The sequence below is a fragment of the Bos taurus genome, chromosome 13 (assembly GCF_002263795.3).
Source record: "Bos taurus isolate L1 Dominette 01449 registration number 42190680 breed Hereford chromosome 13, ARS-UCD2.0, whole genome shotgun sequence".
NCBI lineage: Eukaryota > Metazoa > Chordata > Mammalia > Artiodactyla > Bovidae > Bos > Bos taurus.
The window spans coordinates 47,838,637-47,910,725 of record NC_037340.1 but is presented as its reverse complement, the minus strand read 5'-3'; the positions used below and the strand labels follow the sequence as shown (position 1 = coordinate 47,910,725).

Here is a 72,089-nt window from a genome sequence, read left to right as displayed (position 1 = left end):
TCATGCTTCTGAGTTCAGAAGGAGAAGGGGGCGACAGAGGATGAGATGGTTGGATGGCATCACCAACTCAATGGACATGAGTTTGAGCAAACTCCAGGAGATAGTGAAGGACAGGGAAACCTGGCATGCTGCAGTCCATGGGGTCACAAAGAGTCGGACATGACTTAGTGACTGAACAAAAGCAATGATGTTTCTGAGTTCAGCATTAGGAAATTCTTTCAGGAAACCTTCTCTGACTTGTCAAATGTGAGTTTGTTATCCCTCTCAGAAAGCCCACTTTCCTCCATTTACCTTCATGTTTCGCTCACTAGACTATAAGTGCCTTGAGGGCAAGTACAATACTACCATGTCTGTTTCATACTTTTGTCCAGACCCCCGCCTAATGACTCACATGTAAGTGCTCGAGAAAGTGCTATTATATCCAGGAATAACTAAGTCTCTTACCAGGTCTCCTCCGTTCCCCTCCCCACGCCACCCCCACTCAACCCTTACCTCCCCCAAGAAGTCTAAAAATCATGACTTCTCTCTGACCTTTTATCAGTAAAACAACATGTGGAGCCTCTTGTCACTGTCACTCTTGCCCTGAAAAACAAGTTTGTTCGCTTATAAACTAACTCTTATTTATCTCTACTCTCTAGTTGCAGTGCGTAGGCTTCTCATTGCAGTGGTGGAGCACGGGCTGGGCACGTGGGCTTCAGTAATTGTGGCACACAGGCTTAGTTGTTCCAAGGCATGTGGGATCTCAGTTCCCAGACAAGGATCAAACCCATGTCCCCTGCATTGGCAGACGTCTTCTTTTATCTACTGCGCTACCAGGGAAGTTCAAGATTTATCTTTCTAATGGGAGCGATTTCCTGGAGCAAATTTCTGAAGTCTGGCGTGACTTTCTTTGCCACATAGCATGGCTCAGGCCATCCTTTCTTATCACTTTCAGTTGGTCAGTGCACAGGAAATGAAAACTAATCAAAGTCATCATCAAAACAAAATAGTTAATAATTGAGACCTTTAATCTGCACAGGTAGCAAAATAATTTACCGCATTACAAAAGGGCCAAAAGAAAAAGTTGTTTTGCCATTGACAGTATAATGACTGGGTAAATTGATTTATGTCACAGTCTGATGAAACTCTTATATTTCATAGTTGATTTTTCTGCCATCAGCTAAGCTACTTTAGCCAAATCTCTTTCAGCAGAAAGTCTTTCAAAGTAGAATAATATTATTTGCAATGATCTTATTTCTCCCTGTCATTCTGAACCTTGATCTAATTGTTCTTCCTTCTGGGGATTTAGCTTTAAGCTAGAGCTCATCTTGCCCTGGAGAAAGAAGAAAGGAAACCTTACTTTAAGGGTTAAGTAATTGATGAAATGCAAGGTATCTTACTGTTTTTCAGTCATGCAATGTTATAAAGCCATAATTAAGCAGTAAGTTGATAACCAAGAAAAGAATATCAGATGGATAATTCCCTGACTAGATTGGAATATCCATAAAGGTAGAGGTGTGGGTTTTATTTTCCAATGAATACCCAGCACCGGACAACGTGTCATTCAATACCTTTTTGGGAAGGTTATATAATGAACATAAACTTGGACCTTAAGGTCTAAAAATCAATACTGGCACAATAATAGGCAAATGGTAAAGACTTTAAAAACACTGCTTGTTGACCATTCCATGATACTAACAAAAAGCATCAATTTTTGGCACCTTGAGCCTATGAAAGCTTAACGAATGACATGTGATTTCATGATGAGGTGGACAGATATGACTGACCTAAGGCCTAGAGCCATAGGCACCTACATGTGCAGTCAGGAGAGGCTTCAATCTTAACTCTCTTACTCATCAATTCTATGACTGTAGCCATTAACCTCTGTGAGCCTTAATTTTCCCTTCTCTAAAAAGGGAACAATAAATGCTTTCCAAGACTATTAAAAAAAAAAAAAAAAACTGCTTGATAGGGTAATTGACTGGCTGATTGCCAACAATTCTAAATTCACTTTTCTCTCAAATTAGTGGTTTGAGCAATACCAGTATAACCAAGCTAAGGTTCATGTGTGGAGCAAAAAGCCAAACTCTGAAAGTGAGTATTTACAGCAAATTAAGGGTTTATTTGCAACACACAAAGCAAGATCCACGCCATCTTAGTCTCTGAGTTGGGAATGTTTTAAGGGGAAGAAGAGAGAAATGAATATTAATCATAGTCTTGTGACATTTTTGAGACATTTCTTAATTGTAGTTTTGGGAGTCAGGATGTCTCTGATTTAAGATTCTCTGGCCAGGTCATCCATAGCTTGGGAATCTACGAGCTCATTTTGCCCTGGAGAAACAACCTGAGTTTATACGTTAATGATTATGCCTATTACAGCAATTTTAGTACATTAATAATGTTAGTGACAATAGTGAGTTTAGTCATCTGACTCTGGTTGATTAGGATCAGTTGCCACAGGACTGAGGTCAGAAGGGACAAAAGGAATTGAGGTCAGAGAAAATAATCAAGGGAGTAAAGCTGTGGATAGATTACTCATAGTCTTGGAAAGGGAACTTGTCTTTAGGGGGTCTTGGTCTTACCAGATATAATGAATGCTTTTGCATGTCAGCAGAAAACAAATGCAACTTGAAGAAACTGATACATTTCTGAATACTAAGGAAATAATTTGACCCTTACACATTTATTGGAATGTAAGGCCTCAAGGCTTCTTCTTCTTCTTTTTTTCCCGCCACACTGTGCAGTTTGTGGGATCTTAGTTACCTGACCAGGGATTGAAACTAGGTCCTTGTCAGTGAAAGCATTATGCCCTAACCACTGGATCCCAAGGAATTCCTGGTGAATGTGATGCCTCAGGTCTTATAAGGAACTACTTACAAGGCTTAGAAATCAATATATACAATATGGTAATAATTTGTATATGCTTAAATTCTGCCAAAGAATGATTAAAGGACATGAATAAGTATTTTACTTGGGAACTTCATAAAACATATAGTATATTCTAATTACTATTGCTGCAACAATAAATTACCCCCAAACTTAGAGGTGTAGGGGAGCAGAATTTGTCACTCCAAAACATGTCTCTGGCATATTAATTATTTTAAACTGGCTATTTTCTAGAAAACAGTAGACTTGGGAAAACTCTGAAAACCAAGTAGGAGTTACCCTTTTAAAAGAAATATTTAACTCTAGAAACTCTTATCAATAGAGAAGGCACTGACTTAAATCTGCACAACCTTACCCTCATTTGCTATGCTTTTCCTGTAACTTTCCATAACTGACTCACCCCACCTCAACACTCTCTTTGTCTTTAGTTGAGGGTGGTATTTAAGGTGAAAGTTTGGGCTGTTTTGGTGAATTACTCAATTTTCCTGGGTTTCTCCTATGTACACATTATTTCACTTTTATTTGGTTTCCTCTTGTTATTCTGTCTCATGTCAGTTCAATTCTAGACCAGCCAGAAGAAAGAACCTAGAAAGAAAGAGGGAAATGTCTTCCTCCCCTACAGAGGCTTATTATCCCTTAGGGTTCCCGTGGGCCAGTTATCTGGCATGTTCTAAGTTGCTTCAGCTGTGTCTGACTCTGTGACTCTGAGGACCATCGCTCGCCAGGCTCCTCTGTCCATGGGATTCTCCAAGCAAGAATACTGGAGTGGGTTGCAGTGGAGTGATTAGATGCAATCGTGTCCATACTGACTTCTCCACAGAGCTGTGTGTGTGTGTGTGTGTGTGTGTGTGTGTGTGTGTGTGTGTATGTGCTCATAGCAAAGAACCAATCTTAGCTCAGTTTATAAAAAAAAACTGCCTGCAGGGCTTCCTTGGTGGCTCAGTGATAAAGAATCCATTTGCCATTGCAGGAGATATGGGTTCGATCCCTGATCCAGGAAGATGCCACATGCTGCAGAACAACTAAGCTCATGTTCTACCACTATTGAGCCTGTGCTCTAGAGCCTGGGAGCCACAACTACTGAATCCCACAGCTAGAGCCGGTATTCCACGATAAGAGAAGCCACCACAATGAGAAGGCCTTGCAGCGTGACTAGAGAGTAACCCTCAAAGCAACGAAGACCCAGCACAGATGTAAATAAATAAACAAACAAACAAGATATACACCCACATATATTTGTATGTATATACACAAAGAATCCAGATCTAATACCAATAAAAATTTTTAAAAACTGCCTACAAGCTGGATTTTGCCCATAAACCCCAATTTGCTGGTCCCTACTCTAGACACAATCCAAGAGACCAAGATGGAAGCTGCCACCTCTTTAAAGGCCTAGCCTGTGAAGTCATAGACTGTCCTTTCCACTGTATTCTATTAGAATACATAATCACTTATGGCTTGATTTCATTGTGGGAGGGGAATTACACAAGGGTTTGAAGACTGCTAAAGGCAAGGATCATCTGAGGCTATCCTGAAGGCTGACCCACAAAAGTGTCTGAGGACGAGACTTCCCAGGCAATCTAGTAGTTAAGACTTCACCCTGCCAATTCAGGGGGCATGAGTTTAATCTGTGGTCAGGGAGCTAAGATCTCACATGCTGCCATGGCATGGCCAAAAGATTAAAAAAAGTCTATGGAGGACTTCCCTGGTGGTTCAGTGGATAAGAATCCACCTGCCAATGAAAGAGACATAGGTTTGGTCCCTGGTCTGGGAAGATTCCACAATGCCAGGAACAACTGAGCCCACGTACCACAACTACTGAGCCCACGCTCTAGAGCCCATGACCGACAACCACTGAAGCCCGAGTGTCTAGAACCTGTGTTCCAAGACAAGGGAAGCCACTGCAATGAGAAGCCCATGCACCACAACTAAAGAGTAGCCCCCAGTTGCTGCAACTAGAGAAAGTCCTTGTGCAATAATGAAGACCCAGCACAGCCAAAAATAAAGTCTGAGGTGCATACATTTGATTGAGTCTCCAAATGATTTTGTCATTGTCTTTGACAATACACCTTCTGACATAAGGAGATAACATAATAGACCACACAGAGAATTGTGCTTACCATAAAATATAAAATAATCTGCTCCTTACTGCCTGGTATTCTTCTAAATTATTCCTGAAAAAGTCTAGAAAATAGCAAAAAATGTAAATGACTAGATAGTGAATGGAAACTATAATTAAAAAAAAAATTATTTGGCCACACTCCTCAGTATGCAGAATCTTAATTCCACAGCCAGGGATAGAACCCACAGTCCCTACAGTGGAAGCACCAAGTCTTAGTAACTGGACCACCAGGGAAGTACTGAGACTATAAGTTTCTACCTTCCAAAACCCTACAACTCCTAACAAAATTATTTTGAAATGCTGCTGCTCCTAAGTCGCTTCAGTCGTGTCCAACTCTGTGCAACCCCATAGATGGCAGCCCACCAGACTCCCCCGTCCCTGGGATTCTCCAGGCAAGAACACTGGAGTGGGTTGCCATTTCCTTCTCCAATGCATGAAAGTGAAAAGTGAAAGTGAAGTTGCTCAGTTGTGTCCGACTCTTAGTGACCCCATGGACTGCAGCCTACCAGGTTCGTCCACCCATGGGATTTTCCAGCCAAGAATACTGAAGTGGGTTGCCATTGCCTTCTCCGATTTTGAAATAGGAGGCATTAAATACATGTTTGTTGAATTAAAAAGTATACATCTCTTTCCGCAAAATAGCTCTTATTTTTTTTTAATTGTACCCAATTATTTGGTACTCTGCAAGTCAAATATTAAAGATTATTTAACTATTTTTAGATTTTGTTCTAAGCAAAAAGAAAAATGTAGGAAAAAGCATGTCTTAAAAAAGTAGAAGTACATCATTGTCAAAATATAATGTCACTCATTATTTTTCTTTCCAAATATCCACTTGACTTCTTTGACTCTTGAGAGTTCCTTGGACTGCAAGGAGATCAAACCAGTCAATCCTAAAGGAAATCAATCCTGAATATTTGTTGGAAGGACTGATGCTGAAGCTGAAGCTCCAGTACTTTGGCAGCCTGCTGGGAAGAACTGACTCATTTGAAAAGATCCTGATTCTGGGAAAGATTGAAGGCAGGAAGAGAAGGGGATGGCAGAGGATGAGATGGTTGGATGGCATCACTGACTCAAGGGACATGAGTTTGAGGAAGCTTCAGGAGTTGGTGATGGACAGGGAAGCCTGGCGAGCTGCTGTCCATAGCTGAACTGACTTTTTGACAAATATTTTTGAGTGATGTTTTCAACAGTAGATCTTGGTGCCCAGACACGAGCAAGTATACAGAGGTCTTGGTGGACCTTTCCAAGAACTACTGGGGGACTTCCCTGGTGGTTCAGTGGTTAAGAATCTACCTTGCAATGCTGGGGGCATGGGTTAAATCCCTGGTTGGGGAACTGGAATCTCTTGTGCCACAGTGCAACTAAGTTCATGCACCACAACTACTGGGCCCACAGGCTACAACTAGAGAATCTGTATGCAATGAAAGATCCCACGTGATGCAATGAAGATTCCTGAGTGCTGCAACTCACATCCAATGCAGCCCAAAAAATAAATAAGCATTAAAAGAAAAAAAGAACTAGTGGCTTTAGGTGGCTTTATTAGTAACTTTTGAGTCTCCTAAGAGATAAGGTAAAACCACTTTCTTGCACACCATGATGGTTAAGTCACAGGTTCAACTACATCAAGCACCAAATAACTGACCTCCTTCCTCCCAGTACCATGACCTATACGAATCCTGTGGGGTGGAATTCAGAGACTTGTGCAAAGTGTATAGGTGTCCTCAAGCCTGCATTTCTCATTCTTAGCTGAAGGTAACATTCCCCACAACACCCAAAAGCATATCAGTCATTTGCTCTCTTCCAGTAAAAAATAAAATACACTCACATTAATGGATCACAGTTTTATTTTGAAACTGTTCTCAACCCCAGTTCGTATGCCCAATGGACACACAGGGTACCAAATGAACTGAACCATCAGAGTTCAGACCAGAAAGAGGTTTAATGCAAGGGCCCAGCAAGGAGTATAGGCTGATTGTGCTCCAAAGACCTGAACTCCCTGATTTGGGGAGTTTGGGGAGAAGAGTTTTTAAAGACAAAATTTAAGGTGTGACTTTCTTTGGATTGGTTGGTGGTGAGGAAACAAGGTAGATTCTTAGACTCTTTTGCTCAGCTTGAAATTACCATGCTCCACTTTGGTGGGAGTCTTAGTTCTGTAGAACTAAGATTGCATCAGATTGTTCTGAATATCCATTGAGGAGAACCTAGGACTGCTTTTTTTTTTCTTTTTTTAAAAATGTATTTATTTTTTAATTGAAGGATAATTGCTTTACCGAATTTTGTTGTTTTCTGTCAAACCTCAACATGGATCAGCCATAGGTATATATATATATCCCCTCCCTTTTGAAGCTCCCTCCCGTCTCCCTCCCCATCCCACCACTCTAGGTTGATACAGAACCCCTGTTTGAGTTTCCTGAGACATACAGCAAATTCCTATTGGCTATCTATTTTACATATGGTAATGTAACTTTCCATGTTCCCCTTTCATACATCTCACCTTCTCCTCCCCTCTCCCCATGTCTATATATCTATTTACTATGTCTGTTTTTCCATCACCGTGCTGTAAATAAATTCTTTGGTACCATTTTTCTAGATTCCGTATATACGCATTAGAATACGATATTTATCATTCTCTTTCTGACTCACTTCACTCTGTATAATAGTTTCTGGGTTCATCCACCTCATGAGAACTGACTTAAATGGGTTCCTTGTTATGGCTGAGTAATATTCCATTATGTATATGTACCACAACTTCTTTATCCATTCACCTGTCAATGGACATGGCCTCTGCTTTTTTGATACACTATTTTTTCTTGACTACCTTTTCTTTGTTTCCATATTCCCTTACTACCCTAACTAGTAACTGTTTAAATCTGCTCTTTGGAACTCAGGGATCTAGGAAGCTGAGGTGTTTTTTCCTACAAATAAAAAATGGGGAACACAGAAAGGCTTTTGTACCTGGGAAGGTCCTGCAGGGCTCAACTTGGTTTCAAAATCATGTCCCTCTAAAGCTAAATTCTATTACCAAGCTTGTGATTAATCTCTTTATCCCGAACTTTATTCCTTTTATTGTCCCTTCTGAACCTCAGCCCTGTGGCAACTGAACACTAATCAGAGTCAGATGACTAAAATCGCCATTGTCAATAACATTATTAACGTACTAAAATTGCTATAATAGTCAAGATCATTAACATACAAACTCAGGTTGTTTCTCCAGGGCATAGACACCCCTCCCCCCCACCCCCATGTTCTGAGAATTGTAAACTGGAAACATCCTGACTCCTAAAACTGTGATTTAAAAATGTGACAGAAACATCAAAAACAGTGATTAACCCCAGCCATTTTGTTCTCCTTAAAAAAGAAATCCCTAAATCAAAGACAAAGATGAGGTGGATCTGAGATTGATCTCCCACTCCCTTGCTTGGCTTCCTGCAGTCAGTGCTGTACTTTCCTTCACCACAACCCTCATCAGTAGATTGACTTTGCTGTGAGTTGGGCAAGTGGACCTGAGTTCAGTATGGTAACAATGTATGTTCCGAAAGTTCTCTTAGTTGCTCAGTTGTGTCTGACTCTGCAACCCCATAGACTGTAGCCCGCCAGGCTCCTCTCTCCATGGGGATTCTCCAGGCAAGAATATTGGAGTGGGTTGCCATGCCCTTCTCCAGGGTATCGTCCCAACCCAAGGATCGAAGCCAGGTCTCCTGAATTGCAGGAGGATTCTTTACTGTCTGAGCCACCAGGGAAGCCCAAGATGGTGATAGTCACCTTATTAACCACTGAAAAGTTCTCTGAAGTTGTGTAAGTCTTCATTTTCCAGTCCTGGGAAGTGTATTTCTAAGTGCTAAACACTGAGAAGATCTTCCTAAGCATTATATAAACCTCAGAATGTGTGAGGAAAAGAGTGAGAATTTGACTACATGGAAGCGTGAAAGGCACCCTTAAAACATATTGGAACAACAACAAAAAAATCAGACAAGGAGTTAATATCCATATTATGTAAAGAGGTGGCTCCATGGGACCTGTTCAGGAAGGATGTCCATGGTTAGTTGTTAGACGTAGAAGCAAAGTTCTAAGGCAGTTACATGAATGTGCATAGAAAATTACAGTCAATATGGCAGCTATCTCTGAGAAATATCTCTAGGAAGCAGGATAGGATGAGGCTAAGTAAAGAGTGAATAGTATCAATTTTACTTTATAAACATCCATATTTTTTTAGATATTTGTTTACAATAATCACAAAGTACTTTTATAATTCAATACAGCTATAATGTGTTAATAATAACTAAGTTTGGTAGAGAATTCCTAGAGTATTAATGAAATGGATTTCCTCATTTAATCTTTATGACAATGCTGTGAGTAAGGTATTATTATTGTGCCCTTTGTATATATGAGGAAACTGAGGCACAGAGAATGTAGGTAACTTGTGACAGAGCTCATAAGTAGATGGCTAAAAAGACATTAAAATATATAAATGGCAAAGAATGCAATTCAGTATCCTAAAAGGAACCACAGTTACTATTCTGTGTCTTAGAGAATAATTTAAAAGTAAGTTTTAATTAAACAAAATTGAACTGGAGCACACTGAACTCATAAGTTATTTTTTAAAAGCATTATTAAAATGCTAAAGCAGATACAGTCCTGTACTGGCTATCTGTGACACAAATCCTTTGGATGTTTTAGAAACGTCCTGGCATGTGCTATAAAACCCCCCCATCGGAGTGTTTCATTGTTAACACGGTCTGTTTAAAGGACAAGAGAGGAAAAATCACTAACCAAGCATAAATGAAGAGAAGTATGTAATTACAAAGAGTAAATTCTCCAGATCAATTGATGTTGAAAATAAAAATGTAAACACATTCTTTTTATTGGGTTTATTATCTTAAATTAGTTCCCTCCTTTGTTGTGAGAGAGGCATGGTGCTCAATTCATGTGTCCGCGAATTAAGTGCTGACTCCAAGAGTCAGCAATCCCACAGCTCCTGATGATCCTGTTCTATAAAAAGGAGGTAATAAAGCCCATCTTCCCCAAGGGCCTCAACGCAATGTGGGAAAAACACTCTCCCTTTGCTTTCAAAGCAATTGTCATGGCTCCCACCCTATTCTCTGAGAGAAGGTCTTACCTACTGTCTGCTGCTAACATCCGGTTACAAATACCCAGTATCGGGAAGTTCTTGGAGCAGACTGAAATCCACTACTTCCAAAGAAGACAGTGAGCCAGGCGTTCCTGAGGTTTCAAAGGGCAGAGCCAACCTCTCAGGTGAAATGGGAGGCTACCTATTAGGTCATATCTTTTGTCATGCTTTGTAGGTGAAGTCGGAGAAGGCAATGGCACCCCACTCCAGTACTCTTGCCTGGAAAATCCCATGGGTGGAGGAGCCTGGAAGGCTGCAGTCCAGGGGGTTGCGAAGAGTCAGACTCGACTCAGCGACTTGACTTTCACTTTTCACTTTCATGCATTGGAGAAGGAAATGGCAACCCATTCCAGTGTTCTTGCCTGGAGAATCCCAGGGATAGGGGAGCCTAGTGGGCTGCCATCTATGGGGTTGCACAGAGTTGGACACGACTGAAGCGACTTAGCAGCAGCAGCAGCAGCAGTAGATGAAGTTCCACCATTTGAAATACCTTTGAATCCCGTGGAGCTCCTCCCTCAGAATGAAAATACCCTCCCATCAACTCCTGTAAACTCTCCACATGGGGCATATGGGCAGTCAGTTCCAAGTTGAATCATTGGGAATAATGCCCACAAGTCCAGAGGTGTGAAGGGCCTGCCCACAGACCATCTTGCCTTGGGTCACACGAGGATCCCACGGGCTCTAGACGTTCTAGGTCAGTGTGTCCCAACATAAACAAGGTCAGGCTGACAATCGACTTTCCAACCACATGGAAACCTCCAGCTTTGACTGGCTTCCCTCTGAAGTCACCTCCCTCCCCACCTGGGAACAACAGTTCCCCAGCAAATAATCACCAAGCAAAGCCAACTGTGATTAATGGCATCCTTCCCCTTCTAGTCTGAGGCCCTGGAGAAACACAGAGCTGGGCCTGGGCAGTGCCTAGATGCAGGCACAAGCTTTCCAGATAGGACACTTGGTGACTTTTCCTTCCTCTGAACTGAAAGACTGGCTTTTTGTTTTTTTTACAAGTCATCTATCAGTCTTTATTTATTATTATTATTTTTTGTCTGTGCTGGGTCTTCGTTTCTGGTGTGTGGGCTTCTCATTGTGAAGGCTTCTCTTTTTGAGGAGCACGGTCTCCAGGGCATGCAGCCTTCATTAGTTGCGACTTGTAGGCTCTAGTGCACTGGCTCAGTAGCTGTGGCACACGAGCTTAGTTTCTCTGAGGCATGTGGAATCTTTCTGGACCAGGAATTGAGCCTGTGTCCCCTGAATTGGCAGGCAGAATCTCAAACATTGGACCACAGGGAAATCTCAATTTTTTTTTTTTTAATTATATTGTCACTACAGACTTCCTAATCCTTTCTACAGAGAATGAGTCAATATTCTGCTCTGATTAAGGATCTTTAGGGGACTTCCCTGGTGGTCCAGAGACTAAGACTCTTTTCTCCCAACGCAGGGGGCCTGAGTTCAATCCCTGGTCTGGGAACTAGATCCCACATGCTGCAAGTAGATTCTTCCATGCCGCAAGGAATATTAAAGATCCCACATGCAGCAACTAAGACTCAGCACAGCCAAATAAGGAAATAAAACTAGATTTTTTAAAAATGATCATTAAGTCCTCAACAAGCATGCCTTTCCCCGTCTGCAAAAGAACTCACTGCGTCCACATTCTTTCTCTGGGCACGTAGCCTATCATCATCTAAGCTCCAGCACTGCCAAACTAAAGGTCATTCTCCCCAGTCTGGGTGGGAAGAAATTTTCATAACAGAAGAACATTAATGCACATTTAATCTGTAGCGTGCATGGGACTGGGGGACAAGAAGGTGGGAACTAGCAAACTGCAGATGTTTAGATGTCTACTGTCCCACAGTCAACCAGCCAGCTGAGAGGCAGACACACCCCACATATCAGCTCTTTCAGAAAATCACCTCAGACATTAATATTAATAGCAGTAGGAAGCATTAGGACTTTGAGCTCTGAACATAGGTTTACTCACCCAGCCATGACACAAAAGGCAGCAAGAGCCTGTTCAGATTGAAAAGTGATAAGATAAACTAATTGCTAGCCTTCTTCTAATAGTTGTCCCTAACGTTCCTCCCAGAAGTTTCTGAGTTTCTCTGCCTCTCTCTGTGGCTGACACCACTCACCTGTTTTACTTGACAAACAATGAATTAGACATAATATTTTTCATGTAAGTTAACTGCTTCCTGTTGACGGGTCCTTCTTTTCCTCCCTCCTTCTGGATCTCCAGGGGAAAAAAAAGGTCTTTTTTTTTTTTTTTTTTTTTGCCCTCCGGATCTTAGTTCTCCAACCAGGGATTGAACCCAGCCCCAGCAGTGAAAGGACCGAGTCCTCCCAAAACAGTTCTCACAAAGATGGAGTTGAATTATAAAGAACTTCTTTCCCCCAGGAGACAATAGAAAGTCAAACAACTGTTTTCAAGGACTGCCAGGGAAAGTCACTCAGGGAACACAATGGCTCCTTTGTAAATTCACCGTCAGGAACAGCACTCACCCCAAGGGTCTGGTCTCACCTCACACTTCCCTGGTCAGTGAAGGCTCCTCCCTTTCATTTCATCTCTCTCTCCTCTTCCTCTCAGCTGCTAACTTGCTTCCTAATCCTATTAAACATCGAACCCCATCAAGATCCATGCCACCAGCTCCTCTTTCCCTCCATTTAACAAGGAAGTTGCTGACAATCCCTTGTCAGTCTTTGCCTGGTCCTCTCTCCGGAGGTTCATAAGATGTCACCCTAGCGATCTTCCCTTTCTCCCTTCTCCCTTTCTCTGATCAGTTTGCTCCCTCTCGACTGGTCCTTTACATCGATATCTATGTATCCATTTTTTAACCTGTAACTTACATAATACATGTTGCAAACATTTTCTCCAAGTTTGTCACTGGTCTTTGTTTATGATGTTTTTTGTTTGTTTGCTTGTGTATTGTTTTTAGCCATGCAAAAGTTTATTTTGTTTAAAATAATCACATTTACAATCTTTTCTTTTACTGCATTTAGATTGCAAGTTAGAAATATATTTCTCTACCCTCAAAATATGAAAGAATTTACACACATTTTCTTCTGGAACTTGCATGCTTTTCTTTTTACATTTAGATATCCAGTGCATTTGGAATTTATTCTTGTATATAATGAAATATGGATCCAATTTTATAATTTCCACACAACTATTTAGGCATCCTAACACGATTTATTAAAATGATATTTTAATATCTTTGTATTAAAAAGATTTGAGAGACTTGAGATGCCCACCTTGTGTGTGTGCGTTCAGTGGCTCAGTGAAATCTGACTCCTTGCAGCCCCATGGACTGTAGCCCTCCTTTGTCCATGGAATTTTCCAGGCAAGAGTACTGGAGCAGGTTGCCATTTCCTACTCCAGGGAATCTTCCCAACCCAGGGATCAAACCCTTGTCTCTTGCATCTCCTGCATTGGCAGGCAGATTCTTTACCACTAGTGCCACCTGGGAAGCCCAAGATGCTCTTTATCATATTCTAAATTCTGTATTTGAGTCTATTTATAAATTGTGTTTGCTATATAAATGGGCTGAATATACAGACTATTCTTGTGTCTGCCATAAAAGCAAAGCAAAACCAACCAACCCTCAGTCCTATATTCTTTTCTAGCTTTTGCCTTAGCTCTCCCTCCCCTCACAAACTTTTAAAAAGAATTTTCCATACTCTGTTTCCATTTTCTTACCATTTACTCCTCAGTTCCCTCCAAATCTGGCTGTCACCCTCATCATTCCATCAAAACATTTGAGCTTGAGTCATTGCCATGATGCAAAATTCCATGGAGAGTTTTCAAGCCTCATCTTATTTGACACTGTTGAACACTCTTTCTTTGAAGCACTCTCCTGATTGGCTTTCAGGCCTCAACTAGCTCCTGGTTTTCTTCCTTCTTCCTCAGCCAGTTTCTGGTCCAGTTTCTTTTGCAGGTTTTATGCTACCCTATCTGGCCTTTCAGAACTGATGAATCAAAAAAACTCACTTCTTACCCCTTTCTACACACTCTCTCTAGGTGCTCTCCTTCCTGCCACAGTTCCAGTTCTAACCAACCCACAGATACCTATCTCCCCAGTTTTCACTTGTAAGTGGATCCAAACACATTTCTCCAATTCCCTTTATGACATTTTGACTTGGATATTTCAAAGACATATCAAAGTCATGGAGAAAGATCCATTTCATCTTACTCTTATCTTCAAATCTGGTTTATTTTCTCCCTATCTCACTGAGAAATATCAGCATCTGTCAGGTGAAGAAACCCAGGTGTCATCCTTGACATCTCTTTTCTTACATTCCAGATCTGAACCATTGCCAAGTCTCCCTAAAGACATCTCCTATCTACTTCTCCCCACAGCAGGTCTTACTCTGGGTTATCCTTACCTCAGAGATGCATTCCTACCATAGCCACCAAACTGGTCTCCCTGCTTCTGACTTTTACCTCTATCCCCTATATTTCACTCTTTATTCAACAGTCAGAGAAATCTATTTGAAATCACTTCACTTGCTTTCCATTGCCCTTAATATAAGCCAAAATTGCAACACAGTTTGGCCCCTCTTTACCTCTCTTGTCTCCCGTTACATCACACTGCCCTCCTTTTGCTCCCTGAGTGCCACTGAGCAAGCTGACTTCCTGGGCCTCTCTTCTTTTCCTCTATTGAGGGGCCTCGCCTTTTCCAGGCCACCCCCTGCCTCCCTTCCCCATCGCAGCACCTTCCATGCTCTCCTGAACTGGAATCAATGCTCCCATTATATCCTCTCTGGGTACCATGCACATTTTCTTGGAAATGTTTTAATCATAGTTAGCATTTTATGTTTACATGGGAGATTTATGTTTAATACCTGTAAGGACAGGACCACATCAGTCATTTGTTTCCAGTTTATCCTAACATGTACCTCTGGGCCTGACATGCAGTAAATAAATGAACGAACTTATACTCTAATTCTTTCAAAGATTTTATTTTCTACACTTTAAAATTTTAAATTGGAAATTCCCTGGTGGTTCAGTGGTTAGGATTCAATGCTTTCACTATGATCCCACAAGTTGCATGGAATGGCCAAAAACAAGCAAACAACAGTAACAACAACAACAAACTTTTAAATAAGGTTTTGTTTTCCAAGATGTTTATTTAAAACAAGGGATGGCAGCCAAGTGTGGAATCTGATATTATGGCTAGGATGTTGGGAATCAGAAAACTTGAGTTCTAATTCCAATCTAACAAACTTCTATGGTGAATTGGCGAGGGGGGGGGGGAATTTAAATACTGCATACTTCTCCAAAGCATGCAGAATATGGCTTCCTTGCTTTTATATTCATTATGTTTATTGCTTTTATATTCCTCTCTCCTACTGGATTGTCAGATTCTTAATGGTATATCTCATGTTTTACTGGTTTCTGTGTCTCCATGGTGTCCATCACTTCAGTGCACATAGAAGATGCTCAATCAATGTTGAATAATTTAATTAATAAAATGTAACATAGCATGGCATGATTGTTAATAGCACTGTGAAAATAATGCAGGACTAAAGATAGTTGAGGAAGGATCAAGGAAAATTCCATTGTAATTTAATCAGAAGTAAAATATAAGGAAAATTGCCTCCAATATGATAAGCTGTTGGAAAGAGATTTGAACAAGCAGAGCTGATGTCAGGTCAAACCGTGGGTGTGTGTTCAAAAAATACATTAGAGGAAGCTTAAACAGGAAGTTGAGGAAGACAGAAGCATATGGAATTGACAGAATATCAATGTAGGTGAGAATCTCCAAGAGACCAGGGAGTATGGACAATGTAGAAGTAACTTCAGTTATATATAACAGGAAGTTTACTTAGAAGATTTTCTTCATGCAAATGAAGTCCAGAGGCACTGGTATGGTGCTGATATATTGGCTCTATGATTGCCTGGGACCAAAATTCCTTCTGTCTTACTGCTTTGCCAACTAAACATACAGGCTTCCCCCTCACTATCCAAAATAGTTCTTGGGTACAAGCCATTGTCTCTGCATTCCAGCCAGGGAGAAACAGGAAGAGAGAAAGATAGCAATGCTGAATCCTTTAAGGACACTTGTGTGCCTGTGTGCTAAGCCACCACGTATTCCATTAGTCATATAACCACATCTAGTTGCAAAGAAAGCTTGGAAATGTAATCTTGGAAATCCACATACTCAGTTTAAAAGTTAGGGAAAAGAAATAAAGGGGGTCAAAAAACAGTCTCTGCCCCAGCATGTTATCAGAGGAACTAAAAAAGGAATTTGTATTGCAGGGAATGAAATTATGAGAAACTTCATGGATTGAATGAATGTTCGCATTTCTGTTCCCTACACACTGACTGCCAAGTGCTATACAGCTGCACAAGCAGTGGCCAAATGAGTGATCATGGAGACTTATGTGGATCTCAGCATCCCAGTTAATCCCACACTGAAGCCTGATCAACACCCTCCTTCACTCTCATAGAAGCTATTCCAGACCTTCACCAATCTTTTAACTGTTCTCCCAACTCTCTGACCTTTGTCAACCTAGAAGAAATGAACATGGGTACCTCAGTTTTCCATCCCCATATCTACAGCCTTATCTCTATCATTCACCCCCAAAACACTTATCCTTCAGGTGTTTTGTTTGTTTTCTTTCTTTCTTTATTTTATCATGCCCTTTCTTCTGGTCAAGATAATTCCTGCCCCTCAGGAACCTCTCTCTATATTGCAAAGATCTTGAGATGGAGAGGTTATCCTGGATTATCTTGGGGGAACCAGTGTAATCACAAGGTCCTTATAAGGGGGAGGTAGGAGAGTCAGAGAAGGAGACAGAAACAGAGGCGAGAGAAAGACAGAGACAGGGAGAGAGAGTTGAAGATGCTACTCTGCTGGCTTTGGAGATGGAAAAGGGGTTACAAATCAAAAAATGCAGGCAGCTCCTTGAAGCTGAAAAAGGCAGAGAAAGAGATTCTTTCCTAGAGCTTCCAGAAGGAATTCTGTCTTTCTGACCCATTTTAGACTTTTGACATCCAAAACTGAAAGGTGCTAAGTTTCTGTTGTCTTAAACCACTAAATCTGTGGTAATTTGTTAAACAGCGGTTGATGCAAACCACTGTGGTTGTTTGTTTCAGAAACGAAACAAGACTTTTGATAAAAGCAATTGGGGAAAAATTCTTTCTACAAATATTTACAGATTGAGATTGGATCAACATGACAGGAGTTTAAATGAAGCCCTGGACAGTGACTTCTGGCAGCAACACATGAAGATATGGAGAAGAACAATCTGAAATTATTGTTGGAAAACCAACTTTCCTTCTGCTTAGGTCACAGCCACTCACATTGAGTATAATATAAATATACCACATTTGACATGTGAACTAGTTAAGCTTGTTGTAACAGGCCTGGACTGCATTTATGTAAATCAAAACAAGCTTTAAATTTGCCCAGGAGTTTACTGACATTTCTGACCCTAGATGTATGATGAATGCCAAGTTTCAGTAGACTATTCAAATCTGAGTAATACTGTGAAAATGGGCATGCCTAAATGCTACAATTCCCCACAACTAAAAATTGAATAATTTACTTTTTCATAATCTGTGTTGGGGTATATGAATAACAAGATTCTATTGAGAAATGTCTGAATCACATCTTTCATTTGCTTTTCAGATTGACTTGCCATTCGGCTCCACCCTGCTCTATGCCCTGGGAGGCTGGCCAAACATAGATTAATTTCATAGGCTCCCTGGGCTTCCTTGCCTTCTGGCTTGGGAGTTGCAAATGAAGCTTATGGCCAAAGGAAGTAAGAAAGGTGAAGAGGTGTTCTTCCAGCTTCCTCCCAAATTATCTAGTTCTTATTTACAACAGATTTTTACTTCTTGATTCAGAGTCTGCTTCTGGGGAAATCCAACCTAAAACAGAATGGTATCAGGGAACTGTCCTCATCTTCAGGGTGGGCCCCAATAATTGTGCTTATACTACTACTCATAGCTAGCTGGATGCAAGCTACACCCATCAGATTCTCTTTCCTGGTAAATTGGTATTGGAGAAGAGAGGATGTTGGTCAGTGTCTACAGGAGGCTGGGGTGCCTGCATGTGAACTCAGGAGTTTTGCAAAGTTGTAGTTTATCAAGTGGATAGAATAAGCAGAGAAAGGCAGAGTGTAGGGTGGCGTGGGAGGCCAGGAGAGACACAGAGAAGAAAATCCACCTGAGAATCAGAGAGGAGAGATGCTTTCTGTTCCAGGCTTCTTCCCTTCCTAAAGCCTTCCTTTATCCACATTCAGCTCCTGATCAGTAAATTATGCTGATACAGGTGTAATATAGGTATAAATTCCACTTTGTGTCTTAAGTTAGCTCAATAACTTCTTTTTTTTTTCCTTCTTCTTTTGGCCGTATTGCGCAGCATGCAGGATCTTAATTCCCCGGCCAGGGATTGAACTCACATCCCCTGCCTGAATTGCTAGCACAGTTTTAACCACTAGACTACCAGGGAAGTCCCTAGCTCAAGTAACTTCTATACATACTCATACATACTCAAGTAACTTCTATACATACTACAAAGAGTCAGTTAATCCAGAAATCTATTTAAAATTACACCCACACTCTCAGTGAACCAGAAAGTTCTGCTCCACTACCCAGCCTGTTAAGAATTTTCTGAAAGCACAATGATTGTTAATCTCCCCACAGGTGAGTGAACAAGTCTTCAACTACCCTCAGGCATTCACAAAACCTGACCTGAAGACCTGGCTGTTACATAGAGCAAGATGATTGTCATCCAAGACAACCTAGAATGGAACAATTTATTCCCTAATTACTCTCACTGGAGAAGCACCAAACTGCCCCAGATTTAGTGATATGTGGCAGGAGGAGGAAGTTGGAAGAGGTCAAACAAGCATGAGCAGGAACAGACTGACACCAATTCTGCAAGTCCCCAGCTCCCACCTGCTGCCTGCCAGGGTTCTGAATCCTCAGCCTCTCTATCTGTAACTGGGCTACCTGTGTTTGGATGTCACAGGCAGCCCTCCATATGATGCTCTTTTGGGGGAGCAGCAGTACTCTATTCAAAATGTATCCTCTTTCTAGCAGCCTATCATAGTTCTTAAAAGTTTCCTTATTGACTTTGTGCTTTGGTTAAGATATTTCCTTATTGACTTTGTGCTTTGGTTAAGATATTATTTCCAAGATATCACTGCTAAAGTATGGATATTCTGTAAAAGTACAGAAAAAAAGACTGAAAATATAGTCATTACTGATTGTGCTCTGCCATTCTGGGTAGACCATGGAGCAGCTCAGTGACCCCAGGCTTTGTGACCAAGATCCTCACTGCCGCTCCATCCCCCATTCACACAGCTCTGTCCCACTGAGGTCCTGCCACCTCTCGGGAAATCTTGCATGGGCAGGGCCTAGCTCTATCTCCTCTTCTTCTCCCAGTGAGAGAATGGAGTTGAATGTGATCAGAGTGGGGAAATCCAACCTCATCCTCCACCTTATCCTGGAAAAAGAAAACCTCTTTTGGGAATCCCCTGGTGATCCAATGGTTAAGACCCTACACTTCCACTGCAGGGCACATAGGCTCAATCCCTGGTGGGAGAACTAAGATACTATATGCTGTGCAGTGCAATCAAAACAAAACAGAAATAAACAAAATGACAACAAAAAACCTCTTTCTCTTCCCTCTCTGGGACAATTGATATAATGCCGCAGTGGACTGCCTCTTCTAACGTTGGAGACTGGGGAATGTCTTCAACCCCTATGTTCCTGGTCAAAGGAACCTGAAAGCATGTCGCTGCTGTTCAGGTAGGGAGGCAGCAGGAAGATTTCTTTTCATACTTTTTGGTGATCAGGAAAAGGATTGCACAAAAGAAAAAAGCATTAAAGTATTTTAAACTTGTTTGAAATTAGATTCATTCATTTGTTGAACAAGGATCCGTTAAGTGCCTACTCTAGGCATTAGGAATACAAGAAACAGGTTCCTGCTTTTGTGAAACTTAGATACTAAAGGAGATGGGTATCGCTCAAACAGTCACACCAAGGTAGTGTTTCCAACTATAGGCGATTTTGCCTTCAAGCGGACATCTGGGAATGTCTGGAGACATTTTTGTCACAACTGGAGGCTAGGAATCCAGTGACTAGAGGCTAGGAATGCTGTTGAACATCCTCTAATACAAGGAGCAGCCTCTCCATAGAAAGAATTATCTGGCTCAAAACATGAGCTGAAGCAATGATGAGAAATCCTGTACTAAGGCAGTTGTTTTCAAAGTGTGGTCACTGACAGGCAGCATCAGCATTACCTGAAAACTTGTTAGAAACACAAATTCTTAAGCCCTACCCTAAATCTACTGAATCAGAAATTCTGGGGTAGAAGGCACCATTATGTGCTGTAAGGAGCCCTTTCAAGGAGTCTGATGCACACTGTCTGAGAAACACTGAATTAAGGAATGAGAGAATCTATCATCACAAAATGAGGCAAATTTTGTGATGGAAATAAGAAAAGGAAAAGAACTCTGGACCAGTACAACTCAAAAAGTGGTTTACCCACTACTAGCAGCATTAGCATCATCAGAGAGCTTATTAAAAATACAAAGCCTTGGGCCTCAGCCTAGACCCACTGAATCATGGGGAGATGTGTAGGGGCTAAATCAAGAAAATCACTGGAGGCCGTTCTAAGTAACTAAGACTTTACATGAGGGAAATTGGGAATCTCTGAAAAATTCAAGTTCAGGCAATAAACATGAATATGTTGGAGAAAAAGATCGGAGGTAGGAAAGCCAGTTGGGAGGTTAATGTGGTGGCTCCATGGGCATGTGAACCAAGGCAGAGGCAGCCGGGATAGAATGAAGTACATGAGAGAAAGCCTCAGGAGGCCGAGTGCAGAGGATGTAATGGCTGATTGGATTAGGGCATGGCAGTGTGTCAAGAATTCTTTTGATTGCAAGTAACAAAAACTCTCAAGATAGAACGGCTTTACAAAAGGAGAGTTTATTCTTCTTTTATAACAAGTCTACACTGAAGCCACTGCTACCTTTGGTTTGTGATTTAACAATACCAAGGTTGGTGTCCCTGTGATTCTCTTGGTCTTTCCTTAATACGTGTTACCTCATGGTCACAAGATAGTTGCTGCCTCTCCAGATATCTTGTCTGTGTTCATGGACAGAAGGAGGAAATAAGAAAGACAGAGTTTATTCCTTTTAACAAAAAAGCAAAAGTTTTTGCAAAACTACTTGCAGATTTCTATGTATTGGAGTGTTAGAAAGTGTTTATCATCAACATCTTCATAGCAGAGAAGTTTTGGGGTAATTGGTATTAAGCTCTGCAACCTATAGTATCTAAAGGGGAGAAAGTGAGGTAGGAGACAGTGGGCCTCTGGGCCAGACACCTGGTGGTCATCAAGTGGAGTAAAACTGAGCCTTGTTCTTACCCTGGGGCTTCCCTGGTGGCTCAGATGGTAAAGTGTCTGCCTGCAATGTGGGAGACCTGGGTTCGATTCCTGGGTCAAGAAGATCCCCTGGAGAAGGAAATGGCAATCCACTCCAGCACTCTTGCCTGGAAAATCCCATGGACGGAGGAGGCTGATAAGCTACAGTCCATGGGGTCACAAAAAGTCGGACACGACTGAGCGACTTCACTTTGTTCTCACGCAGTGACTCCAAGGACAAAGCTAGTGGCAAAAGCTGAGCCCTGCTAAAGCAAAGAGATAAGGTGCCCATTCCTGAGGTCAAAGAAGACTTTCCTGTCTGCACATGCACAGGAAGGCTTCTTGGCCGTCAAAAATGAAGGGGGCTCCCACCACATAATAAGTGTGGGCTTGTACCCATAGGTCACTACAGTGAGATCCATCTTAGCAAAAAGTTATGCATGCAGCTTAGGGAGGATCCACAGACCAGTCAGGTGTGAAGAAAGAAACAAGTGGCCAAGGCTAAACAAAGACCCAGAAGGACTGTCCTGTGCAAGGATTTACATCCCCTCTGTACCACACTCTTCCCCACCCAGGATGTGTGTCTCTGCCTCGTGTCTGACTTACGGCACTCTTCCTCCCAGAGAGGAGGCCCACACCCTTTCTCTCTGGGTATGTATCTCTGACCTGCTTCTGAGTTCAATAAACTGTTTTCCTGTGTGCTCTCCCATACATTGTGCTGTCTCTAATAATAAACTTCGTACCTGTTTTTACAGCTTTAGCCTCCTTGAAATATTCTTGCTTTCAAACAGGGGCAAGAGCCAGGGCCACTTTGCTTCTAGCCTCTAGCCCCTGGTGGCCTACTGGCTAGGACTCTTGGTTTTCATCCGGGTTATCCAGGTTTAATTCCTGGGTAAGGAACTAAAATCTCTCTTCAGAAAGATCTTCCCCCTCACTGCTCTCCCTCTGTGATCAAAAGGATTAAACTAGAATGACTCTGGCTTGAGTGAATGGAGGGACACTGGCACCATTCCCTAGCCTAAGCAAGACATGAGAAGGAACACATTTGGAATGAAAAGAATCAACTCTGCAGATTTCCTTTGCCAGGTAAGAACACATATTCAGAGGTCTTAGGGAAAAAGACACCCTCTTTGAGGGTCATAATTCCACCTATCACATTGTTATTTATCAAGAAAATAACTTTGATATTACAATTTATAAACATTCCAAACTAATTAAGGAGGAAGGGACTTCCCTGGGGGGCCAGTGTTTAAGAGTCTGCCTGCCATTTCAGGGGACATGAGTTTGATCCCTGGTCTGGGAGGATTTTACATGACTTGGAGCAACAAAGCCTGTGTGCCACAGCTACTGAACCTACTCTCTAGAGCCCATGGGCTGCAACAGCTGAACCTGAGTGCTGCAGCTACTGAAGCAAGCACCCCCTGGAGCCTGTGTCCCACAACTAGAGTAGTCCCTGCTCACTGCAATTAGAGAAAGCCCGCATGCAGCAACAAAGATCCAGCATGGCCAAAATAAATAAAATAAACAAACAAAAACGAAGAGCTCTATCACTCTATAAATTTTCAAGTGATCATAGGAATCCCTTTGTTGTTTGCATCTACCAGCTGAAATTTACAGAGAAGGCAGTGGCTGAGAAAGCACTGACTGCCTCCCAGCAACTCACCAGAAGTGCTTCTCCTTTTGGAGTTGAGAATGAATCTGGAATAGAGTTGGTGCCAGAGTAAGTAGGAAAAGAAAGTGGAGCAAGAGAAACTGGGGCAGAAAACACTCTTTCAGCCAGATGCAGAGAACAGTTGCGTTGAACCTCTAAACAGGTAGAAATTTTGGCTCTGGGAGCAAAAAAAAGGATGTTAAGCATTCAGTTCAGTTCAGTTGCTCAGTTGTGTCCGACTCTTTGCAACCCCGTGGACTGCAGCACGCAAGTCCTCCCTGTCCATCACCAACTCCCAGAGCCTACTCAAACCCATGTCCATTGCGTCGGTGATGTCATCCAACCATCTCATTCTCTGTCATCCCCTTCTCCTTCCGCCTTCAATCTTTCCCAGCATTAGGGTTTTTTCCAGTGAGTCAGTTTTTCTCATCAAGTAGCCAAAGTATTGGAGTTTCAGCTTCAGCATCAGTCCTTCCAATGAATAGGCATTAGTGCTGCATTTAACCCAAGGATTTATTTGTTAGTGCGGGACTGATTCTCCAGAGATACTTCGTGCTTCAATGATTTTTGGCTTTGCCAAATTTTGTTTATCCGAAGCTTCTCCCTAAGTCTGCTGTTGATCTGACCAAGTTTCCCATCCCACTCATTCAAACCCCTCTCAGTTTAGATTTAATATAGTCCCAGGTTTAAAAGAGGACTTATTAATTATTATCAAAGTTTGTGTGCTGTGCTTAGTCACTCAGTCATGTCCAACTCTTTGTGACCCCATGGACTGTAGCCTGCCAGGGGGATTCTCCAGGCAAGAATACTGGAGTGCGTTGCCAATCCCTCCTCCAGGGGATCTTCCCATACTAGAGATGGAATCCAGGTCTCCTGCATTGCAGAACTCTGAGCCACCAGAGTACTTACCAGTCATTCTCCCTTTCCCTACCTTGGCTCTTTGCAAATAAAAGGTTGTATTTTTCCCTTCACCAGTCTACAGGAAAAAGGATATTGATTATTTTAGTTTAAACTAAGCAAATAGATTCAAGGGCCAGAGACATTTTTAGCCTCTATACCACCATACAAGAAAATTAGAATGCATTTTATGCCCAGTATGGCACCTTGTATTTTCCAAAGATGGTCACAGTTCAGTTCAGTTCAGTTCAGTCGCTCAGTCGTGTCTGACTCTTTGCGACCCCATGAATCGCAGCACGCCAGGCCTCCCTGTCCATCACCAACTCCCGGAGTTCACTCAAACTCACGTCCATTGAGTCAGTGATGCCATCCAGCCATCTCATCCTCTGTCGTCCCCTTTTCCTCCTGCCCCCAATCCCTCCCAACATCAGATTCTTTTCCAATGAGTCAACTCTTCGCGTGAGGTGGCCAAAGTACTGGAGTTTCAGCTTTAGCATCATTCCTTCCAAAGAACACTCAGGGCTGATCTCCTTTAGAATGGACTAGTTGGATCTCCTTGCAGTCCAAGGGACTCTCAAGAGTCTTCTCCAACACCACAGTTCAAAAGCATCAATTCTTTGGCACTCAGCCTTCTTCACAGTCCAACTCTCACATCCATACATGACCACTGGAAAAACCATAGCCCTGACTAGATGGACCTTTGTTGGCAAAGTAATGTCTCTGCTTTTCAAGTTGGTCATAACTTTCCTTCCAAGGAGTAAGCATCTTTTAATTTCATGGCTGCAGTCACCATCTGCAGTGATTTTGGAGCCCAAAAATAAAGTCTGACACTATTTCCACTATTTCCCCATCTATTTGCCATGAAGTGATGGGACCAGATGCCATGATCTTCGTTTTCTGAATGTTGAGCTTTAAGCCAACCTTTTCACTCTCCTCTTTCACTTTCATCAAGAGGCTTTTTAGTTCCTCTTCACTTTCTGCCATAAGGGTGGTGTCATCTGCATATCTGAGGTTATTGATATTTCTCCCAGCAATCTTGATTCCAGCTTGTGCTTCTTCCAGTCCACCATTTCTCATGATGTACTTTGCATATAAGTTAAATAAGCAGGGTGACAATATACAGCCTTGACATACTCCTTTTCCTATCTGGAACCAGTCTGTTGTTCCATGTCCAGTTCTAACTGTTGCTTCCTGACCTGCATATAGGTTTCTCAAGAGGCAGGTCAGGTGGTCTGGTATTCCCATCTCTTTCAGAATTTTCCACAGTTTATTGTGATCCACACAGTCAAAGGCATGGTCACAATTAATAGCTCCCTTCTCCCTGTTTCTTACAAGGTAACTGATACTCCTCCCCTTAAGAAGTGCAGCCTGTCTTCCCTACCCTTCAATCTGAGTGAGCATGTGACCGAGGTAGAATTGATGTCATGTGTAGCACTTAAGACTAGATCATAAAAAATAGCCCAGCTCTACCCAGATTCTCTTGGGATACGCATGCTTAGAACCCAGTCTCCTTACTGTGAGGAAGCCCAGAGCCATGGACAGACCACATGTTGGTGTCCCAGCCCCAGACCAGACCAACTGAGGTCTCAGCCAACAAGCACTGCCAGATATGTGAGTAAGCAAACTTTCAGATAATGTTAGCCTCAAACTAAGTCACTCCCTGATGTTTGAATCTTCCCAGATGAGGCCCTAAGCACTACACAGCAGAGACAAGATATCTTTCTGTGCCCTTTCTGAATTCCTGATCCCTGGGATCCACAATTATCATAAAATGGTGGTTATTTTCTGCTATCAAGCTTGGAGCAGTCTGTGTTGCGGTGATAGTTACTGGAACACTCAGGTTAGACACAAATGTAGAAAGATACATTCTTGCCAGCAAACACAAACACAATAACCTTAACAAGATGCCCGAATCTTACCATTTTTCCAACAGTTTATTTCTTAAAAATAACAAATGTCTCAACTTCATTAATCTAATCCAGGCTGGCCTTTCCGTCTGCCTCCAATGCAATTCATCTTTTCCAAGAAATTGATGTGGCTGGAGCTCAATGCTGTAGAGATTTCATGAAATCTGATAGAACCCAGAAACAAATCTTATTTAAAAGAATACACTTAGTTTTTTTCTTAAAAATTATTTTTTTTAAATGTGGTTAATGAGGCAACAAAGCATGAAAGAAACTCCTTTGGGGGGCAGATTTGAAGGGAAGAGGGAAAGAACAAGACAATAAATGCTGAGAGTGAGGTTGCAAATGATAATAACTATTCAATAGAAAAAAATAATCTTTATTATTCCTTTTCTGAGCTTTCCCCATCCTTAGAATGCTGGTGATTACAGATTTGTTGAAACAGAGCCCCTTTCTGAAATAATCTTTGGATCCATTTTGCTAGGTTAAATCTCCCTTCCACTGTCCACCCTTGAAAAATATCTGTAGACTCTGAGTTCAGTGAGCAATTGTTTCCTGATAAAGTGTTTTGTGGGCTTCCCTGGTGGCACATTGGTAAAGAATCCACCAGCCCATGCAGAAGACTTGGATTCAATCCCTGGGTGGGGAAGATTCCCTAGAGTAGAAAATGGTTTGTGAGGTTAGTTATATGGAGGAAGCCATTCATTCTTTCATTCAGCAAATACGTGTTGCCTCTGTCCCTGGGAGGGATGATGAGGGGAGATGGTGGCTGAGATGGATATTTGGGGTGAGGCAGATGGATGATTTGATCAACCTCAAACAAAGGATGTAATTTAGTTAAGTGTTTCAACGATGACACTAAGGAATTTGTTTATTTCTTAGAATCATTTAAACTTACCTTGTGTTCTTTGAAATTCTTTTAAACAATGTGAAGTAGAGAAGTGGCTTCCTTAATAAGGTCTCTTGAATAATTCCATTAGATACTTTTTAATGACATTCTTTTTAAAGTCAACTACTTATTCTTTTGAATGTGACTGCTTTTTTGATGGATAGCTCAAGAAAGCAAAGGCTGGCTTATGTGTGTGGGTTGATGGATACAGACTGTGATTTCATAACAGTTTTTTAACGCTTGACTTCACTCAGAAATTCAGCTTATGAACAGAAGAGACTGAGACAGCTGATGATGGAAATCCTCTGACATTCCCTAAACCACAATACTGACACTGCCACCTCTTCCCTGCAGCCTTATACCACAGAGAGCAATCTGCAAACATGCTGAGTACTGGTTCACTGCACTTCTCTCCCTGAGCTGCTGGTGCTGCTGCTATTTCAGCAAGACAAAGGTGATGGATGGTCTTTTTGATGATGCCTAGGGACACCAATGGAGAAGGCAATGGCACCCCACTCCAGTACTCTTGCCTGGAAAATTCCATGGGTGGAGGAGCCTGGAAGGCTGCAGTCCATAGGGTCGTTAAGAGTCAGACATGACTGAGTGACTTCACTTTCTCTTTTCACTTTCATGCATTGGAGAAGGAAATGGCATCCCACTCCAGTGTTCTTGCCTGGAGAATCCCAGGGACGGGGGAGCCTGGTGGGCTGCTGTCTATGGGGTCGCACAGAGTCGGACACAACTGAAGCAACCTAGCAGCAGCAGCAGCAGGGACACCAATGGCACCCCACTCCAGTACTCTTGCCTGGAAAATTCCATGGGTGGAGGAGCCTGGTAGGCTGCAGTCCATGGGGTCGCTAAGGGTCGGACACGACTGCGCGCCTTCACTTTCACTTTTCACTTTCATGCATTGGAGGAGGAAATGGCAACCCACTCCAGTGTTTCTTGCCTGGAGAATCCCAGGGACGGCGGGGCCTGGTGGGTTGCCATCTATGGGATCGCACAGAGTCGGACACGACTGAAGCGACTTAGCAGCAGCAGCAGCAGGGACACCAAAAATTGTCCTTAAGACACACCAGCGTTTCTAAGAAAGCTTCAGATTGTGTCTCATTGCTTCTATCCCAAGCAGTGGTCAGAATTGCAGGAATATTAACTGATTTACTCCATGTAACAATTATAAAGGATAAATTATATTATTGCATCTCATTTAAAAATAAGGAAGCTGAAGCACAGATAGGTTAAGTAACTTGTCCGAGATCACAGTGAATGGAAAAGTCAGGATTTGTACCCTAAACTCTGGCTTCAGAGTCCAAGCTCTTAGTCATTACACAATGATGCTATTAAGAGTTCATGTCCTTCTTTATTTAAAAACAAAAGCATACCCCTAAACAAAAATTCTAAGAGGCCAAATTGCTGATGTATTTGGTCTTTCTTCTAGATTCATCCATCCAGTAATTGATAGGAACAATACTTCTAGCCTTTTGCAGTTATTTTTACACAAAGAACATTTTAAAACATACTGTTTTGGAGAGTCCACTTTTGGAAAGGATACATTTATGACTAGCAGATAGCAGGATCTGATTTGCACAACATTTCCAGTGAAACAGTCAGTTTTCAGAAGTTGCCAGGGCTTCTAAAACAAAACCTGGGACAATGTTCATAATGGAAATGTGCAGAGGCCAGGAAATGGCTAAACAACTTCTCACGATCATCTGAAGCAAACTGCGAGGACTCACCTGGTCATTTACACGTGCTCTCTTTCCGTCATATCTCTATAACTTTTATACCCCCATCTTTGTGGCTGTACATTTATTGCTAAAGCCAACTGGGAGTTTCAAAATAGTTATAGAGAATTCGTTTATTTATATTATCAACACTAGCTGCCTTGTCTGTGGCATTCCTCTTGAAAATCTCCACCATCACCTCACTCCCCCCACCCCCACCAACACACACACACACTCACACTCTCTCTCTCACACACACAGTGATTTATTGAGGAAAGAAATAGTCTTGATGTACTATAACTTTTCCCATCAAAAGATAAAGTTTTTTTGTGACTTGATTCTAGACCTAGCTATTTAACTTTCTTTGTCCAATGTTACATGGCATATAGGATGCAAACAGAGGCTCGGAAAGTACATTGCAGTGGGGCTTACCTCTGGTGCTGGAAGCCTCTTCTGCCATCCAGTAAACAAGCCCAGGCTACCTTGCTATATGATGAATAACATATGGCAAAGTCATCCAGTCACCCCGGCTAATATCAAAACAACTACCAGACACGTGAGTGAACTGCCTTCCCCTGCTCCTCCTTCCACCCACAAACCAATCAGCCCACCAACCAGCAGGCAATTGAGTGAGGCCACCCAAGACCATCCAAGCTCAACTTAGCAGGCCCAGGAAGACAATATGTTCATTTGACTAGCAGAACTGTGAGCAGATAAAATGGTTGCTGTTTGGGAATGATTTATAAAATAGCAAAAGTTAACTGATAGCCATCTTTACCTATTCACATGGCTATTTGGGAACCTGTTTTTCCTTAGAAGAGGGAATTAGACTCTACCTTTTGATGATGAGTAGCAAAGCAATTGCAGCCATTTTAACCCATTATTATAACTTTCTGATTTTAACAGATGTTATTTAAATTACAGCTTCAAGTTGTATGATATTTGGAGATTCAAGGTAAAGAAAACCTAAATTTATTTTTATTTATTTTTTGTTGCTGTTGTTGAAAACCTAAATTTAAAGAATGTTAATGACCACTAAAAATTCCCCCTCAGACTCATATTTCCATGATCTATGGATTTTCTAAACTGGCACTGGTTTGAAAAGGTCTTTAACAGATCTTCTGTTAGCTTTAACTTTCCCCTCAAAGTGCATTGTTTGTGCACTTGTATGTCTAAGGTTGGACTCCTTCACTAGTCTAGGAAGTCTGAGAAAGCAAGTGCCATGTCTCACTGCCACACAGTGTCTTCTGTCACCTGATAAATGTTCCTTGAATGAATGAGTGCATTGATTCTTAATCAAAGGTGATTTTTTCCCCAAGGGGGACAAAGGTCTGGAGATATTTTTGGTTTTCACAACTGGATGGGGTGTGACTATTGGCATCTTGCATTTAGAGGCCAGGGGTGCTGATAAACATCCTACAATGCACAGAACAGCTCCCCACAACAATCATCTGACTCAAAATATCAGTACCGCTGAGTTTAAGAAACCCTGGATGAACGAATAACAATGAATGAATAGGATATGAAACTGACTGTTGTCATAGCCTCGTCTATTTGGAGTCTACCCAATCCACAAATCCCCAGTCTTAGATACATTATCCCAGTTGATTATGCCTAGTTTCTAGCTGATAACATTGGTGCCACAATGAGAGAAGAGCTAGTACCAGAAGCCTTTACTGGCCAGCCACCTTCTTCAGGGGTCCTCACTGTCCTCGTTCTGCTCCAGCCTCAGAGTGTTGCTCTAAATTGGATGTGCTCATTCACCTAGAGCTTGACATCCTGGAGTCTGAAGTCAAGTGGACCTTAGGAAGCATTACTACAAACAAGGCTAGTGGAGGTGATGGAATTCCAGCTGACTATTTAAAATCCTAAAAGATGATGCTGTTGAAGTGTTGTACTCAAAATGCCAGCAGATTTGGAAAACTCAGCAGTGGCCACAGGACTGCAAAAGTCAGGTTTCATTCCAATCCCAAAGAAGGGCAGTGCCAAAGAATGTACAAAATACCACACAGTTTTGTTCATTTTGCATGCTAGTAAGCTTATGCTCAAAATCCTTCAATCTAGGCTTTAGCAGTATGTGTACTAAGAAATTCCAGGTGTATAAACTGTGTTTAGAAAAGGCAGAGGAACCAGACATCAAATTGCCAACTTTTGTTAGATCACAGAGAAAGCAAAGGAATTCGAAAAACATCTACTTCTCCTTCATTGACTACACTAAAGCCTTTGACTGTGTGGATCACAGCAAACTGGAAAATTCTTAAAGAGATAGGAATACCAGACTACCTTACCTCCCTCCTGAGAAAACTGTATGCAGGTCAAGAAGCAACAGTTAGAACCTTACATGGAACAACAGGTTGATTCAAAACTGGGAAAGAACTACAAGACTGTATGTACAATGTATTATCACCCTGTTTGTTTAACTTATATGCAGAGTACAACATGGAAATGCCAGGCTGGATGAATCCCAAGCTGGAATTAAGATTGCCAGGAAAAATATCAACAATCTCAGATATGCAGATGATATCACTCTAGTGGCAGGATGTGAAGAGGAACTAAAGAACCTCTTGATGAGGGTGAAAGAGACGAGTGAAAAAGCTGCCTTTTAACTCAAAATTCAGGAGCTTCCCTGGTGGCTCAGTGGTAAAGAATCTGCCTGCCAATGCAGGAGACACAGGTTTGATCCCTGATCTGGGAAGATCCCATGTGCCGCGGGGCAACTCAGCTCATTTGCCACAATGACTGAGCCCACGTACTGTAGAGCCTGTGCTCCTCAAGAAGAAAAGCCACTGCCATGAAAAGCCCATGCACTGCAATTAGAGAAAAGCCCACACAGCAATGAAGACCCAGCATAGCCAAAACAAATAAATACAACTGTAAAAAAAAATAATAAAGTGATTATTAACAATTATTATTATTAATTATTATAAAGTGATTAATTTGTTATTAATAAATAATAAAATGATTTTTAAAAAGAATTAGCCATCTCTGAATTAGAAAGCATTTTAAAAAAACAACAAAAACTCAACATTCAAAAAACTAAAATCATGGCATCTTGTCCCATCACTTCATGGCAAATAGATGGGGAAAAAGTGGAAACAGCGACAGATTTTATTTTCCTGGGCTCCAAAGTTATTGCTGATGTTGACTGAAGCCATGAAATTAAAGATGCTTGCTCCTTGGAAGAAAAACTATGACTAACCTAAACAATGCATTAGAAAGCAGAGACATCAGTTTGCCAACAAAGGTCCATATAGTCAAAGCTATGGTTTTTCTAGTCGTAATGTATGGATGTGAGAGTTGGACCATAAAGAAGGCTGAGTGCCAAAGAATTGAAGCCTTAAAATTCTGGTGCTGGAGAAGACTCTTAAGAGTCCCTTGGACTGCAAGGACATCAAACCTGTCAATCCTAAAGAAAATTAACCCTGAATTTTCACTGGAAGAACTGATGCTGAAGCTGAAGCTGCAGTACTTTGGTTACCTGATGCAAACAGTTGACTCATTGGGAAAGACCCTGTTTGCTAGGAAAGATTGAGGGCAGGAGGAGAAGGGTGCAGCAGAGGATGAGATGGTTGGATGGCATCACCGACTCAATGGACATGAATTTGAACAAACTCTGGAAGATGGTGAAGGACAGGGAAGCCTGGCCTGCTGCAGTCCATGGGGTCACAAAGAGTCAGACATGACTGAGCTCCTGAACAAGGACACGTATCTTACATTTGCTCCTCCAGGTCCAGTCTCAACCTTTCTCCATTCTGCTCTATGCCCTAGAAGATGGGCCTTTTTGGACTGCTTCAGTGAGCCCTTTCCCTCTGGCTTCACTTTAGATTCAGCCAAGAAGGGAAACAACAGAAGGTGAGTAAGACTGAAGAACTTATCTTCCCGGATTCCTCCCTGGGGGTTGCTGTAGATTGGCTGCATCCTTCTGCTGAAAGCCAGAGCTTCTCAAAGAGTCTGCTGCTCTCTAACCATAATGGCTACTGCCTGTTGACCCTTCAGGCCTAAGGCTGTGAGTGCCTCCTCACTCTTGCTAGCCTCTCTACACTGGACATCCATTTTTATTTCCCTTGACCTGCCCACATCTTTGTAATAGTTTGTGAAATTTTCCTCAGCTACCCATTTCCTTCTGGGAAATACACTGGGAATTGCAAGACTGCCAGATGCTTTACTTCAAGGAAGACTTTCCACCCATAGAGACCTGCTACCCTGTTTCACTTGTTGGTTTTGATCACCTTGCATACCAAGAAGTGCTCTAAGCGAGTCAACTGCTTCATGCTCCTTTAATAATGCATAGTCTTTGGTGTTTCTCCGTCTTGAGTTGAATCTTGAGGTCAATCCCCCTTTCTTTCCTTACTATACACCATTGCATCTCAACACTTCAGGCCACAGGACTAAATAAAGCCAGATCCTTCCCTTTACCCAAGGGCATCATGCTACTGACCCTGGCAAGCACCAGGGACCTGTTCCCTGCTGACTTGTGTTGGCCCTGAATGACCCGTTCTTTCCTCACCCTTTGCCCAGGTCTGAACTCTTGGCACCTGCCTGCTGGCACAAAAGTTGCTGCAGCTTTGCCAGGGATGATTGTCTGCCTGCTCCCTTGCCTCTCTCTGCAGTTTATACATATGATGTAGTATTTGTTATAGTTACTTTCAAATATGCGGTCCTTATAGATTCCCGACATTATCAGATGCTTTCTGTGGCATCTTAATAAATTATTCAGAGTAATCTCAGAAAGAAAAGAAGAAAAGAACTAATTTCTATAGCTACATGTCATATCTTGCTTTAGCAATTATTATTACTACATAAAAAAGTATCTCAACATTTAGCAGTTTAAAACAACCATTTTATTCTGTTTCACAGATTCTATGGGTCAGGATTTCAGGTGGAGTGGGAGTGATTTGTCTCTGCTCTGTGATGTCTGGAGTCTCAGCTGGGAAGACTTGAAGGCCAGTGATGACAGCTGGACTTGACAACTCCTGAAATCATCTGGAGTTCCAGCCACTCACCTGTCTGACTTTTGGGTCAGGATAATGAAAGATTGGAATTGCCAGCCTGAGGGCTTACATGTGGCCTCACTATTTGCTACACATGATAGCCTCAGCATCCTCAGACTTCTCACATGCTAGCCCAGGGCTCCAGGAGTGAATGTTCCAGTGAACAAGACAGAAACTGCATGACCTTTTGTGAACCAGCCTCGGAAGCCAGATCACATCACTGTTGTTTGCTGTTGGTTGAAGCTATCACAAACCCACCTAGATTCACAGGGGGAGGAATTAGACTGTGCTTCTTGATGAAGGGAGACTTCCCTGGTGGCTCAGACAGTGAAGAACCTACCTGCAATTCAAGGAGGTGCAAGAGACCTGGGTTCTATCCCTGGATTGGGAAGATCCCATGGATGAGGAAATGGCAACCCACTCTGGTATTTTTGCCTGGATGATTCAATGGACAGAGGAGCCTGTCGGGGTACAGTCTACAGGGAAGCAGAGAGTCAGACATGACTGAGAAACTAACACTTTCACTTTCTTAATAAGGAAGTAGTGAGGTCATGTTGTAGAAAAATAAATGAAATAGAAGATATTGTCCAGCCATCTTTGGAAAGAGCAGTCTGTTCCAAAAACCTTCAAAGTAATCATTCTTTTATCTCAACAACTCTGAGAGATATGTGATGGTCCTCTCATTTTGCAGATGAGGAAACAGAGGCAAATTGGAGAGGAACTTGCCCAAAAGAAGGCGGCAGATAGGAATTGATCCTGATTATTGAATTATGAAGCACTTTTTTTTTTAATATACCAGGATTACACACATACACACACACACACATACACACACACACACACATACACAGACATACACAGACATCTATATCATGGATATGGATTTAAACTAGGATAGTTCATATAAAGCAAAAACATGTATATAATATTGAAATCATATATATTTTTGAGTTTTTTCCCCCTTTAAATACAGTGTTAAAGATCTGGATTTCTATGTTTCCCCTGGCTTCCTATAGAATATTATAGCAATTTGTATTTTCCAAAAATAGTCAGAACCAAATTGCCAGTCCCACATGGTCTTCTTGAACTTGCAACTCTGCTATCAAGCGGTAGATTCTATTTTTCTTCCTCTTGAATCTGGGGGCTTGAAACTCTTCCAATCAGTTGAGTACAGCAGAAGTTGTGCTGCTGTGTGACTGCCAAAGCTAGGTCAAAAAAACCTGAAGCCTGCTCTATCTTTGTGGGATGCTTACTCTGGGAAATCCAGCCACCATGCTATGAGAAGCCCAAACTGGCCCAATGCAGACCACATGCACTGGGCCAGTTTAAGGGTACTCCCACCCCTTCTCTGGCAATCACCAATTTATTCTCTGTATCAGTTTTTTTGTCTTGAACGATTCTACCTATAAGTAAGATCATATAGTATTTGTCTTTCTCTAACTCATTTCACTTAGCATAATGCCCTGAAGCTCCATATATGTTGCCACAAAAGTCAGGATTTTCTTTTCATGGCTGATTAATATTTCATTGTGTGTGTGTGTATTTCTATAACCATTCATCCATCAATGGACTCTTGAGTTGTTTACATGTCTCAGCTATTGTAAACAATGATACACTGAACATGGGGTGCCAATATACTTTTGAGTCAGTGTTTTCATTCCCTTTGAATAAATATCCAAAAGTGTAATCACTGGATCATATGATGTAGTTCCCATTTTTAATTTTATTTTTAATATGTATTTACTTATTTATGGTGGGGGCAGTATGGCAGCAGTAGGTCTTAGTCGCAGCACACAAAATCTTTGTTGTGGCATGCAGGCTTTCTAGTTGTCATGGTGCTCAGGCTGAGTTGCCCCCCAGCATATGGGATCTTAGTTCCCCAACCAGGGATCAAACCCATGTCCACTGCATTGACAGCATGGGGTCTTAACCACTGGACTGCCAGGAAAGTCCTCTAGTTTTAATATTTTGAGGAACCTCTACATTGTTTTTCATAGTGGCTGAATCAATTTACATTCCCACGAACAGTGCAAAAGTGTTTTCTTTTCTTCACATCCTCAAGAACACCTGTTATCTCATGTCTTTTTGATAATAGCCACTCTAACAAGCAGAGAAGGCAGTGGCACCCCACTCCAGTACTCTTGCCTGGAAAATCCCATGGACAGAGGAGCCTGGTGGGCTACAGTCCATGGGGTCGCTAAGAGTTGGACACGACTGAGTGACTTCACTTTCACTTTTCACCTTCATGCATTGGAGAAGGAAATGGCAACCCCCTCCAGTGTTCTTGCCTGGAGAATCCCAGGGATGGAGGAGCCTGGTGGGCCCCCATCTATGGGGTCGCACAGAGTCGGACACGACTGAAGCGACTTAGCAGCAGCAGCAGCACTCTAACAAGTGTGAATAACATCTCACTGTGGTTTTTATTTGCATTTCCTTGGTGATTAGTGATGTTGAGCATGTTTTCATGTATGACTTTAGAAAAATCTCTATTCGGGTCTTCTGCCCATGTTTTAGTTGGGTTGTTTTTGTTGTTATTGAGTTGTATCAGTTCTGTATATATTTTGGATATTAACCTTTTATCAGATATATAATTTGCAAAATGAAAAGACTGCCTTTTCATTTTGTTGATGGTTTCTTTCATGGTGCAGAAATTTTCTAGTTTCCCTAAAGCTTCTTCAGTGATTATCAGACAGAAATATCTAAACGGCAAAGTTGATGAACAGGATAGAAACCAATATCAGATTTAACCATCAAGTAATACTCAACTGCTTCTTATCCATGAGGGCCAGGTATATACACAGCATGAGAATTTTTCAAAAGTGATAGTGTAAATATAGACAGTTATCCATGGTTATAAGAGGTGAGAAGAATTTGAGACACTGAAACCTAAAGATAACTTATAATGAAACACATTTTTTTTAGAGTTTTTGTGGAGTCACTGAAACAGGAATTCTCTCTTCTCTCTCTCAGGGATAGACCAGATCTGATGGGAGAGATTTGAGGAGCCTGTGACTGAACTCATTTCCCATAGAAATCAGGATTTCTGGTAATGTTATAACATGTTGAAAAGCACAACATTTTCTCACATGGTGTATCTTACTTGGATTATTTATATTCTCTTCCTTAATATGAGAGATGAAAAGAATAAAATTTTCAAAATTTACCTTTGTAATCAATTTTGTATTGTTTTTAGTAGGTTCCTTAACATACAGTTAGTACACGCAACAACAAGCATCATTTTGAGCAAAAGATGTCAAGCCCAAAATTATGCCATACTGAATTTTTTCATTCATATAAAGTTTAAGACAGGCACAATTAATCAATAGTGACAAAAATCATAACAGCCTTTGTTGTTATCCTCTAAAATTAATTTTCCAACAACAATTTTCCAGGGAGAACATATTTTGAACTTTCAAACTTGGTCTTGTTTCACATACTTCTTAGTAATTGTCTTCAACTCATCTCTGAGGATGCTCTGGGGTTCCATGGGAGACTGGAGTCCTGCCTGCTGTCTCTGATGTGCTTGGTGGGTACAGTATTTCCTTGTCTGGACTGGCTCCACCTGGTGAGTACTTGCCTCACCTCTTCTCCAGGGTGGACCTATTTCCAAACTCTCTCAAACACCCATGCACCCCACACTGCTGTAGGAGATACTCTGACCATGAACCAGAATAGAACAACTGCTACCACAGGACTAGGACTATGGGACATCCTGTAGGCCTGAATACCTGTGGGCATAATGTTAGATTCAATTCACTGATTATTAGAAACATTGTCTGATTTTGAGTGCTCCCCAAAGCAGACCTTGAGACAAGTTGTTGGGAGCAAGTCATTTATTGTGGGAGTGACTCCAGGAAGCTCAGTGCCAGAGGAGGGAGAAAAGGTAGATTAATAAGCAAGTCACAGTTTAGAGTAATTTGGGCTCAATTTGCCCAGGAACCCTCTGTGAAAGGGTGTAGAACATATCTCAGACACATCACTCTGAGGGATGGGGAAGCTTGAGGCCGGTATGTGTTGTTATAGACTGAATCTCTGTCTATACAGATTCAAATAGCTGAGTTTACACAACATTTTAAAGCAATTATCCTCAAAAAAAAAAAAAAAAAAAGCTGAGTTGAAAAGCTCTAACTCTGGGTATGGCTGTATTTGGAGATGGGGCCTTAAGGAAATAATTAAGGTTAAATGAAGTCATAAACATGGGGATTACTAATCCTGGTACGATTAGTGTCCTTATAAGAAGAGATACCAGAGCTCTTTCTCTCCCTCTCCCTTTGCCCACCCTTGCTGAGGAAAGCCTATGGAGGGACATGGTAAAAAGGCAGCCATCTGCAAATCAGAAAGCGAACCCTCATCAGGAACTGAATTGGCCAGAACCTTGATCTTGGACTTGTATCATCCAGAACTGCACAAAAATTGATGCCTGTGTTTTAAGCCATACACTCTTTTGTTACTATTTTGTTATGACAGCCTGAGGAGACTAAGACCTGGGCTGTCTTCCATTCTTAATGGCTGATGGTTGCCCTTGAAGGCACTGCAATTGGCTTGAGGTAGAAAGTTCCTCAGCACACCAGGCCTCCCTGTCTATCACAAATTCCCGGAGTTTACTCAAACTCATGTCCATTGAGTTGGTGATGCCATCCAACCATCTCCTCCTCTGTCATCCCCGTCTCCTCCTGCTTTCAATCTTCCCAGAATCAGGGTCTTTTCAAAAGAGTCAGTTCTTCACATTAGGTGGCCAAAGTATTGGAGCTTCAGCTTCAGCATCAGTCCTTCCAATGAATATTCAGGACTGATTTCCTTTAGGATTGACTGGTTTGATCTTCTTACAGTCCAAGGGACTCGCAAGAGTCTTCTCCAACACCACAGTTCAAAAGCATCAATTCTTCAGCACTCAGCTTTCTTTATGGCCCAACTCTCACATCCATACACAACTATTGAAAAAACCATAGCTTTGACTATATGGACCTTTGTTGACAAAGTGATGTCTCTCCTTTTTCATATGCTAGCTAAGTTGGTCATAGTTTTTCTTCCAAGGAGCAAGTGTCTTTTAATTTCATGACTGCAGTCACTGTTCTCAGTGATTTTGGAGCCCAAGAAAATAAAGCCTGTCACTGTTTCCATTGTTTCCCCATCTATTTACCATGAAGTGATGGGAACAGATGCCATGATCTTAGTTCCTTGAATGTTGAGTTTTTTCACTCTCTTCTTTCACTTTCATCAAGAAGCTCTAGTTCCTCTTCACTTTCTACCATAAGGGTGGTGTCATCTGCATATCTGAGATTACTGATATTTCTCCTTGCAATCTTGATTCCAGCTTGTGCTTCATCCAGCCTGGTATTTTTCGTGATGTACTGTGTGTATAAGTTAAATAAGCAGGTGACAATATACAGCCTTGACGTACTCCTTTCCCCATTTGGAATCTGTCCATTGTTTCATGTCCGGTTCTACCTGTTGCTTCTTGACCTGAAACAGGTTAAAGCCCAGGAAACCACAGTGAGGGTGAGATTAGGGGGTAATAGTGCATACTGTTGGGTAGCTGGGTTTGTGAGCTCATCTTAATTACTCCTGCCCTCTCCCAGAAGAGGTAGAATCATAGACAGAGAAAGGTTTTCCTGTGTGCTGTTATAATGTTCCTGTATTTGTATCTTTGCATTGAGTCTACAGTTATTTTACTGGGCTTTATCAAAGACACTATATTCTTCTAGAAGGGAGAAGAATCATAACATTCAAGCAGTTGAAAATGTTATTTGCTGTCACCTCTACCATTCCTGCACATGAACCAGAGATGGAGGGACTAACACTGGAGAGAAGTCATAAAGCCACCCTGGCTAGGACCCTTCTTTCCTCTAGATGACAGTTCTTCATTGCTGTCTATAGATTAGAATTCGTGTCCCCATATTAACTAAAGGGATTCTATTCAACTTGTGTTCAGAAATATGTGCTGTATGAGTCTGTATTTAGTGACACAAAAAGATCAGTAGAGAACCAAGGAATACTGGGGCCTTTGGGGAGAGCTCAGACTCCAGGTATCAGTAGCATTTCTGAGGCTGTTGTCTGCTTATTCCTGGAGGGCCCTGCAGGGTTGCCAGCCAGAGGTGTATTTTTCCCTCTGTCTTCCCTTCTCTGATGCATGGTCCTTGTTCCAGGCTGATCACATTACTAGAGGGTTCTATTTTTATAGACTAACCTTGAATGACTTGGGTTGCCTCGCTAATACAGATCAAATAATTGATTTACTTAAAACATGACTTCTGCTTTATCTGCCTCATCAGTGAGCGAGACTGCCAAAAGAACACCTGCAGCATATGGTGAGAAAGCTGAAAAGCCCCCTCCGTTTTCAGGAAAGGCAGCTACATTGTAGCCTGTGCACAACAGATGCCTGTGCTCCTAAAATCTGCATGTTCTGTAATTTAAAATAACTGTACTGAGCTGATTCCAGGAACATATCATCTGATGCAGAGAAAGGAACGAGCTCTTCTTGCAGCTCAACCATAGAAGATAAGAGTATCTCCAATTCCCATGCCTTCTGGAGCTTCCCTCAGCAGCTGCAGGACAATTGGCTTCATAGCTGTTCCCTCTTTTTTTTTGTCTTTTCCCCACCTTCACCATCCCCTGACATCCCTGTTTTTCTAGACAAAAGTTCTTATATTTAAGTTTAAGGATTCCCTGTGAAACTATAGCTAGAGAAGAGGTGGCAAGGTGATTTATTCAGCAACGTTTCCTGCATTGTTCCCTTTTCTCAAACAAGTCCTTTAAAATTTTTCTAGTGAGGAAAATATTTAGTCCCAAACTCTTCATTCAAGATGAAGTCAACAAGTCTTAGAAAAATTGTGCAAGATTTTTTTACTTAATTCAGGATAAAGTTAGATTTGTTCATCTTTTCTGAGCATAACTTATTGAATGAATTAGTGTGTGAATCACCTTTGTGATTAAAAGATTTTGTTCTTAAAAGAAGTTAAGAAGAGTTTGGCCAGGTCATGTGGCATTGACTATATGTCCCTTTGTCGTCACCCTCTGCTACTGCTATTACCAAATTGTTAATAACAGTGATTTGATTCAACCATACTCTGAATAAAGTTGTATTATAGTTTTGTAATAAATGCTGTACAACTAACTACACATAGTATCAGTAATATAATATTTAGTGTTATAGATAATACAATATGGGCTTCCCAGGTGGCGCTAGTGGTAAAGAACCCACCTGCCAATGCAGGAAACATAAGAGACACATGCAGGTTTGATCCCTGGGTCAGGACGATCCACTGGAGGAGGGCAAGCAACTCACTCCAGTATTCTTGCCTGGAGAATCCCGTGGAAAGAGGAGCCTGGTGGTCTACAGTCCATGGGGTTGCAAAGAGTTGGACATGACCGAAGCAATTTAGCATACACACACATAATACAAGACAAAGTTATGGTAGATTCAGTGCCCATAGATTATAAGCCAGTAATTGAAGAGAAATGCAGAATTAAGGGATGAAGGAGAGAAAAAACTAATAATGCGTCAATTTCTTAAACCTGCGTATTTTCTGGGCTTCTTGAAACGGTGCAGGAGGTGGTTAACCCACCAAGTTAGTGCTGAATAAAGCCAAGGCAGACCATTCTGCAGGCTTTCCAGCAAGGATTCAACGACTGTAACATCATCTTTGTTTCACTGATCAGGTAACTGATAGAGAGGTTAAGCTGATCATCTAAGGTTCTACACTGTGAGTCAGTTACAAAATCAGCATTTGAACCAAGCAGCACCTGACACTCAGGGGGATGTGCCAATTAGATCTTCTGTGAATCAGCAGCTTTGCAGTATTCTGAGTGTGATCCTTCTTTTTCTCATATTCTGAATATTAATGTAACCCTTGGTTTTTCAAAAGTTTCTTCTCCAGAGAATAAAGAGTTTGAATACAGAACAAACACATAAATCCCACAAGGCAAGGTTTTTCCTGAAGGAACAGCTCTTAGGAATGGAAAGACTTCAGTCAAATCAGTCTTGACCTCCCGCATGACTTTTTGTCCTGATGAAATCAGATTTAAAATTATGCCAGTTTTAGCCCTTCAGGGCTGAAAAAAAGAGAAAGAGATTGAGAGAGAAATAGCCCATTGGTTTCTCTTTTTTCTCCCATAGGGCAGGCAGTTTATGAACTGAAAGCCACATTCTAGGAGAGCTACCTTTTTTAGTGGAGACTTAAAGGAAAGTTTCCTCCCACAGGTCCACATCCTGGTGTGTCCTACCCTAGGCACATGTATGTATTGAGAAAGTACATGTGTACATATTTTTGTAAGCCAATTCCTTGCACTATGTCCTGCAGATGAATTAAAGTCGATTAAATAATAATACAAGTCCAGGTATTCCAACCTGACCCATGACCCTGTGTGTGACTCAGGGTCAGTACCTGCGGGTACTCAGGGTGCAACAGGCTGCTGCAGCCTGAGACACACAACACCTCAGCTTCATAGGATCACAGATGACTGAGTTGCAGCCTTCCCCCCAACCCCGAGAATATTCTCTTCTTTCAAATTGAAAACTTGAAAAGAGACAACTTCTAGCTTGGTTACCTCTTGGGTCAATCGTCTCCCCCATATACAGTGAGCAACAAGCCAGTTCAGAGAAGCAACATAAACTTTCCAGTTAGAGCAAGGTTCAAATCCTGCCCCTGTCACTTAGTAGTAAGGGACTTTGGGCAAATTACTTAATTGTTCCAGTGTCCTGGTTTGGGTTCATTGGAAGCAGATTCCGAGGCCAAAATTCAAGTGCAAGTAGTTTATTTGGCTGATGGTCCAGGAAATACTAACAGGGGAGGGGAGAAAATTATATCAGAAAGGGAAGGCAGACAAAATTGAAGAAGGTGTTGTTGGAGAGGAAGATATTTTCCTCTACCTTCTAGGTTCTTCTGGCTGGGCTAAGAATTAAATTGACATGAAAGAGATTAACAGGAGAAAATCAAACAAAAGTTTGATAACGTTTTTACATGGGAGAGACACAGAAAAACCAAAATGGCTGACGCCCTCACCTTAAACACCATCTTCAGCCAAAGACAAAAGAGGATGTTTAGGCAGTGGGTTGGGCCTTCAAAGGGGAGGAAGGTAATTCATGGAGATGGAAAAGCAAACGTTTGGTAAATAAACATTTGCTGGGCCAGGCAGAGACAATAGACAGAGTGGACTCTGATCTCAAAGCCCTGTTCCCCTACAACACCCTGTCCATATTCTTTGCAGAGATCTCCAGAGATAGCTCTAGTTCCAGAATAAGCCCTCTATCAAAAAATTTTCAAGGCAATTAGAGGGAAAGTTTCTTCTCAGGTCTTTTGAGCCATGTTGATTGTTTTCAGTTTGAAATAATCCCACACCAAAGAGACACTTTAGGGTGGCAAGTTGTGCTCACCTACAGTGTTTTATCAACACGTCACCACTTGAGACAACTGGAGCTTGACCTCACTGGAGACTCTGAGAGACCACGCAGGACACACACCTAAGAGTTTACCCAATCACCAGGCAAAGGGATTGGGTCTTTACCAGACATTGCCTGAGGGCTGCCTGGGGGCCAGGGGAACATTGACTCCTTGGCACTTGTGTTCTGTCCCCCTCCTTCCACATGGAAAGACAGACTCTGGCAGCCGGAGAACACCCTCAGGAAGGTAATGTAAGTGTGGGCAGTTGGAACTCTGCTGCAGATAAGTGTGAAGGGATGTGGGCAGAGCTCACACATCTACTACACCCAGCTGTGTTTCCTGTCTCTAATACCCACCAGGGCCCACACATAGCATGCTTCAAGCCGTGGAAGCCACTATGACTATAGCCAGAATCGAGTGGGGAAGCTGAGGGAAGGTGTGGTAAACTGAGTAAGCTCCTCTCCCAAGATGTTTACATCCTAGTCCTCAGGACCTGTGAGTATGTTACATTACATGGAAAAAAGGGACTTCACAGACGTGATTAAATTAAGAATCTTGAAATGGAAAGATTATCCTTCATTATCCAAGTGGGTCCGGTGTCATCGCAAGGGTCTTTGTAAGAGGGAAGCAGGGGGTTAGAATCAGAAAGGAGGTGTGATGATGGGAACAGAAGATCAAGTGATATGGGGCCATGAGTCAAGGAATGCAGGCAGTCTCTAGAACCTGTAAAAGGCAAAGAAATGTGAGCTCCCCTAGGACCTCCGGAGGAGAGGAATGCAGCCCTGCTGACCCATCTTAATTAAGCAAGGAGGCATCATACAGGCTGCCTCTCATACTTTAGCACCCTAACTAGGCAGACCAAAACTTACAGCTGTAAATGACTCCTGGTTAAGAAATCAAAATCTAAGGACAACGTATCACAGCCAGCCAGCTAGTCTTTCCCAACTAAGGCAATCACTTAAGCTCAATTAATCAAATCATCTCCTTGCTTTACTTTCACCTTTTCTCTATGAAAGTCTTTCTCTGAGCCCCTGTCATGGCAGCGCCCCTAACCACTTCCGGTTTGGTGCTAATTCAAATTTATTTTTGCTCAAATAAACTCTTAAAATTTCTAACACGCCTCAGTTTATCTTTTAACAATTCTGACATGCAGCACTCTAAGATAATAAGTTTTTGTTGTTGTAAGCCACCAAACTGGTGGTAATGTGTCACAGCAACTGTAGGAGACTTAATATAGAAGGACTCACTAGGGATAAACATAGGGAACACATAATATTTCCTATGAGCAGACACTAAACCCTTGAAGTTTAACTTCTTTAATCCTTAAACAACTGTAGGTATATTTAACACACGGACTTTAACTCATTTTACCATATTGAATGCCCTTTTATACCTCTTCTTTTCTATAGCTTAATGATAAAAACCTTTAACTTGATCATTATGGTTTCCTGAGGCATACAATCAATTCTTCTCTGGAAAAACATCTGATGGCAAAACCTTCTTCTCCCTGCCAACAAAAGAGTGAAGGCTGATACAGTTCCACTTGATGCAGGTGGAATAAAAATTGGCCAAGCTCCTTTAAATCCTCTTGATTACAGGTGAATGTATTTTCCCTTTGCAGTTTGCTCTGGCTTGGTAAAGTCATTGAATTATTCAGAGGAAGGCTCCACAGTATTTTTACTGTAGAAGTTGCAGCTTAGACAAAAATCTACTTCCATTGTCTCCAATAATGAAGTTTCCAGGCTGAAGCAATAGAAATGTCAGCGATGTGACATCCCTGGAATCCATTCTCTGTTCTGAAAGGAAAGCTAGATTTGAGTTTTAGATTGTTGGAGAATGAAGATCCTCCACTAAAGCTGCATCACCAGGAAAATCCACCAGAGACTCTAGGTCAATGAACATTTTGATGTGGTAAAATTATCATGATGATAACAATGAAACTTTTTTCATTCTGGGAAACTTCTTGGAATTTGGGGAAAGAATCTCTATTTACTTGCCAATCAGTATGCTGTAATATTAATATCTCTTTCTCTCCCCCTTTGTGGTTCACCTGTTTCCAAATAATGCTAACCATAAGGGGGAAAGACAACTGTACTAACACTTCATTAAGAAAGAAAGAAAGAATGATAACTTATTATCAGGAAAGTCATTTAGCCGAGACTTTTAAAAACAGATAAGCAACACCATAAAGAGGGAAGCAAAGGTTTATTTAACTTAGGGTTTTATGGAAGATTCGGGGTTTTACTGCATCAGTTTCCTACCTGTTACTTTATCTGTCTTCCTTTTTTGGCTGTAAAGTCCTTAGGATAAGCCACCAGCCTTATTTATCTTTGTTTCTCCAAATCCCAGGCAGTTCCGGACACAAAGGTGTTTACTGAATGGAATAAGTTGACTCACTGTATACATTCATACATGAGTACATAGAAGTTCAGATTGTAGCTGAGTGCCCAGTGCGGAGCTTGGCAGAGAGCCTAGTGATCACTTGTGAGGTATTAATTTGACAAGTAAAGCTGTGAAACCCAACAGCCCCTCCTCCAGGACTCTCAGAATAGCCTGCCCTACTTTGGTGAGTTCACCAGCCCACATGTTACTGAACTCCTCCATTCTGGTTCCCCAAGTAGCAAAGCCAGTCTAGGTGTTATGGGTGTTATGGTGAAGGAAAGCACAGAGTTTATTTGCAGGATACCAAGCAAGGGAGTAGGAAACAAGGCTCAGATCCACGCTAATGTGGTCTTTGTGTCAGCAGGCATTTAAAAAGGAAGAAGCAAAAAGGCTAAGATTAACAATTTTCTTGTGATATTTCTTAATCAAGATTTGGGAGTCAGGGCATCTCTGGCTTTCAATTCTCAGGCCAAGTGGTCAGCCAAGGCTCAGGGGTCCATTAACTCATCTTGCCCTGGAGACAAACTGAGTTTGTATGTTAATGATTGGTGTCTATAATAGCAATTTTAGTACATTAAATATGTTATTGACAATAGCAATTTTAGTCATCTGACTGGTTTATTAGTATCCAGTTAGTATAGGATTGAAGTTAGAAGGGACAAAGAGAGAACACAGTTTGGGGTAGAGAGATTAATCATAAACTCATGGAACAATGGACTGGTTCAAATTGGGAAAGGAGTGCATCAAAGCTGTATATAGTCACCTGCTTATTTAACTTTTTTGCAGAGTACATCATGAAAAATGCCGGGCTCTATGAAGCACAAGTTGGAATCAAGATTGTGGGGAGAAATATCAATAACACCAGATATGCAGAAAACACCACCCTAATGGCAGAAAGCGAAGAGGAACTAAAGAGCCTTTTAATGAAGGTGAAAGAGGAGGGTGAAAAAGCTGGCTTAAAACTCAACATTCAAAAAATGAAGATCATGGCATCCAATCCCATCACTTCATAACAAATAGATGGGAAAACAATGGAAACAGTAACAGACTTATTTTCTTGGGCTCCAAAAGCACTGGAGATGCTGACTATAGCCATGAAATTAAAAGATGTTTGCTCCTTGGAAGAAAAGCTATGACAAACCAGATAACACATTAAAAAGGCAGAGATATTACTTTGCCAACAAAGGACTGTATAGTCAAACCTATGGTTTTTCCAGTAGTCATGTACAAATGTGAGAGTTGGACCATAAAGAAGGCAGAGCACCAAAGAACTGATGTTGGTGTTGGAGAAGACTCTTGAGAGTCCCTGGGACTGCAAGGAGATCAAACTAGTCAATCCTAAAGGAAATCAGTCCTGAATATTCATTGGAAGGACTGATGATGAAGCTGAAGCTGTAATACTTCTAATGTAATACTCATTAGAAAAGTCCTGGATGCTGGGAAAGACTGAAGGCAGGAGGAGAAGGGGATGACAGAGGATGAGATCGTTGGATGTCATGATTCGCTCAATGGACATGAGTCTGAGCAAGCTCTGGGAATTTGTGATGGACACGGAAACCTGGCATGCTGCAGTCTACGAGGTTGCAAAGAGTCAGACACGACTGAGTGACTGAACAACCACAAGGGAACTGGACTTTGGTGGGACTTGGTTTCACATGCTCAGTCATTGCAGTGCAATTTAACAACTATTCCCTGTGCTCCAAGGGAGACATGAAGAATGAGATAGCTATTCAGTTCACAACCTGCACAAAATAGTTTGACTCCAAGCACCAAATGCCTTTGCAGTGGTGTTCTGGCCCACTTTACAGGTAAACCAGTTGCAGAACAAGTAAAACACTCTCTAAAATACTCTTAGAACAAGAAATAGAGGTATAACAAAAACAGACAGGTTGTTAAGGAAGAGAGTGTGCTTATGAGGAAATACTACAGGCAAGGGATTAACCTGAACTTGAAAGGGGAAGAGAAAACGTGCTTTCTCCTTAAACCTAGAGTAAGAAAATGTTTTCAAAAACAGAACTACAGAAAAGATTGTACGTCTCCAGTTTGGGAAGGTCACAATGGAAAGAGAAGAGGTTGATTGGGTTTTAAGACCCAGGGATCTCTGATATCCTTGGGGCTAGTTCTGAGGTGCTTCTAGACAAGGTCATGATTTCTCAAGTAACCATGGAGATGCCTCCTGGCTGGGTCACCTTGGGTGAGTTACTTGACCTCGCTATGTCTGTACTTTTGCATCTATATACATCATGGAGTTGTTATGAATTGATACCTGTAAAGGGTTTAGAATGATGCCTACCACACAGTAGGTACACTGTAATTATTTACCTGTTATTTGTTGCGTTGTTGTTAGAATAACTGAGCAAAGTAAAATTTCAGCCAATTGTTAGGCAACATTATCTCACACTTACATCAAACAAGCCAAACAAATAAAAAAGCAGAACACTAGAAAACTTTCATCACTGGCCTTTTAAAACACTTATACAAATATTATGCTACTTATAGTTCAGCTAAATACACTGTAGGGGAGGAAAAACTTCTACACTCTTACGTTCAGTACCTAAGGACTATGAATTAAACTGGCAAAAACTAGATAACATGATGAAAAAAAGTTCATACAGCAGCCAACAAAAGAAATGGTTAAAATTAAAGGCTTATATACCTAACTTAGTAGGGGAAAGGAAGAAAGGAGAAATTGCTTCTCTTTAAGGAAGACACATGGATTTTTACAAGAAGAGATGGGAGATAAGTTTGGGATAATGTTTGTCTGTACGGATATAAGAGGTCTCTCTGTCTTCTTCAAAGCCACAAAACTCCTCTTTCCCAGACCAGGGGATTTATGATAACCTCATTTCCCAGACATTGCTGCTTTTAGTCAGATAAGAGAAGCTTGAAGAGGCTTTTTTCTGCATCTGTTTAATCTTAAATGTCTTCAGCTCAAAATCTTTATACTAACTCTGGGGTTCCAAGTGGGTCCCCAGAACATACATACAAAAAGTTAATGGATGCTCAGAATAAGATTTTTTTTTCTTCTTTGAGATTATAATGAACATGGTCACACCACAAGTAAAGTCAGAAGTAAGACAGAAAATGCTTTGAAGCCTTGTTTGGTGATCCAAGATGATTAAAGAAAGCTAACACCTAATACAAACATAAAGTATAAATTTAAAATACCAAAAAAAAAAATCCTTTTCAAACTTAAAAAAAAAATTTTATTGGAGAATAGTTGCTTTACAATATTGTGCTGGTTTCTGCCATAGAGCAGCATGAATCAGCCACAGGTATACAGAATCCCCTCCCTCTTGAACCTCGCTCCCATCTCCCGCTCCATCCCACCCCTCTAGGTTGTCACATAGCACTGGGTTGAGCTCCCTGTGTGAGATACATGTACCCCAGTGTTCTTGTTGCAGCACTTTTTTACAATAACTAGGATGTGGAAGCAACCTGGATGTCCAGTGACAAATGAATGGATACAGAAATTGTGGTACGTATATACAATGGACTATTACTCCGCTTTTTAACTACTTTTAAGGGAAAAAGCAGAGCCTTGGAACTTTCGGTTGTTTTTTCCTCCCTTGTTGCAAATTCATGTTGTGGTTCTGGTTGGGTGGCAGATAGCATGTGTCACTATTGGCAGGTGGCCCTGCCAATAGCAGTCAGACAGGCGAGAATTTACTCCAAGGTGACGTTGGAGCAGAGGGTGGCCACCCCTAAATATGCCACAATATACTGAAAATTTTGCATTGAAATTGCTTGAGAAGTAGTCATTGCAATAAGGAAACACTGAACCTTCTCTGTCTCCCTGAAAAGCAGGAAAGAAATCTCATGTGAAAGCTGTGCTCCCTGGATCTAGAAGTAGAAGGACACCCTTATTGTCAGTGATGGGGAATTCAGGGCTGAGAGCATGTGCAAAAAAAACCTTGTTACTTCTTTAATTACTAAATTACCCTAAGCCCAAACTCTAATTTGATTATTCACCAACTAAGTACCCAAAACCTAAGTTTCTCTGTCCTGTCAATTCCTCGCAAATTCATTGTTTCTCTGTTGAAAAGTATAAAAACTGCCTGCTGTAGCCACTTCTTAGGTACCATTTCTATGGAAACTTCATGTACATGAATTAAAATGTATTTCCTTTTCTTCTATTAACCTATCTCGTGTTGGTTTTGTTATTAGTCCACAAGAACTCAAGAAAAGTAGAGGGGTTTGGAAACCTCCTCCTCCCTGACAGTAGTCACATTTAGATACCGAGACACGGGTGGAAAGTGAGCGGTGAGTGGGTCACAGTAGCCTTTCTCTTTCCTCTTTCTCTCTCTCTCTGTCTATGACTCTCTCCCAACTTTTCCTTTGTTTTCATCTAGTCATCCTCAATGGGGTCAACCTCATCACCCGGTTGCCATAGTTGCTCCAGCCTCCTTACCTTCATCTCCGTACTGGTCCTCACCATGGCCATCTTCTTCTTCCTGCAGTCCACCTCCTGCTCCATTTCTCTCGTTAGCATACCATTAGCAGGGGTGTCTCATTCTCTGCCTCCTCTACAACTCCTTCTCCTTTCAGTCCTGGGCAGTGACCTTGGAGCTAGCGGTGCACACAGGGAATCCCAGGCAGGTCGGAAACTCTGCGGACAAGAAGCACAAAGTGGTGGCTGTGGAAGCTGGACCTGGAAACATCTCAAAGATGACTTTGCGGAGTGACCAGTCTAATTCAACTCTTTCCATAATCGTCAGACCTCATACAAGAATCATTCAGAACATCCATATATGGACTTCTCACTTAAGGGTTTTTATGTTAGGGTTCACCTTTAAGGGGCCAGCCCAAAACACCCAGGAAAGAATATCCTGTGCTCCCCCCGATTCTGCCCTCTTAACTCCTTTAGATATTTTTATTGTTGGTGTTGTTCAGTTGCTCAGTCGTGTCTGACTCCTTGTAACCCCATGGACCACAGCATGCTAGGCTTCCCTGTTCTTCGCCATCTCCTGGAGTCTGTTCAAATTCATGTCCACTGAGTTAATCATGACATCCAACCATCTCATCCTCTGTCATCCCATTCTCCTCCTGCCTTCAGTCTTTCCCAGCATAAGGGTCTTTTCTAATGAACTACTCCACCCTATTTAATGTGAATTACTAATGTTAACATTAATGTGAAGATCAAATAAAACCATGTCTGTGAAAATGTCTTGAAGGCTTTAAAACACTCTGCTCCCGGACCAGGGTAATTTACTGAAATGTGAATTTGTTTTTCACTTTCCATTTTTATTCAGTCCTCAGCACCTGTAAGGTAAAAAGCAGCTCTTCCCATTTCCAGGGAAGGTTGAAGGTTGCTGAAGTTGGGGGTGGGAATGTGAGTGCCTTTGAGAGACCAAGGGGACAGTGGTACAGGGTGATTCTATTGGACGGGCTTTACCTAGATCCCCTCTCCAGGATCTACACAATCATCTCCTCAGCTGTCAGATAACCTCAGATAACCTTTTCTCCTCATTTTTAGAACAGAGACCTTTCAGTACATGGCCCAATAGAATTTCATCTTAAGCTATTTATATTCCCTACCCACATGTCTTAAACTGAAACCTCATAACCAGCCAAGAAGGAAATGTCAGGGACAGTCACATATGTCATGGTGATGACTTGGACCTCATTAGTAGGAGATAACCTGGGTGGCATAGGCACCACTCAAGCAAATGGATGCCAGCCAGTCAAAACAGATGCCTGTAAACAAGCTGTACTGGTTTATACCGGCAGCATCCTACCCTGCAGAAACCTGTATCACCAACTCTCCATAAAATCTCAGTGATGAGCACTGCCTTTGTTAAGTTACCCCAAAAAGCAAAATTTGAGAGAAAGACATGGGTGCTGGTCATCTATCTGAGAGGTGATTCCTGGAAGCAGAAGTGAGGGAATGGGGAGAATGAATCTAGGAAGGAAAAAAGCCAGCACGAGGGTGTTACTGAGCCCGTTGCCACTATGGGCAAGAGGCTCAGCCTTGCTGAGACCTTCTGAAGAAAAAGAGAAAGCACATCAGAAGTGATCCACTGGACAATGGAGGATGGACTTTTAGCCATTGACCCCATTCCCCATTAGATGCACACCATGGGGATCCCACATAATGGGGATCTCCCATCACTTGAGCTCTGCCTCCTGTCAGATCAATGGTAGCATTAGATTCTCATAGGAACGTGATCTCTACTGTGAGGTGTGCATGTGAGGGATCTAGGTTATGTGCTCCTGATGAGAATCTAATGCCTGATGATCTGAGGTGGAGTTGAAGAGGTGATGTTAGGATTGGGGAGTGGCTGCAAATATAGATTATCACTAGCAGAGAGGTTTGACTGTACAAAGACCACAGTAAGTCAATTGCTTCCAGACTCATATCAAAACCCTATCAGTGAGTGGCAAGTGACAATTAAGCTGCATCTGTTGGCAGGCTTTATTAGTGGCAAGTGAGTTAATGTACTTCAATTATACAGCTGCATCTGGTGGCAGTCTTTAAGTCATAATCCCACACCTATTTTAGTCCTTCTGTGGCCTGCCTACTATTTTATTTACTACTTCCATCTGTGCCTCTTTCCCACATTGCACACTTGTCTCAGTCACAGTTTTGGTAAGCCCACAAGCTAACCCTAGCCAAAATGAGTAAAAACACAAATGACTCTGGAGAGCTTCTTTGAAAAACAGCAGAGAAGAAGCAGCAGAAGACTCTAAGACTGCCAACAAAAAGAAAGCTGCATTTAAAAGAAATACAGAGTCCTACTTAAATTATGGGTTCATTGAAACAGGTGATTCATATTCTCCAAGCTTGCTTTGTATAATACGTGGCAACTGGCTATCCAACAAAGCCATGAAACTTTCAAAACTGCTTCACCTCATGAAGACTAAGCACCCTGCATTAAAAGATAAGCCTTAGGAGTTTTTCAAAAGAAAAAACATGAACATGAAAAACAGAAGCAATTATTGAAGGCCACCACTTCATCAAATGTGTCTGCACTGAGAGCATCATTTTCAGCGGCTAACAGCAAAGTTAAAGCTAAGAAGCCCCTTACTAATGGTGAGGAGTTGATCCTGCCTGCTGCTAAGGACAATGGCACCCCACTCCAGTGCTCTTGCCTGGAAAATCCCATGGACGGAAGAGCCTGGAAGGCTGCAGTCCATGGGGTCGTTGAGGGTCGGACACGACTGAGCAACTTCACTTTCACTTTTCACTTTCATGTATTGGAGCAGGAAATGGCAACCCACTCCAGTGTTCTTGCCTGGAGAATCCCAGGGACGGGGGAGCCTGGTGGGCTGCCGTCTATGGGGTCGCACAGAGTCAGACACGACTGAAGCGACTTAGCAGCAGCAGCAGCTGCTGCTAGGGACATGCATCATGGGCTTTTAGGAGAGGATGCAATTCAAAAGGTGGCATATGTTCCTCTTCCAGCTAGCTCCATAACTAGATGAATGGATGAAATAGCAGAGGATATTGAGACACAACTCTTAGAGAGGATTAATGAGTCACTATGATATGTGATCTGGGCTTCCTAGGTGGTGCAGAACCCTCCTGCCAATGTAGGAGACTCAGGAGACTCAGGTTCAATCTCTGGATTGGGAGGATACCTTGGAGTAAGAAATGGCAACCCACTCCACTGTTCTTTCCTGGAGAATCCCATGGACAGAGGAGCCTGGAGGACTACAATTCATGGAGTCACAAAGAGTTGGATGTGACTAAGCATGTATCCACACATGGTATGAGATCCAGGTTAAGTTTACCAACATTGACAAGGCAACAATGCTTGATTTGTGTGATATATTTTTCTGGAGAATGTGCATGAGGATATGTTATGAGCACTTTTTTTGCCAAGCAACACCACAGTTGCAGAACTACTCAAGGCTTCAAATGATTACACATCAGAAAAACTGAATTAGTCAATTTTTAACTGACCCTTAACTCACGTCTTTGTATTTGTGCAGCTCTGTGAGGAGATGGATGCAGAGCACACACATCTTCTCATATACAGAAATAAGATGGCTTTCTAAAGGTAGATCACTGACCAGAGTTTTTGAGTTATGAGAGCCACTCCAGAAATTTCTTTTAGGAAAAGTTACCACTGGCAGCACATTTCAGACACAGAATGGGTCATAAAACTTGCTTACTTGTATGACGATTTCACCCACCCTGTGAACTGACTCTCTGTCTTCAGGGGAGAATGACAACTGTGTTTAAGTGGGCAGATAAAGTGGCTGCATTCAAAGCCAAACTGGAATTATAGGGTGACAAGTGAACTTTGGGATTTTTTACATGTTTCAAGCATTAGCAGAGGGCCATGAGCCAGGGCCTTCTTTCTCTCAGCTAGTACATGATCACCTATCTCAGCTTTCAAGAGTGTGAGCATTACTTCCCAGCCACAGAAGACCCCCAAACTGGGAAGGAATAGATCTGTGACCCATTTGTGAATAAGCCAAGTCAATTGACTTTGTCTATGCTAGAAGAGGATCAACTGCTTGAGATTTCAGTTAAAAGTATGTTTGAAACAACTTCAAATTGTTACTAAGTCCAAACTCAGTGGGGAATGTTAAATTCATAAAATAAAATACATTAGGGATTCAAAAGAAACCAATTATACTGAAGAACATTTATCAAAACATTTAAAAATTAACAGATGTTTGACATATACACTTATTTATTAATGTATTATATATCAAAATCTAACTTCATGAATTGCAGCACGCCAGGCCTCCCTGTCCATCACCAACTCCTGGAGTCTACTCAAACTCATGTCCATCGAGTTGGTGATGCCATCCAGCCATCTCATCCTCTGTCGTCCCCTTCTCCTCCTGCCCCCAATCCCTCCCAGCATCAGGGTCTTTTTCAATGAGTCAGCTCTTCACATGAGGTGGCCAAAGTATTGGAGTTTCAGCTTCAGCATCAGTTCTTCCAATGAACAGCCAGGACTGATCTCCTTTAGGATGGACTAGTTCGATCTCCTTGCAGTCCAAGGGACTCTCAAGAGTCTTCTCCAACACCACACTTCAAAAGCATCAATTCTTTGGCGCTCAGCCTTCTTCACAGTCCAACTCTCACATCCATACATGACCACTGGAAAACCCATAGCCTTGACTAGACATACCTTTGTGGCAAAGTTGCCTCTGCTTTTGAATATGCTGTCTAGGTTGGTCACAACCTTCCTTCCAAGGAGTAAGCGTCTTTTAATTTCATGACTGCAATCACCATCTGCCGTGATTTTGGAGCCCCAAAAAATAAAGTCTTACACTGTTTCCACTGTTTCCCCATCTATTTCCCATGAAGTGATGGGACCCGATGCCATGATCTTAGTTTTCTGAATGTTGAGCTTTTTTAAGCCAACTTTTTCAGTCTCCTCTTTCACTTTCATCAAGAGGCTTTTCAGTTCCTCTTCACTTTCTGCCATAAGGGTGATGTCATCTGCATATCTGAGGTTATTGATATTTCTCTACATTTCTCTCAAATCCTTGTCTCAGGGTTGGAATCTGACCTAAGATGGTACTCCTTCCTTCAAAGCCTGCCTCAAATTCCTCCTCCTCCACGACGTCTTCTCTGCTTTCCTCCATAGTTGGTTGACTCTGCCCATCGCTTGGGGCACACTCCTTGATGGTCACATTACTCACATTGCAGTAGTCAGTTTGCACAGCAGGTGCAGGTTTTCTACTGCTGCTGTGACAAATCACCACAACATTAATAAACAAAACAACCGCCATTTATAATCTCCCAATTCTGTAGGTCAGAAGTCTGGATACAACATGGCCCAGTTGAATCCTCTGCTCAATGTCTCACAAAGCTACAATCAAAGTGATGGCAAGGCTTCATTTCCTTCTGAAGGGTCTAGGGACAGACCACCTTTCAAGGCCATTTAGGCTGTTGGCTGAATTTAGGTTCTGTGATTGTCGGGTTCTCAGTTTCCTTTCTGGTGTCAGGCAAAGGCCAGTCTTTGCTCCTTCAAGATTTCTTGCATCACTTCTTGTGCTTTCCATATGGCTACCTCCAGCAAAAGCAGGTCAAGTTTTTCTTGTACTTCAAACCTCTCTGACTTTTCCTTCTGCTGCGTCTCTCTGACTACTGCTGGAGAAAGTTCTCTGTTTGTAATGGTTTGTGTGATTAGATTGGGCCCAGATAATCCAGGATAGCCTCTCTATCTTAAAGTCTTCATTGGTTCCATCTGGAAAGTCCCTTTCATTATGTAATATAGCATATTTATAGGTTCCAGGTATTAGGACGTGGACATCTTTGGGGGCTATCCTGCCTACCACGAGTCTCCCCCACTGTATCAGTTACTCATTTCTTCATAAAGAAACCACCCCAAAATTCAGCAGTTTAAACTAACAACCATTTTATGTGCTCAGGATTCCACACTGGTGCTGGGCTAAGCTTTGTATTTCTTTGTATTTCTTCTGTTGAAGTCCCCAGTGGAACCTAGCCTCAACTGCCTACAGCAGGAAGCCATACTTGAAAATTGTCCTGTCTTCTCTTTCTCACACCCTCATTTAGGCTTTCTGTGAGCATCTCCTAAAGAAAGGGCTTGGACCCAAGTTTTTATTGTAGGACTGTTAGCATCACAGATTTAATATTTTCTTTTTTATTCTTGTTACTTCTTGGTTGTCTTCTTAGGGGATTTCAACCTGGTCTCAATCCATCTGTATGTATGTTACCTTTGCAAAATGTGTTCTGTTATTATTAAAACTATAACCAGATCCCACTTCTGCCTCACTTGATGGTCAACATTTCATGTCTTCTTATGATCAGAAATCAATCTAACTAAATTTGTCCTGCTCCAGCCACTTGTTGCCTTGCTGTTTGAGAAAAAATGTGCAATAAACTAAATAGACTCCATGCTGAGGATATAGATTTTCATTTCCTAATTTTCTCTACTACATTCTGTATCTTCCTATTTTTTTCTAAACCCCTGGTCTGAACTTGAAAGCACTGGTTGGTAACCAATTTCCGTTCCTTGATGAAGAAACCCTTGTTTACATTTAGAGTTTCCTATTATGTTACTAAAGAGGCTAAGAGTCATTTCCTCCTTATGCTGTACGAGCAGTTTATATCCAGCTGTGTCTATACACAACAACAGAACACTTACAGAAGTCTTAGGATCATAATCCTTCTACAAAGCCAGATTCTAAACACAGAATGTTCTCAATTATGTGGAATCTAAAAAACAAACAAAACCCAAATTTATAGAAAAAGAGATAAGATTTGTGGTTACTGGAGGTGGAGGATGGAGAGTGGGGTAATTGGAAGAAAATGGTCAAAAAGTACAAATTTCCAGTTATAAGATAAATAAATACTAGAGAAGTAATATATACAAAATTACAACCATAGTTAACATGCTATTTGGTGCATATGAAAGCTGTTAAAGGAATAAATTTAAAAGTTCTCATCACAAGGGAAAAAAATTCATTTTATTCTTTTTTTTTAATCTATATGAGATGATGGAGGATAACTAAACTTATTGTGGTAAATGTTTCACAGTGCATTTAGGTCAATAATTATGCTGTGCATCTTAAACTTACACAGTGCTGAGTGTCAATTATATCTCAATAAAACTGGGGGGAGGGAATGAAAATGTTAAGTTTTGAGGGGCCACAATTTACCCTCTACTTTCAAAGAAAATATCCTTGTGTGGTAGAATTATGAGTAATTTACATTTTTTTCTCTTTAATTTTCTATACTTTTCAAAATTTTATAAACGTTATGTTTTATCTTTTTAGCCAGAGAGAAAAAAAGGGGATTTCTTAAAAACAATTTTTAATTATCCGATCAGTCTTTCTAACACTTAATCTTAAAAAAGATCCTCCTTGAGACTGATTGACCCGCTTCCTGTTAACCTGTGGCCAAAAGGTCACTTAGTGGCTGCTAGGGCCACTTCTAGATCTTGTCTTAAAGTGGAAACTCCCAGATGCTGACTCTGAGTCAGGACTTAGTAGTGGTTTATGTGGGAGGCAATCCCAAGAAATCTCAGTGGGACAGAAGGTAGCCTGCCCAGGTCTTTATCAAGTGGGCTACCAGAGGGGCCTTTGAAAGCTTGGGCAGAACACAACTTGGAGTGTCCCACTGCAGGGAGAGGGAACTGACCTGCTAGCCAGACATCAAGGGCCACTCCCAAATGGGTGGGCGGTTCCTGAGCACTCTGGACTATCATGTGAGCCCTGGCAGCAGCAGAAGACCCAGGCCCCGCCCCCAAAGGAGTCAGTGAGGGCATACTGGTGGGCTACAGCTTCTGGCACAGGTGTAGTAGGAAAGAAATGAAATCGTGCACTTTGATACCTAACTACCAAAACCACAGCCTCAACTAGCGCCATCACAGGACGCTAAAGTCAGCATCCTTGGAAACCTGATTTCAGGTAACACATCACCTCCAGGGAATTATCTGTGGGAGTCCACACATTAATTCATGTCACTCAATAACATGTCAGAAGTCTTTGATTGAAAGTGACAAAACCCAATTCTGATTGGTATAGACACTAAAGTGGGGGTGAGAGATTATTTTTTGTAATTCATCAACACAGAGTGAACAGTAGTGTCCTCTGTGATAATTGTCTTGTCCTGACTTCAATGTCACTGCTGGAGATTATAAAGTATAGGAATATAAAGAGTGCTCTTCAGCAGGGAGATGCAAATTATAATAACAATGAACTCTGATTTCTGAGCCTTTAGACTGGCAAAATTTTAAAGTCTGAAAATATCAACTGTGATGAGAGTGGAAAATCAGCAACAGGGCTGTTACACTTTGCCAGTGAGAGTGAAAATTGGAATGATTGCAATAGGAAGCAATTTTGCAGTACTTAATAAATTAATGTGTGCATAATGCCAACTCAACAGTTTCCTACTCAGTTATATGTATGACCAAGCAAGGTTTTTGCACATATGGGTCAGGCCATGTGAACTAGAGGGAAACAATAGAATGGGGAAGACTACAGATCTCTTTAAGAAAGTTAGAGATACTAAGGGTATATTTCATGCAAGGATGGGCACAATAAAGGACAGAAACAGCAAGGACTTAACAGAAGCAGAAGAAATTAAGAAGAGGTGGCAAGAATACACAGAAAAACTAGACAAAAAAAGGTGTAATGACCTGGATAACTACAACAGTGTGGTCAATTCACCTAGAGCCAGACATCCTGGAGTGTGAAGTCATCCTGGGCCTTAGGAAGCATTACTACAATCAAAGCTAGTGGAGGTGATGGAATTCCAGCTGAGTTATTTCAAATCCTATTTCAAATGATGCTGTGAAAGTGCTACACTTAATATGCCAGCAAATTTGGAAAACTCAGCAAAGTCCACAGGGCTGGAAAATGTCAGTTTTCATTCGAATCCCAAAGAAAGGCAATGCCAAAGAATGTTCAAACGGTACTGTGCTCATTTCATATGCTATCAGGGTAATGCTCAAAATTCTTTAAGCTAGACTTCAACAGTACATGAACCAAGAACTTTCAGATGTACAAACTGGATTTAGAAAATGTAGAAGAACCAGAGATCAAATTGTCAACATCTGTTGGGTCATAGAGAAAGCAAGGGAATTCCAGAAAAACGTCAACTCCTGCTTCAAAGACTATGTTAAAGCCTTTGGCTGTGTGGATAACAAGAAACTATGGAAAATTCTTAAACAGATGGGAATATGAGACCACCTCACTTGTATCCTGTGAAGCAACAGTTAGAACCTTACATGGAACAATGGACTGACTCAAAATTGGAAAAGATTATATATTGTTACCCTGCTTATTTAACATCTATGCAGTGTACATCATGCAAAATGCTGGGCTGGTTGAATCCCAGGCTGGAAACAAGATTACCAGGAGAAATATCAATAGCTTCAGATATGCAGATGATACCACTTTAATGGCAGAATGCAAAGAGGATCTAAAGAGCCTCTTGATGAGGGTTTAAAGAGGAGAGTGAAAAAAGCTGGTTTGATACCCAACATTCAAAACATGAAGATCATGGCATCCCAAGATCGTCCCATCAATTCATGGCAAATAGATGGGGAAAAAGTAGAAACAATGACAGACTATTTTCTTGGGCTCCAAAATCACTGTAGACAGTGACTGTAGCCATGAAATTAAAAGACACTTGCTCCTTGGAAGAAAAGCTATGACAAGCCTAGATAGCATATTAAAAAGAAGAGACATCACTTTGCCAACAAAGGTCCATATAGTCAAAGCTATGGTTTTTCCAGTAGTCATGTATGGATGTGAGAGTTGGACCATAAAGAAGGCTGAGCTCCAAAGAATTGATACCTTCAAATTCTGGTACTGTTGCAGGAAGGGGGACCCCTTCCAGGGCCTGAAAGTGGGCTCTTGTCTAACATTCAGAAAGGAATTGTCCAAGGAGACGCATATGCTGACAAAGCAAGAGATTTTATTGGGAAAGTGTGCCCGAAGAGAGAGCAGTAGAGTAAGAGAACCCAGGAGAACTGCTCTGCCACATGGCTCCCAGTCTCAGGTTTTAGGTGATAGGTTTTAGGTCTCAGGTGATAGGATTCGTTTCCGGGCTGTCTTTAGCCAATCGTTCTGACTCAGAGTCCTTCCTGGTGGTGTATGCCTTGTTCAACCAAGATGGATGCCAGCGAGAAGGATTCTGGGAGGTGGTTGGACACATGATGTCACCTTTTGACTTTTCCTGAACTCTTCTGGTTGGTAATTATTAGTTCCTTGTTCCTTATCAGGACTTCCTGTCGTAAAACAACTCATGCAAATGGTTACCAAGGTGCCTGGCCAGGGTAGGTGGTTTCAGTCAGTGTACTTCCCCTAACAGTGCTGGAGAAGACTCTTGAGAGTCCCTTGGACAGCAAGGAGATCAAACCAGTCAATTCTAAAGGAAATCAACCCTGAATATTCACTGGAAGGACTGATGCTGAAACTGAAGCTCCAATACTTTGGCCACCTCATGCAAATAGCCGACTCATTGTAAGAAACCCTAATGCTGGGAAGGATTCAGGGTAGGATGAGAAGGCGGCGACTGAAGATGAGATGGTTGGATGGCATCATCGACTCAATGGACAAAAGTTTGAGCAAATTCCAAGAGATAGTGAAGGACAGGGATGCTTTCAGTACTGACATGCTGTGGTCCATGGGGTTGCAAAGAGTCAAACAGAACTTAGCAACTGAACAACAGCAATGTGTTTATAAACCTCTTGTGATAGTGAAGTGATAGACTACTGCAGGGCAAGTACAATCAGTGTTTGAATTAGAGCTCTTTTTTTTTTTTTTCAGGAAAAAGATAAAAAATATAATGGTGAGGGACTTCCCTGCCGATCCTGTGACTAAGACTCCACGCTCCCAGTGCACTCCTAAGACTTTTCATGCCAAAATGAAGATGGAAGATTCTGTGTGCTGCAACTAAGACTTAGTTGCCAGAGTAAAATAAGTACTAAATAAATGACATGCATATTCCATAGACAGAATGCAGTCCATCTCAAAATGTGACAGTGGTCCCCAAGTATGGCATGATTACTTTTTATGGGCTGAGTAATTGCATATACTAATGAGTGAGATGACTATTTCAACTATTTGGGGCGGGGCGTGGATTTCTAGGAATTGAGCCACATTTTGGCCTTTTATGATTGGCCTCAGAACTGTCATGGCACCGGTGAGTGTGTCATTTAGCTAATGGATTATAACGAGCATGTAATGAGGCTCAAGGTCTACTGGAAGTCTAATCTTCTGCCGTCTTGGGCCTAATCTGCTCTAACCAGTTTTCATCATATCCTGTGTTTGTCAAAGGCTGTGTCATCCTTTTGATGTTGTGCTCTGCCCCCTTTCCTCCTATCTCAGCCATATTTGACTTTTTAAAAAAAAATAAATTTTAAGAAATCACATCAGAAACTATTGTGTAAGAATATTTAGTTCAGTATTTTAGAAAGACTTCTTGCTCAGTCGTGTCTGACTCTTAGTGACCCCATGGACTGCAGCCTACCAGGCTCCTCCGCCCATGGGATTTTCCAGGCAAGAGTACTGGAGTGGGGTGCCATCTCCTTCTCCGAATAATAAGCTTTAGAGAGTGAAATGCTTCATCATTCAGGATGACACAAGAGTGTCACATGAGTCCCAAGGCACAGTGCATCTGATGGAAAGTTCTCTTTCATCCTGGACCCTCTCTTCACCAGCATTTCTTCCAAAAACACAAGATAAATTCTGCACCACTGGATGAGACCACTCCACCTTTTTTTGTCTGGAAGTTGTGAGAAAGTGCAGAGGTGCAATTTTAAGATACTGAGATGGAACAGGATACTGTGGGGTCCTCTCAGCTACAGAGCCTTTCCATATCCCCAGTTTCTAGGACTAGGAGATAGTCTTCTTTAAGCCTCTTTGACCTTCCCTGAGTTCCAAAGGGCAGATTCAAATAGCCATTTATCAGGGAAGGGAAGGAATATGGAAACAAGGAGGAGCAGTCAAGAAACAATACTTCAGAGATAAAGCAAGGTCCTGCTTCCTCCTCAACAAATGCACATAACAATATTTTTGAGTTCTTCTGCAGAAACTAAGGCCCCACCCAGGTAAAGGATGATATCTTCAGGCTGAGCACAAGATTCCTGGAACACCACCATGTTACCTCACCTCCAACCAATCAGAAGAAAGTCACACACTCTGTTCATCCCCAATTTTGCCTTAAAAACTTATCCCAAAACCTTTGAGGTGTCCAGGGGTTTTGAGCATGAGCCATTGTTCTCCTAGCTTGGCCCTGCAATAAACCTTGCTCTGCTCCAAACTCTGATGTTTTGGCTTGTTAGACTTCACTGTGTCTTAGGTGTACAAACCTGTGTCTGGTAACAACACCTGATGAAAGTTACACAAAACTGGCCCCCAGTCAAGTCTAGAGGGCATCATGGTTGTTAACAGAACAGATCACTTGTATCTTCCTATTTCTACAAGGTATTGTTAACCAAGGCCTCGGCATATTTGTTTTCATATTGCTAAGGAAGTTACTTATAAAGCCCTAATAGACACAAAACAGTACGGAAAATTGCACAATTGCTTGACTTCTTTGAGTAAAACATTTGTAAGTGTGTATCTTAGAGCTTAGAGTCAAAGCCTTTATTGCCTTGCTTTAGTTAAAGCTGTGTGTGTGTGTTCATGTGCAAGGCTGTGATTTTAAGATTTTAAGATATTTTAATTGATTTTTATGGTATTTTCACAAGTTACATTTATTGTTGTGAAAAAATAATCAATACAAAGTGTAAAGTTGACAGAAAAAGGCCCTTGGCTGTTTCAACCACACCCGAGCCCCCCCTTTTTCTAAAAATAAAAATTGCTATTTAATGTGGTGTGTTTCCTCCAAACTGTTATCTATATAAGTAGACATGCTATGTAAGTATAGACACCAGCTTATCTGATGGCTCCGATGGTAAAGTGTCTGCCTGCAATGTGGGAGACCCAGGTTCGATCCCTGAGTTGGGACAATCCCCTGGAGAAGGAAATGGCAACGCACTCCAGTATTCTTGCCTGGAAAATCCCATGGACAGAGAAGCCTGGTAGGCTATAGTCCATGGGGTCGCAAAGAGTCAGACACGACTGAGCGACTTCACTTTACTATAGACATGTGCACTAGAAATATTATCTTTAATATTAAAGCTTTGATATTGTCAGCTACACATTGGTGCTTGCCAAGGGCAATTGCTGGAGAAGGCAATGGCACCCCACTCCAGTACTCTTGCCTGGAAAATCCCATGGGTGGAGGAGCCTGGTAGGCTGCAGTCCATGGGGTCGCTAAGAGTCGGATACAACTGAGCGACTTCCCTTTCACTTTTCACTTTCATGCATTGGAGAAGGAAATGGCAACCCACTCCAGTGTTCTTGCCTGGAGAATCCCAGGGATGGGGGAGCCTGGTGGGCTGCCGTCTATCGGGTCGCACAGAGTCGGACACGGCTGCAGTGACTTAGCAAGGGCAATTGCCAGGGCTTCCCAGGTGGCGTTAGTGGAATCTGCCTGCAATGCAGGAGACACAGGAGCTGCAGATTCTATCCCTGGGTTGGGAAGGTCCCCTGGAGGAGAATCCCATGGAGAGGAGCCTGGGGGGCTACCTGGCAGGCTACAGTCCATAGCGTTGCAAAGAGTTGGACGCGACTGAAGCAATTTAGCACACATGGATGCAACGGCATTTGCCATCTGCCTCTGTGGAGATTGAATCTATTCTGTTGACCTTTGACACACCCTGAAGGGAGTTCCAGGTGGAGAATGAGGCACTTTGGGCTCCAGGAAAACTGGTGGAATAGGTCTTTAGATAGTTAGATTTCATGATCCCAGTCCTTGCATCTCCTCACATCTGCAAAAGCACTAAATCCCTTCATGGTGACAGAAGCTCCTCATGACTAGCAGAAACTTTTTAAGTGTTTGATTGCATTGAGCTCCCCCTTCACCAAAATCACACATACTGACCTTCCCCCACAACCTCTTTGGAGCAGCTTCTCTGAGTTATTTGAAGTGATATCTCCCAGGCTGCAGTCCTCATTTTTCCCGAAATAAAACTTAACTTGCAACTCTCACATTGTGCTTTTTAAGTTGATAATATAATTATAATAATTCTTGGTCTTCTACCACTTGCTTTTCTCAACTAATAACATATGACAGCTAAGAGTATTGATACATTTCTTATGAGACAGGCATAATTCAAAATTCTTTACATGCATTAATCCGCTTAATTCTCAAAAAAGGGAGAAAAAAGAAAAGAAAAACCCTAGGGCTTCCCTGGTGACTCAGATGATAAAGAATTCGCCTGCAATGTGGGATACCTGGGTTCAATCCCTGGGTTGAGAAGATCCCCTGGAGGAGGGCATGGCAACCCAATCCAGTATTCTTGCCTGGAGAATCCCCATGGACAGAGGAGCCTGGCAGGCTACAGCGCACGGGGTCACAGAATTGGAGATGACTGAGTGACTAAGCACAGCACAGGAAGCAAATACTATTACTTTTCCCATTTCACAAATGGGAGAGTGGAAGACTGGAATACTTAGAGTACAGACAGGCAGGAAGGGCCAGCACTATGATTTGAATCCAGGCCAACTGGTGTTAAAGCCTTCATTGGTTACTGCTGCACCATGTTGCCCTTATTCTTAAGAGCTTGTTATGTTACTATGTATCAGCTCAGTTCAGTCGCTCAGTCTGTCCGACTCTTTGCGACCCCATGAATCGCAGCACGCCAGGCCTCCCTGTCCATCACCAACTCCCAGAGTTCACCCAGACTCACGTCCATCAAGTCAGTGATGCCATCCAGCCATCTCATCCTCTGTCGTCCCCTTCCCCTCCTGCCCCCAATCCCTCCCAGGATCAGAGTCTTTTCCAATGAGTCAACTCTTCGCATGAGGTGGCCAAAGTACTGGAGTTTCAGCTTTAGCGTCAGTCCTTCCAAAGAAATCCCAGGGCTGATCTCCTTCAGAACGGACTGGTTGGATCTCCTTGCAGTCCAAGGGACTCTCAAGAGTCTTCTCCAACACCACAGTTCAAAAGCATCAATTCTTTGGCATTCAGCTTTCTTCACAGTCCAACTCTCACATCCATACATGACCACAGGAAAAACCATAGCCTTGACTAGACGGACCTTTGTTGGCAAAGTAGTGTCTCTGCTTCTTTAGTTATAGCATGGTTTTCAACAGCATGGATGAATCATAGTTTACATAGCCATTCTGTCCTGCTGGACATTTGCATCATTTCCAGTGCTTTATGACTCAGCTATTTCTTGTGCATACTCTTCTTGTGCATGTGGGTAACTATTTCTCCAGGCTAGGTACCTAAAATTGGAGTGCAGGGTATGCACACTTAAAGTGTTGACGTGTAACACTAGGTTCTCTTTGGGAGAAGAATTTTCAATAGTACATATCCTCGTAGACACTGGATACTATTAGACTTTTAAATTTTCTTAGAGAATTCACATTCTTACAGACTCTAGATATTACCAATTTTTAAAATGTTTCTTAAGCTGGTAGGCAAAAATTATATTTCTTACTGGTTGTAACTTCTATTTCCTTGGTTTTTAGTGAAGTTGAGACCTTTTTATTTGTTCATTGGAAATTTGAATTTCAACTTCCATAAATATCTTTTGTCTGATTTTTATCAGATTACTTTTTCGTTTTGATTTGAATCATATATATGTATATTAAAATTATTTTCCTGCTATACTTATTGCAAATGTTTTCTCTCAGTCTATCCCTTGTCTTTCAAATTTATTTTTGGTGACTTCTGACTCAAGCAGTATTCAATATTTATAAAGACAAGTTCTTTTTGATTTTTGAAGCTGAGTCTTTCTCACTCTCCATCTTTAGAAAAAATATACATAAACATATAATACATGTTTATTGTAGAAAATATAGATGCTACAGATAAAAGTTAAAAGTAAAAATCAAGTGTAATTCTATCCCTCAGGAACAAACAAAAATTGCTAATGTTTTGAGTATTTCCCATTAATATTTTAAATAGGAGAACAGATAATAGTTACACTATTTTTTAAGGACCATTTAAAAATATATATCTTTATTAACTTATTTAGGCTGTGCCGGGTCTTAGTTGCAGCACACGGGATCTTTAGTTGAAGCATGTGGGAACTAGTTCCCCAACCAGGGATCAAACCCAGGTCCCCTGCATTGGGAGCATGGAGTCTTAGCCACTGGACCACCAGGGAAGTCCCTAAAGGACAATTTTTTAAAGATTTTGATGTAACTATTTTTTATGTCTGGTGAACTGTTTTAAGACATTTTCAAGACTGTAGGGGAATTATCATATACAAGGAAAACTCTGTGTTCTTAGCAATCTGGGCTGGAAAAATGCAGAGAGGACATTTCCAAGCTGTTGGTAGAATTCACCTCTTATTTCAAGAAGTAGGGAGGATACCCAGAGGAGTACATGCAGCACCATTTGTTGGGGAGATGTTTCTGTTCCCACCAGGACCCTCTACCTCCAGACATCTCTGGTTACATTTGTGATATAAATGAGTAACCAAGGCCCCTTGGGTGCAACCCTTCCTCTCTCCATATGATCACTTAAGGCTCGATGTCATTTGAAACCCTGAGCCCTAAATTCTCTTGGGTCTCATTTGTTGTCTTGCTCCAGTCACTAAAGAGACTGAGCATAAAGTTTCCATTATTTTCAAAGAAGACTTTGCACTAACTGAGCTCTGGAGGCCATTAGAAAATATGATTTTCCGCCTCTAAAGTTAAAGATGGAGGGCATTTTTTTTTTAAGTTAAAAACAAGAAAGCATTTTAGGAGCATTGTTTTACTCTCAAGTCTAATTACTACACAAACATCATTATAACGATGTAAAGGAAAGACAACAATCATTCATTGCTCCTCTATCATCTGTTTTCACATTTTAATGGCTTCTAGCAAATGTAGAATGTTTAAAACAAAAATTCAATTCCCTCCTTCTCACCTCAAGTCACTCATAGTATAGGACAGATTCTCTGTCTGTCTATGTCCATTTCTACTACACACACGTGACTGCTGTCAGGCTAGTAAGTTCTTCACAGTTTAATTCATGTATACTGTCAATTCATTAGGAAATCTAAGGCAGAGAGGTATTGAAAATTTTAGTTTCTCCAATCACGTTTTTAACCATGTTCTTTTGAGACTCTCTTCCCATTCCTGAATGTTATCTATAGCAGGTGCTATTTACGCCTTGACCATACAGCTCTCATCATTCATACCAAATGCTTCTTGATGCAAGTGCTTGGGTTTTCCACTTGAGCTAATTCCAGGGAGGGCAGGGAATTAATACCTCTGGGAGCAGCCCTCAAACAGTGACAGATAAGAGCTGGTGGATAGGTACCCCAGCTCCCTCACCCCTCAGGTTGGACAGCTCTGAGGTGTGCTCTTCACCCTCTCCCAGAGGCCTTTGTGGAACTGAGGCACAGTTGCCCACCCTTTGCTATTAATAACATATCTATAGCTTCCTTCCTTTCCCTATGTCACTTTGCTGCTCCCCTACAGTGCTTCCTGGGATCATATCCCAAATAAACTTGCATGCACATTCTTGTCTTCTGGTCTGCATCTATGGGAAGGCTGCAGCAATGATCATATAGCACATTCCCAACATCTGGCTATAGCTGGCTGAACACAAGCTGAGTTTCTGCCTGTGCTGATCTGATCACATTCTTTCTCCCTGGAAACTTGAATTGGGAGAGAGAACATGCCAATTGTCTACAGGAAGCTGGGGGCTCTCTCATGCAAACTAAGGAGATTTGCAGTGCAGTGATGGGTAGGAGAAGCAGAGAAAGTCAGTCTGCAGGAAGAGAAAGGGATGAAGGGAGGAAGGGAGATAGAGTGATGGAGAGAGAGAAGAGAATGGACAAGAGAATCAGTGATGAGAGAGAGGTTCCTGTTCCAGGCTCCCTTCCTTCCTGAAGCCCTCCTACATCTGCTTCCTGGTCTGTGAGTTAAGCCAATATAAGCATCATAAATTCTCCTCTTTCTCTTAAACTACCTTAAATAACTTGTTACCTACCTCCAAACAGAAGATCATCAGGAAGTTAGACTCACCCTCTCAGAGAGTTGGAAATCCATGTTCCAGGATTCTTCCCCTCCCCACCCTGAGCTCTTCCCATGAGAAGATGAGGCTCTGCCCTCTGACCTTCTCCTATGACTGGCCTCCTAGGCGGACTCCCTCAGCTGGTGACCCCCACATGGCTGGTGGGCTCTGCTGAGATGGTGCATGTGGTGCTTTTGGAGTGCTACATAACGTCATCTGGACCGTTTTCCACTGAAGATCCCTTCAGGCAGTGGCAGTCTTGAGTCCCCTCAGCCTCTGCCAGCCCCAGGCTGCAGGCCCTCTACAAGGTGAAACATCGCCTTACTGGACAACTAGGGCAGCCTCTTGACATCAGTTTCTACTCTACCCTGTGCTCTTTCATAAGAAAGACTGGGGGTCCCTTGAGGTTCCTGCTCATGCCCTCAGGCTGAGAAACAAGATGAGGAAAAGGCTCCACCCCTTTCCTCTTGAGGCACACTACAGTGTGGTCACTGCTCACCTGGCAGGGACTGCTTCATCAGGGCCTCCCTGTTTCAAAGTGAGAACATTTAGGAAGCCCTGCCAATCTCTAAGTTCATGAGCACCCCATATTCCAGGGGACATATGTCAACTCTCTCAAGAGTCACAAATGTCCAAACGTCTTCTCAAATGTCACCCTGGCAATGAGTCCTATCTTGACTTCATGATCTAAAATGTCAGCCTCTCCTTTCCCCTGCTTTTGTTTTTTCCCCTTAACTTTTCTCTAACATTTTCCCATACATTTGTCTTGTTGTGGATTTTTTTCGTTTGTTTGTTTTCCCCAGTAGAATGTAAGCTCCATGAATTATTGCCCATTTTATTTAGTGCTGAATCCCCAGAACTTAAAACAAGATATGATGCACAGTAAGAACCTGTATTAGTCAGGGTTCTCCAGAGAAATAAACTCAAGTATATATACAGTTGATCCTTGAATTTGAACTGCACAAGTCCATTTATATCTGAATTTCTTTCACTAAATATGTATCACAGTACTACACGATCCACCATCCATGGTCGGTTGAATCCATAGATGTAGAACCATAGATACAGAGCACTCACTATAAAGTTATATCTGAATTTTTGACTGAGGAAATGGTCTAGGCCCCTAACTCCTGCATTGTGAAAATGCCAATTTTATTCATGTGTGTGTGTGTGTATATATATATATATATATATATATGTGTGTGTGTGTGTGTGTGTGTGTGTGTGTGTGTATACATAAAAATTATGATATATATACTAGGACATATATATCTTAGCCCATTGAGGCTGTCCTAACAAACTATCCTAGACTGGGAGGATTAAAAACAACAAAAATTGTATTTCTCACAGTTCTGGAGGCTGGGAAACCCAAGGTATGTGCAGATTAGGTGAGAGATCTGTTAAGAATCCGCCTGCCAATGCAGGGGTCACAGGGGAAGAGTCCACATGTCTTGGGGCAACTAGGCCCATGTGCCACAATTACTAAGCCTGTACTTTAGGGCCTGCGAGCTGCAACTACTGAAGGCTACCAGCTCTAGAGTCCATGCTCCGCACAAGAGAAGCCACCAGAATGAGAGGCCTACGCACTGCAACTAGAGAAAGACCCTGCGCGTCAACAGAGACCCAGCACAGCCAAAAATAGATTAATTAATTAAGTTTTTTATAAAAGAAGCTGAAGAAGACCAATGTCCTAGCTCAAGGACCATCAGGCAGAGTGAGAGCAAATTCTTCCTAATCTCTGTTTTCTTCAGACCTTCAGTGGATTAGACAGAAAGGAAAGGAAACCAGTTGCTAAGTCATGTCTGACTCTTCTGATCATGGACTGTAGCCTGCCAGGCTCCTCTGCTCCTAGGATTTTCCAGGCAAAAATACTGGAGTGGGTTGCCATTTCCTTCTCCAGGGGATCTTCCCAACCCTAGGATCGAGCACAGGTCTGTCTTTACCAACTGAGCTACCAGGGAAGCTCATTAGATGAGGATTAGATGAGGCCCATCAAAATTAAGGTTGGCAGTCTGCTTCACTACCAATTCAGATGTCATTTCATCCAAACACAGCCTCACAGACACACCCAGAATAATATTTAACTAAGTATCTGGGCACCCCATGACTCACTCAATTTGACATAAAATTAATCATTACAGTGCCCAAGAAATATATGGTTAACAAATGGATGAGCTCCCATCATCAGTCTCCTCTCCAGATTTATAATCTAGGCAGTCAGGATTAAGATGTTTATCTCTTCTTCCTGCAAATCATCACTTTGTTTAAGCAATTCCTTTGGAGCCTCCCCAATCATTTGATTTAGAGATGGGGAAATCCACCCCTTCTCCACTCCATTCCCCGCTAAGCCACTTCCTTCCAACACCACTCACCGGGGGAAGCATCCAACCCTGGGGGTTGACAGCTCTCCTTAGAATGAGAAGTGTGTATGTTTACTGTTTTCAGCTGCATCCCCTAATGCCAACAGGATGTCAACAGAAGAGATCCCTCTTACAGAATGTTGTTGCACAAGTTTCCTGTCTGGCAGATTGTGAAAAATGGCCACAAACTCCTCCTTTCCAAGCTTTACCTGCCCTTTTCCAATATGCCTCTATATTTCCTCCTATTAAAGAGTGGAAATAATTTCTCTACCCTTTGAGTCTGGACAGACCTTATCACTTGCTGTGATCAATAAAATGTGGCAGGGACAACTACTGAGCCCTCTCACCCTAGTTCCCGTGCTCTGCAACAAGAGAGTAGCCCCCACTTGCTGCAAATAGAGAAAGTCTGTGGGCCGCAACGAAGACCCAGCATAGCCAAAATAATAATAATAATAGTAACAATAGTCAATAATAAAATAAAATATGGCAGGAATGCATTGTGGGGAGTTCTGAGCAAAGCCTTAAGAACCCTTGTAGCTACTGCTCTCACTTTCTTTCCAGGTAAAGTAGGCCAGCCTCATCTCCTGGCACCAACCACCAGACATGCAAATGAGCTGCTCAGTTCATCCGGCCTGTCATGCCTGATTGTAGCAATGTGAGTGACTGTACTGGTTTTCTATTGCTATAGAACAAGTTAACACCAGCTGGAAACAATGTGCATTTACCACCTCACAGTTCTGGAACTCCAAGATAGATCTCACCAGGCTAAAACTGAGCTGTCAGCAGGGCTGCATTCCTTTTCAGAAGTTTTAGGGGAGAATCTTTTTCTTTGCTTATTCAGACTGTTGGCAGAATTCAGTCTCTTGCAGCTGTAGGATTGAGGTCTCCTGTTTGCTGCCTGTTAGTGAGGGCTGTTCCTATACTCCTTGGCTCATGAACCCTTTCCCCAATATTCAAAGCCAGCAGTGATGGGCCAAGTCCCTTTGCCACTTCAAATCTCTCCCATCTCTTCTTCCATTACATCTCTGTGACTAACTCTTCTGCCTTCTTCTTACACTTTTAAGTGCCCATGTGACTACACTGGACCCATCCAGACAATCAAAGATAATCTTCTTAGCCAAAGGTCCATAAACTTAATTCCATTTACAAAGTCCCTTTGACCATGTAACATACCCAGACTTAATATCAGGGATTAAAGCATCAACATCTTTGGAGGAGGTACATTATTCCACTTACCACGGTGACCCCAGATGAGGGTATCAGGACCACCCAACTCAAAGGCTGACCCACAGAATCATCAGCAAGTAAAATGGGTAGTTAAAGGAGCAATAATGAACTGATCCGTGCTGTACACAATAATATCAGGTCACAAACAGCCAAAAGAAAATGTGTTTGGAATATGTTCTCAAAATTCCAAAGGAGTCCCTCAAGCCTTGAAAGCTCTTAGAGACAAAATTCTCTGGGTTTGGAGTCTCGGCCCTGTCTTCTTGCTGCTAACTGCCTCTCAAAGTGGAAAATGAATGATAAGCCTTTAAGAATCTGGATTCTCAAAGTATATTATTAGTAAAATGTATGAGTTGGACCCAAGTGATCATTAAATGCTGCCTGGGCTCCATGCTTTCCTGGATACATCTCTCCTGGCTGCTTGTTGAAAATCAGCTATGTTGCCAGATGGTTCCTTTTAAGGTTGTCACTTGTCCTGCAAAGGGTTGGACACATTTTACTACATCACACAGTATCTTTATCTTATTGTCTTTATTGTGAAAAGGCAAAATCTACAAAACCAGGATGAGAAAGACAGATGTATGATCTTCAGATTCTCATTAAATCAAGGAGCAATCTGCCAGAGCCAGGACAGCAGCTGGACACAGTGTGGGATCTCTGGTGCATTTGGACCAGGATATTTGGCCATGAGGAGAATGCAATAACCCTCATACTACAAGGTCCCTACTGCCCTCGCTGCAAAGT

At 41.9% G+C, this 72,089-nt stretch overlaps 1 long non-coding RNA gene across 1 annotated transcript; it reads right to left on the bottom strand.

Moving 5' to 3' along the window:
- Positions 1-42,283: 42,283 nt before the first annotated feature.
- LOC132346917 (uncharacterized) lies at positions 42,284-71,490 on the bottom strand. Its single transcript, XR_009496921.1, has 2 exons — positions 70,134-71,490; positions 42,284-49,917 (listed from the first exon to the last, which is right to left on the bottom strand). It is a non-coding gene; the product is annotated as an uncharacterized lncRNA (long non-coding RNA).
- Between the last annotated feature and the right edge of the window lie 599 nt (positions 71,491-72,089).